Here is a 55,601-nt window from a genome sequence, read left to right on the forward strand (position 1 = left end):
TCACAGAACCAGAGATCCAGGTTCAATTCCCGCCTCACGCGACTGACATTCTCCCCGTGTCTGTGTGGGTTTCCTCCGAGTGCTCTGGTTTTCTCCCACAGTCCAAAGATGTGCAGGTTAGGTGAACTGGCCATGCTAAATTGCCCGTGGTGTTCCAGGAGTGAGTAGGTTAGGTGCATTAGTCAGGGGGAAATGTAGACTAGTAGGGGAATGGGTTTCGGTAGGATACACTTTGGACGGTTGGTATGGACTTGTTGGGCCAAAGGGCTTGTATCTACACTGTCAGGATTCTTTTCTTCAAATGGTTCCCTTGTTGATTAAAAGTCTGTCACAGCCTAGTTAAATACTAATTTGAAATAGTATAATACTTACACTCTGATCTGTCGGATTGGTCCATATTTCCCAAATATATCGTACATTTCTTCTGCTGTTATTTTGTATGGCAAATTTCTTATATACAAGATACGATTTACTTCTGGAGGCAAACGAATCTGAAATAAGAAAACAAGTGATTATTAATGCACTGATGTAGGAAAGTACAACTTGGTAGGAGAGGTACAATATAAAGGGGGACACAGATTCTCAAGGGAGGAAATCCAAGGGCAAACATGCAGACATTACTGAGGCTGGAAGGGCAAACTGAAAAGCGGTTAACAAGGCTTTAAGCACAAAGGGATAAAATGCAAAAGAAAACATTCAAAAATATGGCTCAACCACCAATGGAAAGAGAAATACCAGAACAGCTCCAAGGATGAGAAAAAAATACAGGGGTAAAAAGAACTGACGATGCTGGAAATCAAACAAAACCAAAAAATTGTTGGAGAAACTAAGCAGGTCTGGCAGCATCTGTGTAAAGAAAGCAGAGTTAGTGCTTTAGGTCTAGGGATGCTTCTTCTGAGCTAGTGGTAGGTAGTTGGAAGTATTTCTACTAAACTTGGTGGTGGGGGGGGCGGTGGTGTAGTCAAACACAACAGGTGGAGCAAGGTACAAAGTGGGGGAGAAAGGCAGTTAGGAAAAGGAAGGTACAACAGTAAACTACAGAAAGACTGATGGTAGGGACCAGTGCGGGTGAGAATGGGTATGTGGTGCTGGGAGCAGCCCATGCCACAGGTCAGTGTGTGTGTGTGTGTGTGTGTGTGTGTGTGTGTGTGTGGGGGGTGTGTGTGTGTGTGTGGGGGTGTGTGTGTGTGTGTGTGTGGGGGTGTGTGTGTGTGTGTGTGTGGGGGGTGTGTGTGTGTGTGTGGGGGGTGTGTGTGTGTGTGTGGGGGGTGTGTGTGTGTGTGTGGGGGGTGTGTGTGTGTGTGTGGGGGGTGTGTGTGTGTGTGTGGGGGGTGTGTGTGTGTGTGTGGGGGGTGTGTGTGTGTGTGTGGGGGGTGTGTGTGTGTGTGTGGGGGGTGTGTGTGTGTGTGGGGGGTGTGTGTGTGTGTGTGGGGGGTGTGTGTGTGTGTGTGGGGGGTGTGTGTGTGTGTGTGGGGGGTGTGTGTGTGTGTGTGGGGGGTGTGTGTGTGTGTGTGGGGGGTGTGTGTGTGTGTGTGGGGGGTGTGTGTGTGTGTGTGTGGGGGGTGTGTGTGTGTGTGTGGGGGGTGTGTGTGTGGGGGGTGTGTGTGTGTGGGGGGTGTGTGTGTGTGGGGGGTGTGTGTGTGTGGGGGGTGTGTGTGTGTGGGGGGTGTGTGTGTGTGGGGGGTGTGTGTGTGTGTGTCTGTGTGTGTGTGTGGGGGGTGTGTGTGTGTGGGGGGTGTGTGTGTGTGGGGGGTGGTGTGTGTGTGTGGGGGGTGTGTGTGTGTGGGGGGTGTGTGTGTGTGGGGGGTGTGTGTGTATGTGTGGGGTGTGTGTGTGGGGGTGTGTGTCTGTGTGTGTGTGGGGGGGGGTGTGTGTGGGGGGGGTGTGTGTGGGGGGGGTGTGTGTGGGGGGGGGGGTGTGTGTGGGGGGGGGTGTGTGTGGGGGGGGGTGTGTGTGGGGGGGGGTGTGTGTGGGGGGGGGTGTGTGTGGGGGGGGGTGTGTGTGGGGGGGGGTGTGTGGGGGGGGGGGTGTGTGTGGGGGGGGGTGTGTGTGGGGGGGGGTGTGTGTGGGGGGGGGTGTGTGTGGGGGGGGGTGTGTGTGGGGGGGGGGTGTGTGTGGGGGGGGGTGTGTGTGGGGGGGGTGTGTGTGTGGGGGGGGTGTGTGTGTGGGGGGGGTGTGTGTGTGGGGGGGTGTGTGTGTGTGGGGGGGTGTGTGTGTGTGGGGGGGGTGTGTGTGTGTGTGTGGGGTGTGTGTGTGGGGGGGTGTGTGTGTGTGGGGGGTGTGTGTGTGTGGGGGGTGTGTGTGTGTGGGGGGTGTGTGTGTGTGGGGGGTGTGTGTGTGTGGGGGGTGTGTGTGTGTGGGGGGTGTGTGTGTATGTGTGGGGTGTGTGTGTGGGGGTGTGTGTCTGTGTGTGTGTGGGGGGGGGTGTGTGTGTGGGGGGGGGTGTGTGTGGGGGGGGTGTGTGTGGGGGGGGGTGTGTGTGGGGGGGGGGGTGTGTGTGGGGGGGGGTGTGTGTGTGGGGGGGGTGTGTGTGTGGGGGGGGGTGTGTGTGGGGGGGGGTGTGTGTGGGGGGGGGGTGTGTGTGGGGGGGGGGGTGTGTGGGGGGGGGGTGTGTGTGTGGGGGGGGGGTGTGTGTGTGGGGGGGGTGTGTGTGTGTGGGGTGTGTGTGTGGGGGTGTGTGTGTGGGGGTGTGTGTGTGGGGGTGTGTGTGTGGGGGTGTGTGTCTGTGTGTGTGTGTGGGGGGGGTGTGTGTGTGGGGGGGGTGTGTGTGTGGGGGGTGTGTGTGTATGTGTGGGGTGTGTGTGTGGGGGTGTGTGTCTGTGTGTGTGTGGGGGGGGGTGTGTGTGGGGGGGGGTGTGTGTGGGGGGGGTGTGTGTGGGGGGGGTGTGTGTGGGGGGGGGGTGTGTGTGGGGGGGGGTGTGTGTGGGGGGGGTGTGTGTGTGGGGGGGGGTGTGTGTGGGGGGGGGTGTGTGTGGGGGGGGGGTGTGTGTGGGGGGGGGGTGTGTGTGGGGGGGGTGTGTGTGTGGGGGGGGGGTGTGTGTGTGGGGGGGGGTGTGTGTGTGGGGGGGGTGTGTGTGTGTGGGGTGTGTGTGTGGGGGTGTGTGTGTGGGGGTGTGTGTGTGGGGGTGTGTGTCTGTGTGTGTGTGTGGGGGGGGTGTGTGTGTGGGGGGGGTGTGTGTGTGGGGGGGGGTGTGGGGTAAGAGACTAAGGAGCAGGCCCTGAGGCCCTGAAGTGACTGATGACAAGCCTGGATCCGGTTGGAAGGGCGACTGGACCTGAGGCATTAACCCTGTCCTCCCCACACAGGTCACCAAACCGCCTGTTAAAGCGAGGATGGGGGGGGGCGCTGAGGGGTCTCCGGGGGAGGCCTGTTGCGCTGGGGAGGGGATCGGGACGGAAGCCACACTCACGTTCGCCCGTTTCGCCGCTTGCATCGCCATCGTGCCCCGTCTGTCACCAACAAGAGGCCCAACACAAAACCGGAAGGAGATCGCCGGAAATGGCGCAGCTTGCACGCTCCAGCGCTTTGACGTCACATACCCACTACGTCACTGGTCAACCGCGCTATCGGGGAGTGCGCATGTCCCAGGGGTGGGGTCACAGGGAGGTCAGCGAGGTTCTGGGTGTCCACTGTGTACCCCTGGGTCACTCACCATCCCTGGGCACTGTGTACCCCTGGGTCACTCACCATCCCTGGGTCACTCACCATCCCTGGGTCACTCACCGTCCCTGGGTCACTCACCGTCCCTGGGCACTGTGTATCCCTGGGTCACTCACCATCCCTGGGCACTGTGTACCCCTGGGTCACTCACCATCCCTGGGCACTGTGTACCCCTGGGTCACTCACCATCCCTGGGTCACTCACCATCCCTGGGCACTGTGTACCCCTGGGTCACTCACCGTCCCTGGGTCACTCACCATCCCTGGGCACTGTGTACCCCTGGGTCACTCACCGTCCCTGGGTCACTCACCATCCCTGGGCACTGTGTACCCCTGGGTCACTCACCGTCCCTGGGTCACTCACCATCCCTGGGCACTGTGTACCCCTGGGTCACTCACCATCCCTGGGTCACTCACCATCCCTGGGCACTGTGTACCCCTGGGTCACTCACCGTCCCTGGGTCACTCACCATCCCTGGGCACTGTGTACCCCTGGGTCACTCACCGTCCCTGGGTCACTCACCATCCCTGGGCACTGTGTACCCCTGGGTCACTCACCATCCCTGGGTCACTCACCATCCCTGGGCACTGTGTACCCCTGGGCCACTCACCATCCCTGGGCACTGTGTACCCCTGGGTCACTCACCATCCCTGGGCACTGTGTACCCCTGGGTCACTCACCGTCCCTGGGCCACTCACCATCCCTGGGCACTGTGTACCCCTGGGTCACTCACCATCCCTGGGCACTGTGTACCCCTGGGTCACTCACCGTCCCTGGGTCACTCACCATCCCTGGGCACTGTGTACCCCTGGGTCACTCACCATCCCTGGGCACAGTGTACTCCTGGGCCACTCACCGTCCCTGGGTCACTCACCATCCCTGGGCTATGTGTACCCCTGGGTCACTCACCATCCCTGGGCACTGTGTACCCCTGGGTCACTCACCTTCCCTGGGCACAGTGTACTCCTGGGCCACTCACCATCCCTGGGCACTGTGTACCCCTGGGTCACTCACCATCCCTGGGCACTGTGAACCTCTGGGACACTCACCATCCCTGGGCACAGTGTACTCCTGGGTCACTCACCATCCCTGGGCACTGTGTACCCCTGGGTCACTCACCATCCCTGGGCACTGTGTACCCCTGGGTCACTCACCATCCCCGGGCACTGTGTACTCCTGGGTCACTCACCATCCCTGGGCACTGTGTACTCCTGGGTCACTCACCATCCCTGGGCACTGTGTGCCCCTGGGTCACTCACCATCCCTGGGCACAGTGTACCACTGGGTCACTCACCATCCCTGGGCACTGTGTACCACTGGGTCACTCACCATCCCTGGGCACAGTGTACTCCTGAGTCACTCACCATCCCTGGGCACAGTGTATTCCTGGGTCACTCACCATCCCTGGGCACTGTGTACCCCTGGGACACTCACCATCCCTGGGCACTGTGTACCCCTGGGACACTCACCATGCCTGGGCACTGTGCACCCCTGGGTCACTCACCATCCCCAGGCACTGTGTACCCCTGGGTCACTCACCATCCCTGGGCAATGTGTACTCCTGGGTCACTCACCATCCCTGGGCACAGTGTACCCCTGGGTCACTCACCATCCCTGCGCACAGTGTACTCCTGGGTCACTAACCATCTCTGGGCACTGTGTACCCCTGGGTCACTCACCATCCCTGGGCACTGTGTACTCCTGGGTCACTAAACCATCTCTGGGTACTGTGTACACTTAGCTCACAGGTGCGAAAACCTCTTGTCATTCCTGCATTTAAAGTAAAAAGAGTAAGTCTTCTTTGCTAGAAAATAGAAAGCAGACAAGTAGGAGGATGGAAGAACATGGCAAGCCAGGCAGCATCAGGAGGTGGAGAAGTTGAACGAAACGTCGACCTCCACCTCCTAATTCTGTCTGGCTTGATGTGTTCTTCCAGCCTTTTGTGTGTCTACTTTGGATTCCAATATCTGTAATTTTTTTGTCTCTAAGAAAATAGAATGCAAGGAAGGAAATGAAACTGGACAAAGGTTGTTCAGCTGATTTGCAAAGACAAGTATTTCAAAATCAACATCAATGCTGCTCATATCACCAAAAGTAGCACAGAACTAGGAGAAGGCCATTTGGCCCTTTGAGCCTGCTTCATTCAGTATGGTCATGGCTGATCAGCCCACTCAGTAGACTGTTCCCTCCCCATAGCTACGGATCCCTTTACCCCCAAGAGTGGGCAGCATGGTGGCACAGTGGCTAGTACACATCTGTGGAGTAGGTGGGTCTTGAACCTAAGTCTACTAATCCAGAGATAGGTACACTATCACGGCACCATCGAAGCCCTACCAGGCTATAATGGAAATAATTGATTGGAAGCAGCTTCACAGTGAAAATTTTTTCGATTGATCCCTGTGGTGGCTGTTGTTCTATATCAAGAGAGAATATTCTCTCTAATTTTTCCTGCCTCTACATAGACCTCCAAGGCATCAGCTTCAGAAAGTAAAGTTTTATCAGCACACCAATGGATCTGTGCAGAGCTTAGAGAGAACATAGATGGACAGCTGAATAGATTGGGCCTAAAACATTGTGAAAACATTTTGTGATTTAACTAGAAATTGTCTTTAACTACCAGTTAATATACAGATGAAAATGTTTTCTTGGAATAAAAGAAATTATTCACAATTCAGTCAAGATGTACTTTTGGATGATTTGTTGGGGTTGTGAATTTTTCTATTACAATTTTAATGATTTATGTGCAAGTTGTATTTACACTATATAATTTATCTTGTTTACTTTGGCCAGATAAAAATCCCTGCGTTAGGACATTTGGATTTCACAACAGATCATAAAATAGTTGTAAATTTTCAATTCCTCAAACTGCAGGGTCACTGCTGCTTTGGACTAGAATATGGACATAATTCCTTGTCTTGCAAATGTCTCGGCTTTTGACTTTGAACTATTATTTTTTGGAGCATTGGGTGTCCCTGAGGTGCTGCATGCAGATGCTGGTTATTACTCGGTGTTTCTGGAATACTGTGTGTCACTGGACATTCCTGGGCACTGATAGTCCCTGGAGTGCCATTGTTCTGAAGGAGGGCTACACCCAAAACATTGACTGCTCCACCTCCTGATGCTGCCTGGCTTGCTGTGTTCTTCCATCCTTCTGCTTGTCTACCTTGGATTCCGGCATCTGCAGATTTTGTTTGGTTCTGCCTTTGTTCCTTGCACGCTGGGAGTTTCTGGGGCAGTTCGTGTTTCTGGGTATTTCTTTATTTTTATTGGACACTGGGTGTGTAACAGACAGGGCCTAAGGCATTGGGCGTTCATGTGGCATTGCCTATTTTTAAGTATTCCTGAAACTCTGAAGTTGCAGAGCTGGGCATTGAAATGCCATTGTGAAATTTCGAGGATCACCTTTAAAATGTGTAACTTTGTATTCGTGCCAAACTAACTATCAAATGATCTTCGTGCACTCATTAGAGTGTAATTGTTGGAAATGAACAATAGGCAGTAGACCTATTTCTTATTATTGTGGAAGGTGCATGAATTACCTTTTAAAAAGAAAAAGACTAGAAAAGGTGGCAAGACTGAAACAATTTTGCATAATTCCATTAAGTAAAAAGCAGAAAGTGTTGCAATTACTCAGGTGGTCAGATTGCTTCTGTGGAGAGATTAAATTTTTAAGTCTGCAACTCTTTGGCCACATCCTGATGTTCTGTTAGAGGATGGATGCACCAATAAGGCAACAGGGTTTAAGAACAATCTTTGTTACGCCTACAAATTTAAGTAGAACAAATCACCAAGTAAGCCCAAACAGAACAGTTTACTGGATTTTATAGGTTGGACTCCCATGCCAGAGGTTCCTGGATGGAATTCATGGGTCTATACAGCTAAAGGAAGATGAATGCAGTGTGCACAGAGGATTAAAGGCCCATAACCTTTGAAACATTTCTTATTCATCTACTTAACTAAATGTCTTTTAAATGTTGTAATCACTTCCTCTGGAGGTTCTTTTCACACATGAACCACTCTGTGTAAAAAAACTGCTTTTGATAGGAAATTCCAAGAAGCCATTTGCAAATGTCAAACACTAGCTGTACACTGCCAAACAAAACCACATGGTTGACCTCCAGTAAAATGTCTCAATGAAAAGAAAGATTATCACTGATGACCTTGAAGATTCTGATGGAAGATCTACCCTCTTGTCTCCCTCGCAAAGGCCAGAGAGATACTTTGGGACTTTGCACTGAAACATGAAACGTGGTTTGACTGCATTGAACATCGAACATAGAAAAGTACAGCACAGAACAGGCCCTTCGGCCCATGATGAGGTGCCGCAGATTATTCCTAATCTAAAATAAAATAACCTAACCTATGCACCCCTCAATTCACTGCTGTCCATGTGCATATCCAGCAGTCACTTAAATGTCCCTAATGACTCTGCTTTCGAGACCACTGTTGGCAACGCATTCCAAGCATTCACAATGATGACATGGTAGTCAATAACATGATTGTCCCAAGTCAATAAGCAGAAAAAGATAACTGAGTTTTTCCAGTGCTAACTGATCCAGTTACTTTACAAGGTCATGCCATTGTAAGATATTAGCAAGTAGAAAAATAAAGACACTTTCACATATTCATTGTATCACTGTGTTTTCACTTCTTTTGAAATAGAATGTATTTGTAGCAAATCAGGTTATGTAGGGGTTTTCTTGCCACGTTTAAGCTCCACTTAATACAAATTTGTGGATATGTCCCCTGAATTTTGACTTATTGTAATTTTTAAACAATTTATGTTAATGAAGGAAACACATCATTCAAGTTTCAACCATCCACTTAGAGCAATGTTCAGTTCATTGGATGAAGGCTACATTGAAGCCGATTTAAACCTACAACAGGGATCCAGACTATTTCTGTAGTTTTAAAGATAAAGCAAAGGGTCTTGTAGATTCTAAATCTATTATGCTTAAACCCATTGACATTTGTTTTCTGGGAAAGACAACAAACTTCCACTGCAAGGTCATTAAAAAAGTCAAGGTCACATTCTGATCTTCTTCATAATGGCTGTATTAATTTGTAGTGCATTGCGTGTGTTGTCAGGGATAGGGTTGACCATCTCCAATCATAAATTGGTGCTGTGCTCACAAAATGTGCTTGAGTAGAATCCACTTGAACCTGCCCATATTTGCAGATTTAAGTAATTAACATGTTGTGTAGGTGTGTGCCTGGTATGTTAGCCTCTGGGATTGCATACAAGAACAATAGGAGAGCAATTTGCAATTTGGTCTCCATCAGTATCAAAGTCATGAGGTGAAAGCACACATTATAGTGTTCACTTCTTTGTGTCCAAACCAAAGCACACTGCTTGTTCTGTGTGTTTCTGGAAAGAACATCATTTTTGAATTTAAGTTTTGTTAAAATAAATTCTTATTTGTGGCAGAAGTTTTAAATGACTGCCCTTGAATCTTTGGATTCCTTGTACATACTACATAGAAGTAAATTGGATGTGGGAATTGTTGGAAGTAACAAAGCCCATTTAAGTTCTACATGGAGAATTGGAACATTTTCAGTGTGCGATTCTCCCAATCAATTTTTTTGGTTGCTCCCAATCATACTAAAATGAGCAAGGATAATAATAGGAAAAATTTGTCCCATATTTTGATTCCTTTGATACCTGAAGTCACAGCAGAAATGTTTCAACTTCTCGACTCGTAATTCTATAATGCACTAAAAACATTTAGCATGAGACTAAGCTGCCACTGGAATTTTAACTAAGTTATAAGAAAAGCATCAAATTGAATCATTATTTTTCACTGACAAAATTTTGTTAAACGCAGAAACTAAAAATGCATGAATTAGTTGAACAGATTGATATATTTTTTAGACTAACATCATATTTATAATAGCCATTCCAATTTTAATCAAAGCAAACTGAAAATTGAATTCTCCCCAGTGATCAGTAAGATCTATCTACAAAATAATTTTCTTGTTTTAGAGCCCTTAGGCTAGTGTAAGAAAATCACTTTTTAAAAATAACTATTGATAAAACGCTCCTTTTAATTCTTGCTCTTCAGGAGATTTCAGCAGCTTTCTTCCTCTAAGCTGAAAAGCAATTATTCAGATCTGGCCTCAAACTAGAAGTCTAAATACCCAAAGGACTCCAGTGATTTGAATAGCTGAGGATTTGTTCCCTAACTAATAAATAAACACATTGTGCTTTATTTATCTTCGGCTGTGAAATGCACAGCTGGGATGTGTTCTGCCAGGCCAGAAAAGCATTACTTTTCAAATCTCCTCAGGCTACAATTATCATTCTTCTTACAGTATACACTCAGAATCTTTTTAAAAAAGAAAAATCTGGAAGGAGTTCAGTCAGTGCTAAGGACTCTCCTTTTTCCTACAAAACTAAACCCAGTACTTCTCACCTTGGTGGTGACATTTCATTTTTTTTTGTCTGAAGTGTTCACCCTATCTCAAATCCTCCGTTATGTTCTTCCCCTATCGCTCCCCTCTACTTTACCCATCTCTGTATTTGTTTAAAACCTGTAACATTTCTAGCCTTTCCAACAAAAAGTCTCTCTGGCCTGAATCATTAACTATGGTTTCCCTTTCACTTGTTTCCTGATAAAATGTCAATACTGTTGCAACCCATTATGCAGCTATGCAAGAGATGTTTCCTCGGTGGAAGAATTTTTTTTTTGCAAAATGAATGGAGGTGGTGAGAAGACCATCTTCACTCTGGGTGTGTCAATGCTTCAGGAGCACACATAGCCATTTCAAGCCCCGAGTCCTCCTCAGTAAATATGTAAGAAGCACACTGTCTGGGAACTGGTACAGCACTTGTAGCATGAGGTGACTGCCAGCCATTCAGTGCACATATCTCACATTGTTTGGAGTTTCACATAGTCCCGTGAGTGTCTCCAATGGCCTACCACACAGTATAACTGTACAAGATTGTAATGAGTTGACACTACCACATATCCTTGTGGAACACAGGAAATTGTTCACCTTCTTTTGCACTGGACTCAGGTTTCACTGTGAAGCCATGACTTGTCTTGGTACCGAGGGGCAGGCTGATGCTATTCCAAGGGAGGCGGACTTCCTGCTGTCTAAGATGACCTGGAGCAGAATATCCAGCAATGCTCTGAATTTGTTTTGAGGAAGGGTCATTTGACTCGACACATTAACTGATTTCTCTCCACAGACCTGCTGACCTTTTCTAGCAATTTCTGTTTCTATATCTAGAAACGCTCTGATCAACCACAGGGCCATCTATGCTGGGTTAGTGTGAGGAGGTGGGGTGAGTAGTGGTGGCAGAGAGACCAACACAGACTCTATTAATCATCTTGGCCATCCCTGCTCCATAAGATTCATCATTCAACAATGCAAAAAAAAAATGCATACACACGATGACTGGACAGGAAAACCTGACCCATCCCCGTCCAAGCAACATCTACTTTCAGACCAACTCCCACCCTAGACCTCACTGTGCAAGATTCTGTCCACTGCCTATTTTATTTGGCTCAGTCTACTACACATCTCTCTTCTTAGCCTGATCTGTCACCTGTCTTTTCAGCTCTACGTGAATACTGATGTAGAAAGGCCTAACGTACACAGTAAGATGGTAGATGGTACATGCCACTTGAATGCAACATGGTGAAACGATATTGCAACATTGGCAGTTCAGAGGGTTGAGGGTCATGGCAAGTCTACAGGCTGCAGCAGAAGTAGGAAACTGAATGACTGACCAGTCTCATGGTTGAGGAAAGAGCTGGTGCATCATTAGAAATGGCTAATGGGAGGACAGTGTCCAAGAATACAAGTAGAACTTGGGGCTAGCTGGCATTTGGCAGTACTTTTGCAGTCTCCAGGCACAGAAATGTAACTAAATTGGTTCTAGTGCTAAGAAATCAATGGGTTAGGCAACAGCTAAGGTCGACAGGAAAGGCTATGAAAATGAATTTGAAGACACAACAATGAAGTGAGTATGATTACATTTCCCAAAAACTCCTGATACCACAAAGTAAATTGTTTCTTTTTAATACATTTTAAAGCTTTCTTTAATTTTTATTCATTCATAACATATTTCACTCTTAACTACAAAATTGGGATCCAATTCCATAAATCCCAAACTTGTTTTGACTAATTCCCACCAAAATGTGTCAGCTTTTTGAGCTTTGTTAATTAAGAAGTAATACACTGTCAAGTACACAAAGTCAGTCTTTCTTGTTGCTTCTTTAGATCTACTTCATAATTTTACAATTCAGGAAGAAACTGAACTGAGGCAAATCCAGTAACACTGGGATTGGTTGGCCCATGTACCAAACATCAATCAGATCAATTTCAAATCAGGAGCACTTAGGATAAATGAGGGAGAAAATGGATCAGTATGTACTTGGATATGTAGGAAGCTTCCCTAAGCTGAGGTGGCGCAGTGGCTCAGTTGTTAGCATTCACTGCTACCTCAAAGCGCCAGGAACCCAGGTTCAATACCAGCCTTGGTTAACTGTCTGTAGAATTTGCGCATTCTCCTTGTGTGTGTGTGGATTCCCTCTGGGTGCTCTGGTTTGCACAGGTTAGGTGGATTGGCCATACTAAATTTACCCATAGAGACACAGGGATGTGGTGGATTAGGTGGCTTGACCATGGGAAATGCAGGATTATGGGTATAGGGTAGTGGGGTGGGATGCTTTTCAGTGTGGACTTGTATAGCCTGCCTCCACACTGTGGGGATTCTATAATGGGTGGGAATCTGAATCAAGAATTATTGGAAAGTCAACAGCAGATATACAATATCCAATTAAATTTGATATGAACCAAGCTTCTCTTGATCCTCTCCTGAATTATGCGGTCAGAACTCTTTTACTCAATTAAAGTGGTACAAGAAATAAGGTGGCAGTGAAAAACATGGAGGACAAAGTGACAGTAGAATCACATACGGATATGTTTTAGCAAATATACATGACCACACAGGTCAGCAACAAACCCAGACTTTCACAGTGTATAACATGAGTTACCTTCTAACAGGGATGAGGAAAATGACTGAGTGGAGGGAATTTGACTCTGGAACAGTGTTAAAACAGCTTCATATTTATTTAAACAAGTTACACAAATGAAGACAAACCCTATTTAACAGTTAACATCAGTTTTCTCAGACATGAGAAAAACAGATCATCCCCAATCTTTTATTTGTCCTAAAAAAGCAGTTACCCTCCTGAGATATATGATTGTTTGGTATGGGAGGAACAAGACATAATAAAATAAAATTCTTGGCAAATGCTAATGACAAGATCAGCAAACAAAATAAAAATCCTGCTCTGCGCAACCTTTCCTCCTCCGATATTTCACTAACCCGCACAGCTCAGGATGGATATAATTTACAACACAAAGATCAAAATGAAAAGGGGAGAAATCTTGCAATGAACTTCAGGAAGCCTGCGTACTGTACAAAGAAGGAAAGAAAGAAATTGGAAAATCAAGACAGTAATCTAAATTCCAGTCAAGAACTCCAAGTTCAGCTTTTGCTCCTTTTCATTGAGGTCTCAAGGGAGAAGGTCTACCCATTACTCACAGGCTTGCATAGGGAACTCTGAGCTAGAATAAGCATTTTAATTTAGAATGAAACAAAATAGAAATTGCTGGAAAAGCTCAGCAGGTCTGGAAGCATATGTGGAGAGAAATCAGAGTTAATATTGCAGGTCAACCAACCCTTCCTCAGAACTGATGGTAGCGAGGAAACTGTTGGTATTTATGAAGACGGTAGGGTGAGGGGAGAGAGTAAGGAGTAAACAATAGGTGGAGATAGAGGGGCAATTTTCCACTTCAGAACTTGACAGATTTCTGGAGTCAATATCAACAACTGTAGGGCTTGAGCTCCCATGTCATTACCCCAAAGCCCCACACATCAGACTTTGTTATCTCAGTCGGCTATTACACACCACCCATTTTTAGCCACTAACAGTCCCCATTAATAGTTAGTCACCCTCCAAGCTGGATTGTTATGCACTGCTTTGTCTGTCCAACTGCTTCTCTCTCTCTCTCTCTTTGGGCTCTATCCCCACCCATTGTTTATTCCTTACTCCCACCCCATTCTGCATATAAACCGATATTTCCTAGCTACCATCAACCAGTTCTGAGGAAGGGTCAGTGGCCGTGAAATGTTAAATCTGATTTCTCTCCACAAATGCTGCCTGACCTGCTGAGTTTTTCCAGCAATTTCTGTTTTCGTTTCTGATTTACAGCACCTGCAGTTCTTTTGATTTTTATTTGATTAAGATTTCTTATAGATTTGAAACTTTTTAACCATTGAATATTCATTGAAGGGAATGGGACTTGGAGGAGTCTGCACCAGGCCAACATCACTGTGATGTAGACAGGGACAGTGGCCCTGTATGAGAAGGGCAGATTATGTACTAGTGGTAGAAATAAAAATACAAAAAAACCCCACAAAAGGAGACACTACTTACAACAGTGAGACAGCATGTGTGTAAATTATCAACAAAAAAACATTAGAACCGAATGAATAAATTTTAAAAAACATTACAAGGAAATATTTCCTGTTGTGGTTGTGATTTTGAATAACTAAAGAAATTAAGTAGCTGTAAGGTAGGAGAGTGGTGATGGAGGGTTGTTTCTCAGACTGGAAGCCCATGCATAACAAGCAGTGTTGCACAGGGATCAGTACTGGGTCCACTTTTGTTTTACATTTATTTAAATAATTCAGATGAGAATATAAGAGGCATGGTTAGTAAGTTTGCAGATGACCCCAAAAGTGCTGGTATAGTGGACAGTGAAGGAGATTATTACAAAGAGATCTCAATCGATTGGGACAATGGGTTGAGGAGTGGCAAATGGAGTTTAATTTGGATAAATGTGAGGTATTGCATTTTCGTAAAACAAACAAGGTCAGAACTTATACAATTAATTATAAGGCTTTGGGTCGTGTTGTGGCCCAAGATATTACAGTATGTGATTCTTTGGAATTTGCATCACAGGTAGACAGGTGGTTGAAGTGTCATTAAGCACACATGCCTTCTTTGCTCAGACCATTGAGTACAGGAGCTGGGACGCCATGTTGGAGGTTGTACAAGATGTTGGCGAGGCCTCTTCTCGGGTACCGTTGCAATTCTGGTCACCCTGTTATAGGAAAGACATTATTAAACTGAGAAGGGTTCAGAAAAGACTTACTAAGATGTTGCTGGGAATGGAGGGTTTGAGATATCAAAATAGACTGGAAAGGCTGGGAGGTTTTCCATTGGAGCGTAGGATATTGAAGGTTGACCTTACTGAAGTTTATAAGGTTATGAGGGATGTCGATAAGGTGAATAGCAAGTGTCTTTTCCATAGGAAAAAAAAGAAGTGGGAGTCCAAAACCAGGGGCCATATTTTTTAAGGTAAGATAAAGATTTGAAAAGGACACGAGAGCCAACTATTTTGTTTTTAAAACACGGTGTGTGTGAAATGAACTGGCAGAGCAAGTGGTAGAATTGGGCACAGTTACAGTGTTTAAAAGACATTTGGATATATTCAAGAATAGGGAAGGTTTAGAGAGAGATGGACTGAGTGCAGTCAAGTGGGACTAGTTTAGTCTGGGAACATTGTCAGTGTGGACTAGTTGGACTAAAGGGTCCATTTCCATGCTGTACAACAATGTCTCTATGAGATATATTCAACAATAATCTGTCTCCAACAGATTTCACAATTAATTCAGAAAGTTTTCCAACAGTATATCTTAAATAGCTGTCTTAAATAAAACAGGTTAAATAAGCTACGCTTAAACCGACCAGTGTTGCTGAAAATGTCAGCAGTTAGTAAATGTAATAGAAAAAATAAACAAAAGAACAGTGGATACAGCATTAACATTTCAGGTCCAGTGATGCTTCAAGTCCTTTGAAGAATCATTGAAACCAAAGCATTAACTGATTTCTCCCCACTGATGCCAGACCTGCTGAGATTCTTTTCCCCAGCAATTTCTATTTTTGTAGTAAATATAACAGATTCACTTCCATTATACTGACTTCACTACTGCTGATTAAAACCTACGCAAGATGAATCACAACTAAAGCATGCTGTAAAAGTTCACAGCAGACAAGAGGAGGCCAGAGGAGCACAGCAAGCCAAGCAGCATTATGAGGTGGAGAAGTCAATGTTTTGGGTATAACCCTTTCGTGAAGAAGGGTTATAACTTGAAATGCTGACTTCTCCACCTCCTGATGCTGTCTGGCTTACTGCATTCGCTCAGCTTCCCGCTTATCTACTTTGGATTCCAGCATCTGCAGTGTTTTTTATCTCTAATAAAATTTTCGGAAGCAAAAATAAAATTCTTCTTTTCCTATTCCAACAAAAATAATCACAACTACTGCTTTAATATCACCAGTAAAATCAAGTCTTTAGGAACAGCTGCAAATACTCCTCGAACATAGCCTAATGCCTGGGCTGGTCATCACTGCTGAATGTTACCTCTGGATGGAAAATGATTTTCAGCCTTATCAGAATATTATTTTAGTAATTCCACGGATTGGATTGAATACTTTATACCTTGATTTGCCTGTTGCAAAATTTAGGTTAATTGATTGGGTGGAGTGGAGGATGGGGTTGGGGGTGTTAGGAGAATAGGAGAGAGAAGAATTGCACTCCTGTAACAAAAAATATCCAAATTTAAAAAAAGGATAGTAAACCATTTATTCCATTCTATTATAAGATCCACTTTGCCAGATTTTCTGCTGTGCTCTGCATTACTGCAAATTACTATATATGAAGATATAGAAATAGGAACATCTGTCCTGTCTTGCAGCACCAAATAGGTTTTCATCTAATTTCTTCTGGTTTCCTGGCCTGTTCCCATCCCAAACCATGACTAATTCGCTTCCGGATGGACATGCACATTTAAGGCAACCTGGATGTATTTTGACTTGGCAGTTCTATAGACAATTATCCATTCTGATTCCAAAACTAAGATATTAAATGTTACAGCAAAGTTTAAATATTAGCAAATTTGGTTGCTGGATAGAATCTTAATGGATACATTGAGAAAGGACTGGATGCAGATTGTTCAATGAAATCAAACATGCACCACTCTGGGTGCCAGGAGTGAGATATCAAACCCCAGAACTTACCTATCATTTAAGGTAAGTTTGTACAAGTGAATTTGTACAAGAAACTACAAAGAATGCTCTCTACATTCTCTGAAAAGTGGTATTCACACTTTTGTACATTCAGGTGAGAACTAACATTCAGACTTTTTTATTATGATACACAAGTTACACAAACTATTGACGGCAGAAATATTTAATAAACAGAAAACCAATCCTTAAAAGGAGCACTATTCCTTTACTGAATTTTTTTTAAACAACAATTGTAGGTGAAACAGAAAGACCTTTATTACATTATTACAAAAACTCTTGTCAACAAGGGCCCAGCAGTCCATCAGATCAAATTAACACTAGAAACAAGACAAATTGCCAGCAATATTTCTCAGTCCAGGGCTTCAGAATAAAGGATTTCCAATCAATTAGATTAATACATATTATCATCAACAGACATTTAGCCAAACCTTGAAAATACTCCCATTAATAAATATGTGAAGGCCAAGTATTTCATAGAATTGTGGATACTCAGTTGTGTATATTCAAGACAGTGGTCAATAGATTTGAGAGTACTAAGGAAATTAGAGGATATATAGATAATGTAGCAAGGTGAAGTCAATCAGCTTTTTGCTTATTGAATATGGATAAAGTTCAAAAGGGGCTTCTAATTCTTAAATTTGTGTGTAATGTTTACGCAGTGTTTAATTTGATTAACGTAGAGGGTCAAGTTTCTGAGGTTATATAGCCAGAAGGCAATCATAAGCTTGTTAAAACCATAGCAAAATTGATTCTTTCTTGACGTTCAGACTGGAATGTTAGTTCAGTTTTCTGCAATTTCTATTGCCCTGCCAGCAAAAGTGGGATGTGGGTTCTGGGTTGAATCAATTATCTAGTTAATAAAAGCCATTAGAATCAAAAAGAATGCATAAGTGTCAAGACAAAGTGTTACCAACTGATCAACATGTCTGTTTGACTCAGATGATTGGAGTCGACCTCAAAGTTAGAATGCTGTAGGCTCAGCCCAAACTCCATTTGTTGGACATACAACTGAAGCCGACATTCCAGTGCAGTATTAAGTCAGGAAGCCACTGTTAGTGCTGGATTTTGAATGCAACGTTAAGCTATTCTGTGTTTTAATACAAGTTTAAAACAAATCCCAAAGCAAAGAATACTTTTTTTCCTGAGCAACATTAGCAAGAAATGGATCAATTAAATTCAGGTTTCATTTTGAAACAGTTGCTATGTGCAACTTTGCTGCTGCATTTGCTTTCACTGCAATAGTGACTGTTAATTCAATGCAGGCTCTTTCTTTTTGACAAAACCAAAGTTTACTTACATCAAAATGGGAAATTTCCATAAGTTTTATTTGCCTACATAATGACATTCAATGCCATTAGTCAGAAGTTTAGAAACAGTTTATTTTAGAAAGAAATACTTGATTATATTGCACTTCGTCATCAAATACTTTGACTGTGCCCTTAAAATGTTTTGTTGAATGTCATTTGATGCATTTGCATTAATTTATATTAAAGAATTGGTTTATCACCACCTTTAAACAGTTTTGCAAACGAACTGAACTTGCTAAATGTTTTCATAGTTTCGACATTTTGAAATGTTGAGAGGATAGAGCTGAGAAATACTAAGGCTAAAAAGACCTTCTTGGGAGTCATCTACATGCCCCCAAACAGTAGTCTGGATGTCAGATGTAAGTTGAATCAGGAGCTGAAATTGGCCTATTGCAAAGATGTTACTACAGTTGTTATGAGGATTTCAACATGCAGGTAGACTGGGAGAATCAGGATGGTATTGGACCTCAAGAAAGAGACTTTGTGGAGTGCCTCAGAGATACAGTCTTAGAACAGCTGGTGCTGGAGCTGACCAGGGAGAAGGCAATTCTGGATCTGGTGTTGTGCAACGAACCAGAATTGATCAGGGACCTCAAAGTGAAGGAGCCATTGGGAAGTAGTGACCATAATACAATAAGCTTCAATCTGCAATTTGAGAGGGAGAGGGTACAATCATAAGTGACAATATTTCTGTTGAATAAAGGGAAATACGGAGCTGAGGGAGGAGCTGGCCAAAGTTCAATGGTGCAATACCTTAGCAGGGATGACAGTGGAGGAACAATGGCGGATATTTCTGTGTATAATGCAGAAGTTGCAGGATCAGTTCATTCCAAAAAGGAAGAAAGATTCTAGGAGGAGGCATGGGCAGCCGTGGCTGACGAGAGAACTTTAGAAACAAAAGTTAAAAGAGAAAAGGTAATAACATAGCAAAGATAAATGGGAAAACGGAGGACTGGGAAGCTTTTAAAGAACAACAGAGGATTACTAAGAAGGAAATAAGCAGAGAAAAAATGAGGTACGAAGGTAAACTGGCCAATAATATAAAAGGAGGATAGTAAAAGCTTTTTTATGTATGTGAAAAGCAAAAAAAATGGTGAAGACTAAAATTGGGCCTTTGAAGACAGAAACAGGGGAACATATTACGGGGAACAAAGAAATGGCAGAAGAATTGAATTGGTACTTCAGATCTGTGTTCACTGGGGAAGACACAAGCAATCTCCCAGAGGTAACAGTGGCTGAAGAACCTGAACTTAAGGGAATTTATATTTGCCAGGAATTGGTGTTGGAGAGACTGTTAGGTCTGAAGGTTGATAAGTCCCCGGGGCCTGATGGTAGGGAAGGAGGTGGCTCAAGAAATCGTGGATGCATTGGTGATTATTTTCCAGAGTTCGATAGATTCGGGATCAGTTCCTGCGGATTGGAGGGTGGCTGATGTTATACCACTTTATAAGAAAGGTGGGAATGAGAAAGCAGGAAATTATAGACCAGTTAGTCTGACCTCAATGGTGGGAAAGATGCTGGAGTCTATTATAAAGGATGAAATTATGACACATCCTTTAGTAGTAACAGGATAGGTCAGAGTCAGCATGGATTTGTGAAGGGAAAATCATGCTTGACTAATCTTCTAGAATTTTTTTTGAGGATGTAACTCTGAAGATGGACGAGGGAGATCCAGTAGATGTGTACCTGGACTTTCAGAAAGCTTTTGATCAAGTCTCACATAGGAGGTTAGTGAGCAAAATTAGGATGCATGGTATTGGGAGAAAAGTACTAACTTGGATTGAAAGTTGGTTGGCTGGCTGATAGAAAACAAAGTAGTGATAAATGGCTCCATTTCGGAATGGCAGGCAGTGACCAATGGGGTGCGCAGGGATCAGTGCTAGGACCGCAGCTTTTTACAATATATGTTAATGATATAGAAGATGGTATCAGCAATAACAATAGCAAATTTGCTGATGATACTAAGCTGGGTGGCAGGGTGAAATATGATGAGGATGTTAGGAGATTACAGGGTGACCTGGACAGGTTAGGTGAGTGGTCAGATGCAGTTTAATGTGGATAAATGTATGGTTATCCAATTTGGTGGCAACAGGAAGGCAGATTACTACCTAAATGGAATCAATTTAGGTAAAGGGGCAGTACAGAGAGATCTGGATGTTCTTGTACACCAGTCAATGAAGGTAAGCATGCAGGTACAGCAGGTAATGAAGGCGGCTAATAGCATATTGGCCTTCATAACAAGAGGGATCGAGTATAGAAGCAAAGAGGTTCTTCTGCAGCTGTACAGGGCCCTGGTGAGACCACACCTGGAGTACTGCGTGCAGTTCTGGTCTCCAAATTTGAGGAAAGACATTCTGGCTATTGAGGGAGTGCAGCGTAGGTTCACAAGGTCAATTCCTGGAATGGCGGGATTACCTTACACCGAAAGACTGAAGCGACTGGGCTTGTATACCCTTGAGTTTAGAAGACTGAGAGGGGATCTGATTGAGACATAAGATTATTAAAAGTTTGGACACTCTGGCAGCAGGAAACATGTTTCCGCTGATGGGTGAGTGAGGACACAGCTTAAAAATATGGGGTAGATCATTTAGGATAGAGATGAGGAGAAACTTCTTCACCCAGAGAGTGGTGGCTGTGTGGAATGCTCTGCCCCAGAGGGCAGTGGAGGCCCATTCTCTGGATTCATTTAAGAAAGAGTTGGATAGAGCTCTCAAGGATAGTGGAATCAAGGGTTATGGAGATAAGGCAGGAACAGGAACAGGATACTGATTAACGATGATCAGCCATGATCATATTGAATGGTGGTGCAGGCTCGAAGGGCAGAATGGCCTACTCCTGCACCTATTGTCTATAATCCAGGTATTGCTCATCTGTATTAGCATGTGGTACAATGAAAAAAACTGCAAGTGAGAAAATGTATGTATATTTGTTCCTAAATTTCTTGTATCCCTCTCCTCCTTTCGACGTGTTACTTGCTTCCATGCAATTCTTCCAAGCCAGAAAAAGGAAATGATTGAGGCTACCAATTCCTGATTTCCTGAGGTGAAGTGAGGTGCAGAGAGAGCAGGTCATATTATAAAATTTGCCAGTATGAAGTAAAGCAAATCATTTTTCTGCATTTCAGACTTTCTGTCTGATACGTCACGATCTCATGGCATTTGAGCCAAAAAACCTAATTTTGAACACAGCACAACAGTCTGTGTCGCATTTTTCTCTCACATGTAAATAAATCACTGTTGTGTATTTAATTACTGGGGGGTACCAAATTGTTTGTAAAGCCAATCTGGAATGCTCGATTTTCCGGTTCCTTTTCTGAAGTGTGCATACATTACAAAACTAATGGCTTCTGGAGTTTAGCTAGAATTCAAGATTAAAATCAATAATCACAAAAATTATCCCAACAGATTAAAAAAAAGGAACCATACATTTAGCTGGGACGATATAAATGTATTTTCTTTTAAATTGTTTTTTATTTCAACAACCAATCAAGTTTTACATCAGTTCTTGCTTCAGTGCAAGACTGGCAAATACAGGTCCTGCAGTTTCTTATGAATGCACATTTATTTTAATTTTATAAAACCTTTGTATGCCTTTTAGGTATTTGCTATTCAAAAATTAGGTTAGACCCTGGTTAGGTCAACTTCATCAAATATTTTAGAAATTACTTAAATTCATTAAATATTGCATGCAATCAAAACAGACCAAAAACTAAAAAGAACAAAGTATCAGTCCCATAAGCAAAGGATCTACAAATTAACAACACTGGTAGTCAAAACTAACAATTCCAAGTAGCAAGAGCAAAATAAACAGGATGCAGGTAGCTAGGCAGGATTCTTTTTGTTTAAAATCAATATCATAAAAAGGTCTTCAGTGGCTCACAGAAGTCAGTTTGAAGATCGATTCCACTGTATTGATACCCAGGACTCCCTATGGCATCCCTTTAAAAGAAGAAATAAAATTATTATTTAGTAACCGGCGAATATCACTTTCATGCCTGTAGCATCAGCATCCCAAAGTTTTATTCAAGGAATCTAACTTTAGTTGTAAACTTCAACTTCAAATAAAAAGAGGAATCTAACTATTCCCATAATAGTTAAAAATTGTCATTTTTAAAAGACTTGCCTGTAAACTCATGCCAAATGTTGTTCTTTGGTAATGAAGACAAATATGCATGATGGACAATTTAAGTGGACAGGGGAAAATGATGTACCTATTAATCAAAGTAACAGATTAATGAGATGAACTACATTCTAGTGTTAACTTCCTCATTAGTATGAGGTTTGCAATGTATTCATAGCCTCAGGTGAAAAGCTCTCAAAATGTCTGCAGCCAACACGGATGATGTTGTTTGGGAAAATAAGTAGTGCAAAATATTAATTCATCATTATTTATTTATATTAGTAATTTGGAATATTGCTTGCCTAAAAACCAAGAACAAATGTGCCCCAGCATTTCACCCAAAACAATAGTCATTGTGCCTGTTCCTGGTTCTGTATTGCTACAAGTGAAGTTAGTTCACAGATAAAAGTCCTCTCACAAATGTCCGACAGATACACTCTTTTCCCCTAGCAATTCAACAGTGTGATAGTGCATTTATTTAGCACAGAAATAACATCATAATTGCATAGTTGTTAAGATGTTAGATCTCGTAGCTGTTACTCAAGCTGGGGAGCAGAGAAAAATCAGAAACCTTTCCCTCACTTCCATTAGCACCGTTAGTGGATTAGTGCTGAGGAGCAAGAGATAAATTTCAGCACCTTAGTTCGCAGATGAGCTTCAGATGAAGGCAACTGTTCTGCCAAATGATCGCATCCTTCCAAAGTACTAATCCTATTGTCTTCCCCTTAGAGGGTATAATCACTCTTTAAATTAATCCAATATCCTGACTTCTAGCACTCTTCCTAACAAGGTTACCTCAAGAGTACAACGGGATCTTGATCAAATGGGCCAGTGGGCTGAGGGGTGCGAGATGGAGTTTAATTTAGATAAATGCGAGTGCTACATTTTGGAAAAGCAAATCAGAGCAGGACTTATACACTTAATGGTAAGGTCCTGGGGGTTATTGCTGAACAAAGATCCCTTGGAATGCAGGATCATAGCTCCTTCAAAGCAGAGTTGCAGGTAGATAGGATAGTAAAGGCAGCATTTCGTATGCTTCCTTTTATTGGTCAGACCATCGAATATAGGACTTGAGAGGTCATATCGTGGCTGTAAAGGACATTGGTTAGGCAACATTTGGAATATTGTGTGTAATTCCCATCTCTTTCCTATCAGAAGCATGTAGTGAAACTTCAAAGGGTCCAGAAAAGATTTAGAGAGGAACATCAACTATCTGAATATCGATTATCCAAATTTCAGATTATTTGAAGACGATTTCAAAGCCTCGCAAAAATGTTATATCAAAGAGATAAGTGTATTTGATTTACCTGGACTGAAGGACATGTGAAAATGCTGGTAAAAAACAAAGAAACAAGCACCTCAAACATCAGCAACTGGATTTTTTTTTAAGGTAACAGTTAGTTACACAGCCCTTTGCAAAAGTAAGCGTTTCAGTATTCCCAGCACTTTACTGGGCCATTTATGAAAAAAAAATGGCCAAGAATATAGACACATGCGCGAGGCAGTGCTTCAGTCTGTGTGTTGAGAGGCCGAGTTCCCAGAAACTGACAAATGTTCTTGCAATCGTAGAAATTGTTTGGGACTTTGTGTAATGCTGTCTTCACCACTCCTTGCGAAATGCTAACTACTGCTGCATTTTTAAAATGTTTTCTCATGTTATCATTGCTTTCGAGTATTTTGCATCAGTATTTACTGTGGAAAAGGACATGGAAGATATAGACTGAAGGGAAATAGATGGTGACATCTTGCAAAATGTCCAGATTACAGAGGAGGAAATGCTGGATGTCTTGAAACACAAAGGTGGATAAATCCCCAGGGCCTGATCAGGTGTACCCGAGAACTCTGTGGGAAGCTAGAGAAGTGATTGCTGGGCCTCTTGCCGAGATAGCTGTATCATCGATAGTCGCAGGTGAGGTGCTGGAAAACTGGAGGTTGGCTAATGTGGTGCCATTGTTTAAGAAAGGTGGTAAGGACAAGCCAGGGAACTATAGACCAGTGAGCCTGACGTCGATGTTGTTGGAGGGAATCCGGAGGGGCAGTATGCACATGTATTTGGAAAGGCAAGGACTGATTAGGGACAGTCAACATGGCTTTGTGCATGGGAAATCATGTCTCACAAACTTGATTGAGTTTTTTGAGGAACTAACAAAGAGGTTTGATGAGGGCAGAGCAGTAGATGTGATCTATATGGACCTCAGTAAGGTGTTTGGCAAGGCTCCCCATGGGAGACTGATTAGCAAGGTCAGATCTCATGGAATAGAGGGAAAACCAGCCATTTGGATACAGAACTGGCTCAAAGGTAGAAGACAGAGGGTGGTGGTGGAGGGTTGTTTTTCAGACTGGAGGCCTGTGACCAGTGGAGTGCCACGAGGATCGGTGCTGAGTCCTCTACTTTTTGTCATTTACATAAACGATTTGGATGCGAGCAGAGATACAGTTAGTGAGTTTGCAAATGACACCAAAATTGGAGGTGTAGTGGACAGCAAAGAGGGTTACCTCAGATTACAACAGGATCTTGAGCAGATGGGCCAATGGGCTGAGAAGTGGCACATGGAGTTTAATTCAGATAAATGCGAAATGCTGCATTTTGGGAAAGCAAACCTTAGCAGGACTTATACACTTAATGGTAAGGTCCTAGGGAGTGTTGCTGAACAAAGAGACCTTGGAGTGCAGGTTCATAGCTCCTTGAAAGTGGAGTCGCAGGCAGATAGGATAGTGAAGGCAGCATTTGGTATGCTTTCCTTCATTAGTCAGAGTATTGAGTACAGGAGTTGGGATGTCATATGCAGCTGTACAGGACACTGGTTAGGTCACTGTTGGAATACGGCGTGCAATTCTGGTCTCCTTCCTATCGGAAAGATGTTGTGAAACTTGAAAAGGTTCAGAAAAGATTTACAAGGATGTTGCCAGGGTTAGAGAATTTGAGCTATAGGGAGAGATTGAACAGGTTGGGGCTGTTTTCCCTGGAGTGTCAGAGGCTGAGGGGTGACCTTACAGAGGTTTATAAAATCATGAGGGACATGGATAGCGTAAATAGACAAGGTCTTTTCCCTGGGGTAGGGGAGTCCAGAACTAGGAGGGCATTGGTTTAGGGTGAGAGGGGAAAGATATAAAAGAGACCTAACTGGCAACGTTTTCACACAGAGGGTGGTACTTGTATGGAATGAGCTGCTAGGGCAAATGGTGGAGGCTGGTACAATTGTAGCATTTAAAAAGGCATCTGGATGGGTATATGAACAGAAAAGGTTTAGAGGGATATGGGCCAAGTGCTGGCAAATGGGACTAGATTAGGTTAGAATATGATATTTGGTCAGCATGGCCGTGTTGGACCGAAGGGTCCGTTTCCGTGCTGTACATCTCTATGGCTCTAAGTCATTGATCAGTCGCTGTTTGAATGCTTCTAGCACTCATTTCGTATGCACATGTAAGCAATTCTATCCGACATAAGGCTCTTGCCTTGGTATATTTAAAATATCTAAGTGAGCACATAGTTTGAGGTTACAGCTTAATAAAATGTTTCAGATGAAATCTTGCTGAGACAAAATTGTGCAACATTAAATAAAAATTCAGTAACTTCAAGCAACTTACATACCTTGAAACCAAATATCAACGAAGGAATTCTTCACTCCAACTTCAGCAGCTCGACGTCAAAGATAAGGGTGGCATTGGCTGGGATGACTCCGGGGTGACCTGTTACACCGTATGCCACATCGGGAGTACAGGTCAGTTTTGCCCTTTGTCCCAAACTCATCTGTAATTGTAATAAAAAGATCTTATTTGGTTATAATCTTATTCAATAAAAAAATTCCTTCTACTTGTTTAGATGCTAATAAAAAAAGTCTTAAAAAGTGAGAATTGATTTCATCGTACACTTGAACCAAGGAATATGCACCATTAACATTTAATTGTTCAGTTCTAGAATCCCTGGAGTACAGCCCATTGGGTCCACACAGACCCTCCGAAAAGCATCCCACCCAGTCTGCACATCCCTGTTACAATATAGATCAATTTAGCTTGGCCAATCCATCTAACCTGTATGTCTTTGGACTGTTCATTATTCGGTCTTATCAACATTATATTGCCCACTGCAAAATGTTTCTTTAAAATATTCAATTAGATTGACTGTAACTCTGTTGACCTCTACTTCCCCACATACATAAATACCTTTTATGAGTAAATTACCCACTTACACAATTGTAGCCAACCAACACATTTATTTTCCAAAGATAACTTGTTCCCATTCTTCTCTGCACATTCTCCCTGTGTGAGCGTGGGTTTCCTCTGGGTGCTCCGGTTCCCCCCCGCCCCAGTCCAAAAGGTACGTAGGTGGATTGGCAGTGCTAAATTACCCATCGCATTCAGGAATGTGCAAGCTAGATGAGTTAGCAATGGGAAATGTACGGTTACAGGGAATGGTGGATCTGGATAGGATGCTCTTTGGAGAGTTGGTGCAGACACAAATGGGCTGAATGGCCTCTATCTGCACTGTAGGGATTGATGTAATTCTATGATTCTTTTAAGTTGGACGCATATACTTAAAGATTATTTTGTAACATACTGGCATCATTGATACTATGTAAACTTGGACAGTAATAAAACAAGCTCCTTAATTGATCTTTTCTCATTAGTTTCATTTTATTGAATTTATTGTACTATATAGAGGTATATTAAAGTCATCAACCGCCATAGTGTTTTTTAAAAATTTATTTGGTGTAGTTTTTACAAAAACAGAACCACACAGTAAATACCTGTGCTATGCCTTCTTCCCAACCTTTAATTACTTCCTGTTTGCCAAACTTGAACTTGAAAGGCTTGCCTCGGTCTCTGGAAGAATCAAACTTCTTTCCATTCTGCAAATTTCCTGCAGAAACCACAAAATTGTCTTTGAAGCCATAGTAGACAGAAAAACAAAAATAATTCAAGACATATTGTCTGTGACTACAATTTTCAACCAGAGGCATTATCGAATGCTGTACAATTGCTGAAGCAGAAATACTTTCTCCTAAGCTTACTTTACACAGGCATTGATAGAGTAAATATTGGAATGGAGCATAAAAGAATTACCTATAAATACATTATCTTACAACCCTGGACCAGATTATTGCTTAAACTAATATCCCATACATCTGGTTCAAAGCATTCAGCCCAAATATAATTTGGACATCGTATCTGAGATTCTGAAAGATTCAACATCATACGCTATCAAAGGATGGCCTTAAATTTATGCACAAATTAAGAGATGAAATTTATGTGGAGCCAAACTATTGTTTTTAAACAATTAGGACAAGATGGCATACACTTATTGGAAAAGAAAAAAAAAATTAGAAAAAGGTTTTCTCAATGAAGGCACTAAATGTTTGGAACAAAGAGTATTAATTACACCAATAAGATTTGAAGCAGTTAGATGCTATGCTGGTTGATTTGACAATAACAGAGCACATGTTAAAAACACCCTAATCTTTCATCTCATTTTATTCAGAGACCTAGGAATTGACAATGGCTAACCCAATCCGATCATTGCTGGCAGTATACCATGCAAACTCTTGAATGGGCACAACATTGTGACTTTTGGTTATGAGTATGCATACCTCTGTTACCCTAGAAAAATAAAGGTGGCAAAAACAAGAGTTCACAGTGCTGATGTGCAGTAGCAATAAGGGTGGTTTTTAGCACTAACATGATGCTATCGTCTGCCCAGTGGTTAACACTGCTGCCTCACAGCGCCAGGGACCCAGGTTCAATTCCCACCTCAGGCAATTGTCTGTGTGGAGTTTGCGTGGGTTTCCTCTGAGTGCTCCAGTTTCCTCCTACAGTCCAAAGATGTGCAGGTTAGGTGAATTGGCCATGCTAAATTGCCCATATTGTTAGGTGGATTAGTCAGGGGTAAATATAGTGGGGTGGGTTTTTCTTCAGAGGGTTGATGTGGACTTGTTGGGCCGATGGGCCTGTTTCCACACTGTAGGTAATCTTAAAAAGATGCCTCACCTACTACATTAATGGGTAATGTGGTACCTAAACATCAGTGCCAATGTGATGCCAGATATGTAGGCTGTATGTTCCAATGGCTGGCGGATCATACGAAACAACATATCTCTGTTTGTTTGCAACAGGCAGAGCATTGACCATACTCAGCCAGCCTGTGCCTGCAATACTCAATGTGGTGTCTAACATTAGATGGGGCAATTGGGCAGCACGAAATGAACATTTCCAAGTGCGCCAAGAATTACACTGACAAGCAATCTGAAATATCCGTCAGACTCACAGTACAGCTTATTTACACTTGGCGTAAAGCTATATATTCCTATACAGGAACATGCCCTCTGCAGACAAACGGAATATCCAGGCATTGCACCTTTTCTAATAACCATAGACTGTCTGAGAGTACAGATAGAGATGCAGTGTGTGTTGTGTTTGGGTTGTTTCTAGTGCATTTTCCACATCATGCCTCATGTCTCTTCCAAAGCTGCTTTGTCGGTCTAAAATTAAATGAAAGCTCTGGGTTACTGTTTTCTGGTGCATTTTCCATGGCATCAGCTTGACCACAGTCTATGCAGGAGCTAGGTGGCACCTCATTTCTCATGCAAAATAAACAACTGTACCTTTTTCAATGGTTGTATGCTTGTGACATTCCTGATAAATGCAAGGCAAAAAGCTGAGCCAGCTTCTTTTTTTTCCCCCCAAATAATAAAATAGTTGTGGTCACAAAGCATTGTGGTTACGTCAAAGAAAGACTGTGAGCCCACTATTTTATCAAAAATATCAACCCAATCATTTTAAGCAGATTAATGAGTGGTTTCAGACAAAAGATACATGACTTCATGACCTCTACATACCCAGCTCTAATGCCAATTTAGACTCCATGCATTTTTGGCAAAATATTAAACTTGTACATTTTGATAACAGCTTTTATAAGCATGGAACAGACTCATTCCTATAAGACGTGCACTTAGAATGCTAGCACCACTGAATAAAACTCAAAAGGGTATCCAAAATGTTCAATGTTTTTAAAGTTCAGTAATTAGTGATTTATGTTCGTATGATGCAAATATTTTCAATACACATTAAAATGGGAATTATTCCCCCACCTATAGGGAAAGACATTTTATCAGTTCTAAACAAACAGAACACAATAACAGGATACTGAAACTTCATCCAAACAAAACCATCAACATTCACAAACAAGTCTTAACTGCAATTACAAAAACAGGCAGAATGTATCATTGAAACTAGCATAACTGTGTGCCAGAAATTTCTTTGAAACTCAAACTACAGGAAGAACGTTTGATAAGTAAATCATTTTGAATGAATATCCAAATTTGTTGGGCACTGCACAAAAATATTACTGAAGAGCTGCAAAATGTGATCTATTTCTGCAGAATTCACTATAAAATCTAGGTCAAAGCTTTGCCTTTGGTTGTTTGATAGTGTGCTTAGAATGCCAATCAAAGCAATACAGTGGCACCATAAATTCAGAGAAAATAAACACCACAATGAATCCTTTTTTTTTGGGAAAGAGAAAAACACTGAACGTACTCTATGTACATTTTAGGAACATTACTTTCAAAGGCATTCTTTCAATACCCACTTTATGTTGAAAATCATTTGGATCAGGGAGCCAAAGCATTTTCACCGGCTGCATCAAGAATTAAAACATACCAAGAAGTATTATGAATTTATTTTTATTGGTGAATAATTTATTAGCCCTGCCATTTAATTTTATAGACTTGATCTGTTGATAATTTCATTAGCTTAACATATTTCACAGAGATGGTAACAAAATATCATCTGCAAATCAAATATTTGGAGCATTAGTTCCTAACTATGCAAATACACCGTAAAACTACTTCGTTAGATAAATGTGCTGATAGATCTTAGGAACATAGGAACAAGAGTAGGCCATTCAGCCCTTTAAACAACTGCCACCATTTTCAATCACCCCTCTCAACACCATATTCAGATACTACCCCCAGATCGAGGCCATTAGTAATGAGGAAGCTGTCCATCTTCTGTCCCAAATTCAACAATGACTGAGCCTCACACTAATCCAAATTATATTCCATTTGCCATGTTCGCACCCACTCATTCAGCCTCTGAAGCTTCTTTGCATCCTCATCACCCATATTATCTGGAAACTGTGAATTATCACAATTAACCCCATATGCAAATTGTTGGTATAGATTGTGAACAGCTGAGACTCTAGCACTGACCCTTCTTGGTACCCACTGGTCTCACACTACCAACTGGAATGAAGAGTCATTCTGCTACTCTTGCTTTCTGCCCGTTAACCAATTCTCAGTTCATGTTAGTATATTTCCTCAAACTGATGCACTTTAATTTTATTAACCTCACGTAGGAGTGTTTCAAACACTTTTCAGAAAACCAAATACATCACATCCCCTTCTTGAAACGGTTAATAACATCCTCAAACAAATTCAGACTTGTCAAACATTATTCCTGCTTCATAAATTCACAACGACTGGCCATTCGAAATTAGTTTTAAATATCCAGCAATAACATTTGTTGTAGGTTCTAGAAGGAGATGTCAGGTTGACAAACCTGGATTCCCTGTTTTCTCACTCTCTCCTTCCTTAAGCAGTGTTGCAGGTTGGAATGTTGCAAATATAGTCTCCATTGCAAAACAGACAAAGTGGGAATAGGTTTCTAAAGATTCATCTGAAATACTGTCAAATTGGGAGTATGATGTGGATAAAGCAGTTCTCCAATTTGCCAAGTGCTCTCAAAGTCCTGTGAAAATGTATGTTAAAAACGTTTTGGCTAGAAAAAACAAATTCTGCTTTAACAAGTAGAACACCACTGCTGACCAAGCAGACACGAGTATTATTTTTCAAAATTTCCATTACTCCTCGATAGGAATTGGCATTACCACCAAAAGCTAGAGGTCTGTGAATTTCTAACACAGACCTTGTATGCAGCACTGTTGCAGCACATGGTACCAACCAGGGGCAGCTATTACCATCTTCCTTTCCTAAAGGGCCTACTTACTCTGAAGTGGAAGGGGACAACCACTAACCACTCTAAAGAGAAGAGGCTCCCATCTCAAACAATAGTTTGTTTATTGCATGGTAACATTCAGGTACAATTTTCATGATAATCCCCATGACAACAAAGAGACTACAAGAACAGGTGTATCCCCTTGGAGAGCTGGAGATGTTCTGCCTTTCTCCACACAAATACTTCTGACACCAGATTAGGTAGAGCTAAATGTAGTTCTCAGCATTAACCCTTTCAGAACCGTCACCTTATACAAACAGGAACTATGGTGCAATTTCTGGTCACTTCAGACTTTGAAACTACATTAAAGAACAAACCTGTCAGTCATTTTGTGGATTTGTTTCCACAAATAAAAATAGGAAGGAAATGAAAACAAAGATGAAGAAAATTTATCAACGATTGCAGGAACGAGAAACTTCACTTATGAGAATAGGTTGGAGCAGCTGAAACTATTCATCTTAGGCGAAACATTATTAAAAAAGATTTGATAGATATACTCAATCATGAGGGACTAGGACACAGTATATATTTTTAAAAAAAGGAGTAAATATTCCTGTTGATAAAACAGTTGACAACCAGAAGGCATAGATTTGCAGCACTGGCAAAAAGTAACACAAATAGAAAGTGTTTCTGCCCCAGCAAATAATTAGTACCTGGATTGAATTACTCAAGAGTTGTGAGGTAGCAATTAAATAATGCATTGCTATATAAATGAACAGTCATTCCAATGCCTGTTCAGCCATTTAAGATCAAGGTTAATTTAATATTGGCCTCAAATTTCTCTTTGCGATCCACCTCTGAAACGCTTCAACTCCCTGTTGGGGAATAACCTACCTACTTGTGTTTTATAAAACATTCATTCAATGACTCTACCGTCAATGCTCTGAGGCTAACTGTTACAAAAAATTCCTCGAATGAGTTTTGTATGGGTAACTGTTCATTTTAATACTTCCATCAGAAAGCAAAAGCTAAAATTGAATGGAATAAATTTCAGTAAAATATTTGTGAATGGTTTACGGCATTAATTGTCATTGTAGCAGCATTAGCATACTGGAAACGGTCATGGCATAAAGAAAAACACTTTCTCCTGGTGAAGGCCATTTCTGGTCACAATCCTGGTACCTCTAAAGAGAGATACATTGGTATACAGTATTTTTTCATATCATCTCACCACGTATGAGCAGCTTTCACATTTGAAAGCTTGTCTTATTCAGTACAAATAGGAACTCAGGAGGGTTTACACAAGAAATATCATTTCAAATGTTATCCTGGGCATGCCTGAAGAACTTTTTTCCATTGTGGAAGAAATTGGATTGGTGGTGGAGTGATCAGATCTGGAGAAGGGAGTTGAGTCCAGGTGTGGTGGAAGGAGAGAGAGCCAATGGCAGGAACAGAGACAGGGCTGTTGGATGAGCAACTACTGGGGATGATGGGGGCTTGGGTTGGTGTAGTTTGGAGTGCGTGAACTAGGTTTGGGAAGCATCAGTTGAATAGACTCCACGGTTACAGTCTATGTAATAAGCTAAAATTTCATTAGTGAACTAATTAGTTAAATCTAGCAGAACCCTCTGAATTAGATGCCAATATTTAGCACAGAAGAAAACCATTTAGCCATAGTATATCGTTGGTCAACAAACATCTGAAGACAGTAATCCAGTTTTCCATAATTCTCCAATTTAAATGGATACTTTCTTTTCCAAGCACAGGGGAAAAAACACTTGGCACAATCTCTAATATCCATGCTGATTCCCTCAGAGTCCAAAAAATGACTGGTCTGCACCTGCTTACTCATTTTAAATTTAAGTAACCCATATCTCAAAGTCAACACGCCCTCATATTCCATGTATTAAAAACAGCAAGGCTGGTACAGGTGGGAAATGAAGGCTTCGAGCTAGAATGAAGCCAAGACTTGGCATATCGAGGTGTACATCACATCCTCCTGTCTGTCTTTGGCTGGAGTGAGGTCATATCTGAAGATTGTTGATAAACTGATTTAGCAACGTCAAAATAAAAAAAAATCTAATCTATTATGGCACTAGGATAATCAAATAAAACGGTCACAGGATTAAATGCAGGACTGATAGATGAAATCATAATTTTAAAAAATTGTTAGATTATAATTTTTCAAGTTATGAATTAAAACGTTAGTAATAAAGCAGAAGTTATTCAAATCCAAGGTTTCTTTCTTTTGACAGAACGGTTATGTGACCTTCTCACATTTCTATAGTGAACAGCATGATGGGTTTTGGTGATCTACATTACACACTTGCACAAACTATCCAGTTAAGTACAAACAGATTAAATGTTTAGTATACAATGGTATTGTGAGGAGTGCAGAACATCAAATAAGCTTTCATCATGCTCTCTGAACTATTCTTTTTCCATACATTCATTTCACTTATTTGTTTTTGAAAGATATGACACGGCTGCATGATAATGACAACAGATAAGTCCAGAAACACTGATTAGACCAAGTCTATTCAATGAAGCAAGTGAACAAGCAGGATTCCGCAGAAAAAAGTACATTCCACTGCCTGTAATAACAGTTGCAGAGATCATGGAGATGACATCCTTCCTTCCACACAACACAGAAGAGAGTTAAATCTTTGGGGCTGTATTTTTGCAAAAAAATCTATACTGAAAGACTGAATTTGTTTCAATAAACTTTTAACCTTTTCCTCCGTGTCACAGAACAAATGGAAAGGGAAACAAACATCAAAGAGCCAGGAGAAAGGAATTTTCCTGCCACTATAGTGTTGTGCAACAAAATAGCAAACAGCAAGTAGTAGTAACCGCAAGGACAGGCGTCATTGAAATGGTTACTAGACCCATGTCATGTTGAAACAACATGGATAACTCAATTTTCTCATAACCTCATCATTTCCACTTGAACAAGTGCAATACATAATTAATGGTTGATTTTCCATCATGCAAATCTTGCAGAATAAAAGCTCAAAAAACAAAGACTTTTTTTTAAAAAGGGACAGCTCTGCATCTATTTACCTGTGATTCTGTTCAGTTTTAAGGTGCAATATTTTGAAAAGGTACCAGCATCCCCAAGAGTCAACATAACATCACCGAGGATAAACGGGAAGTCACGACTCTCTCGGGATTTAGGTGTCACAGCGAGCTCCTGGAAAGTGTGAATTGGAGTGCATAATTTTTTGGCACAGACTTTCTTTTAATAATAAAGACAAATAAGATCATACAGCACAGAAACAGACCCTAAAGTCTAATCAGTCTCTGCTGACCATAATCTCAAATTAAACTAGTCCCACCTGCCTGTGCTTGCCCATATCCCTCCAAACATTTCCTATTCATGTACTTATCCAAGTGTCATTTAAACAATGTAACTGCACTCACATCCACTACTTTTTCTAGTAGCTCATTCCACAGATGAACCACTCTAAAAGAAAAACTTGCCTTTCTCCACGCACCTTAAAAAAAACCCTCTAGTTTTTATGGGGTTGAACAAATTCTGTCTGGGAATGACAGACTTTTGCTTTTCCCATGGTGTAGCTCCATTGACTTTGTTGCAGGACATGTACAGCTACATTATAACAAACAACTACACTTCAAAATGTACAGCTGGTGTGAAAGCATTTTAGGATCGGTAAGACCATGGTCACGTGCCAAATAAATGCAAATTTCTCCTTTCTTTTTGGTCCTGGTTAAAACAGCAGCAAACTACAAAGAAGGTAAAGACTCAGCACATCTGGCATCGATGAAGAGAGTACCAGTTATTGCTACAGACAGATCAACAACCTTTCAGATGTGATCTCTTTCTGCTAAGAATTTGCAGCAATCTGGTGTGTTTAATTTCAGATTCCCGGCATCTGCAGCATTTGCATGTGTCACAAACTACTGAACCCGTTTGTTGCCTTGGCAATAGTAATGAATGCTTTATTTTACCACTAAAATTTAACAGATTCACTATTACTGGTCAGCTTTTAGAAGATAGCATCAACATAAATGGCTTCGGAAAGGTGTAACCTCTCTGATATATTTAGGTTATTTGAGAGCACACCCAGGTTTTTAAAGCAACACACTATCCTGTTCCCACCATCCCAGAACAAAACCACATGCAAAATGAAGACAATATATATAATGTTGCAAAACCATTTGCACTGAAAACAAGAAACGTCAAATTGACTGGGTTTAAAAAAAAACTAACAGGTGGTTTGACAATCTGTCCAGGTCTCCTGATGGTATAACCTTCCAGAGATTGACTTCACAAATTGGCTGCTCCCAATATGCATTTGTACGGGTCTCTTGCATATTGTTTGTCATGTTGTTCTTCTGCGTCATTTTCTGAATGTGACTGTGTGTTCTATGCACAGTTGGAGAACTGTACAACTCCAGAGTTGATTGTTCTTTCTCAAGGTTGCTCCATTTGATGTCATAGCTTTGTAAAGCTTATGGACCACTTTGGATGTATCAATGAATAACAGCTTCCTTGAGAAGATATGACACTAATGTTCTGACCCCCACACAGACTAAGCAGCACTTGAACAAAACACAGTCATTTACTGTCTTAGTCCTCAGTCTTTTGAGAGGTTTGTCTTGGGTTTTTGAAAACAAATGATGGCTTAGTAGGGTTGTTCTAATTCACCTTCCAAATATGATCTTCGTTGGTGGCAGTAAGCCTATACGCAGAACTGTAGCTCTTGGGTATAGCACAGCAACATGACAATCTTGTTTTGTCGCCCTGCACTTTAAATGATGCAAACCATTCACTCAGCAACACCGGTGGATCTGGGTGTCTGATGAAACTTTTTATTTCAAAATATACTTTACTCAAAAATATCTTTGCATAGTCACTGAAACAGTTCAGTTCTGTACATTAGCAAAGCAAGCTATTAGTTGGCTCATTCCCCATTTGGCATACTGTCCCTAAGCAGGTCTGGCAGTATGTGGTGGCCCCATTGTCAGACACTTTTCAGATGTAATGAATAGACTGAATAATAGAATTGTTATGATAAAGAATTAGGCCAATCATGTCTGCACTGGCTTTCTGGACATTTTAGATCACCTTCTGCCTTTTCCCTAATCCTGCACAATATTTAAATGTAAACAATCATCCAACGTCTGCTTGAATGCCTCTGATGAACCTCCCTTCACCAAACTTGCACACAGTGCTTTTCCATACCCCAACTATTCTTTATACTGTATTACAAAGCTTTTTGCACTTATTACATCTGTCAGAGACAGACTTGAAATGTCCTTTAACTGTCAGACAATTGGTATTTTGGATAATGCAGTTGTGAACCAGGAGAATATTGCTGCCACGTATGGTAAATAAATCATTTGCGATCTTGGAATTAAATAATGTGGAAACTCATAAGAGTTTACAGGTACACTGATGTGGTTAGGGACTCCGGCACACTTCAGAGATCCTCAATTTGGTCTCAATGTTTTGGTCGATTCTTGGCCAATACACAGCACCTTGTCCCAAGCGTCTTGTTCGCTGTATATCCATATAATCCCAAAGGACCTGAGGGGGTTTCAGGTACAAGTACTTGTTTCATTTCAAAATTAAATCTGAGATGTCTATTTCATTTTACTTAATGGCCAAAGGCACTGCAAGTATGGTGTTAGGCCACCCGTCTATGATAATTATTCATAGTGCCTTCAGTTGTGATTCATTAGCTGTTGCTTCTTTAAGTTGGTTGAGATTGTGTTGATCAAAATTCATCTAATCTTCCTCCTCAAAATGCTCATACTATCTACTTGGTAAGTCTAGTGGACTTTTTCAATTCTTATTTTAATAACCTGCTCAGTGTATCCAAGGAATTCATGTTGATACCAGTTTTGTAGCAGATGACAAAATGATATCTGGTACTCTGATGAGAAGTTATAGTCCAGCTGTTGCATTCGTTTGTGACAAATAATTTCTAATGGTTTCCACAGTACATCATTTACTGCTCAGGACATCTTGTGATATAAAGAACCAGAGCAAATTTTCCAGAGTCTTAGGAATAATTGGACTGCTTCTTAAGAGACCTTCGAAGCCAAATGCAATTGGTTTACCACGTTGCATGATGCAGACTCCTAGCCCTTTCTGAGAAGCATCACCTTCCAAAATTGTCTTCTCCCTTAGATCATAGTAATGTAGGGTACAGGTTGACAATGCTGGTTTGAAAAATTCAAACATATCTTGATGGTCTTCACCACGTATATATTGGAAATGTTTCCATAACAGCTCTCTGACTGATGCTCGTTGGAAAAGTTTAGTATGTAAGACAATAGAAAGTAAAAAAAAATCAAATCAAGAGATCTCAGCAGCATGCAGCCTAGGCAGGTATTGTACAACTTAGACTTTTCCTGGATTGGGAAGGATCCCATAATCTGTATAGTTAGAACCAAAAGTATTCCTCTGACCCATATTCAACTGGCACTTCTTGCTATTGAAGGTAGCTCCTTTATGACAACTGCCACCATCAGTTTGATCAAATTCTTTGTTTTTCCTCATTACTCCAATATCATTGGTGACACATACATGCAGTTCTTTCCATATGCTGCTGGAATAGATCCTGACTGAAACTGAAAAAGGTAGTCTCTGAAAGCAACATCTGCAAATTGACTTCGAGATTCATTTGCTGAGTGAACTGACCAATATCCCTGTACTCCGTATCCAGCTTGGAAAAGAATTTATTTCCTGTGAAATTGCGAATGAATTCTGCTCATATTGAAGTGTTGTACAGGCAATTCTTCAGAAATTGCTTTGGATGTTGTGGGTGCAATCATACCCGGATTGTGGCATTTTTCTTTTGCACAGACGTAACATAACTACAGCATGTGGTACGTGATAGATACCATTATGTTCCATATTGTTCAGCTCACTCTTAAGTTTCCTCTCTACATGAACACTGCAACTTCTAGCAGGGCCAATTGATTGAATTGCATCTTCCCCGAAGTACAATACAGCTTCAACTTTGCAGTTTTGTCTTGTGCTGAATCTGTTGGTATATTTGTCAAAACCCCTGGACAGACTTCACAGAAAATTCACGAGTTTAATCCCAGGTATGAAGTAATTGCATGATGAGGAGAGGTTCAGAATGATGGGCCTGTATTCAGAATTTAGGAGAATGAGACATGACCTTATTGAACTTGACAGGCTAGATGCAAAAAGGGTGTTTCTCCTGTGGAAAGCCTAGGACAAGAGGGCATAATCTCAGAATAAGGGGTTGCATATGTAAAACTGATGAGAACATTTAAGGTGGTGAATCTATGGAATTCTTTACTACAAAGGGTTGTGGAGTCCTGTCATTAAGTATATTCAGGATTGAGACTGGCAGATTTTTAAGTCAGTAAACGGGCATTATGTTAAAAAAGCAAAACGTGGACATGATTGTTAGATCAGGCAAACCACATTGAATGATGTAGTAGACTTAATGGGCTACTTATGCTCTTAGGTACATGGTCACTTTTAATTTCTTCTCCAGTGCAGTGAATGTAGGTCCTAGATTGAGTGCACATAATCATGGGAGGACTTGCCAGGAATATTTGCATGCATAGTCTGTCCAGCAGGAATTCTGCCTGAACCACAAAACTAACATCTAAATTCAATGGTAATAGGGAAGACAAATGAATGTGAGCCTTTATTTCAAAAGGAGTATAAAAAGTATTCCCAAATCCCCCTCTGCTGCGGCTTTCTGCAGTCCTTTTCCATTTAAATTACGTTCAGCTACTTTGTTCTTTGTGCCAAAATGCATAATCTGACATTTTCCCACATTATACGTCACCTGCCAAATTTTTGCCCATTCACTTAACCGGTCTGTATCCCTCTGTAAACTCTGTCATTCTCACCTCTTGCCTTCCCACTTATTTGTGGGTTATCCTCAAATTTGGATGTTGTATATCCACTTTCATCAAAATCAGTAAATATATGACATATATCCAGTTCTTACAGTTAGCCAAAGTGGATACAGGGAATTATTGGCACAGTGAACTAGTAATCCAGTGCCTCAGGTTAGTATTCTGGCAGTCTGGGTTCAAACCCCACTATAGCAAATTGTGAAATGTGAATTCAATAAAAATCTGAATAAACAGCTAGCGTAATAGTGGAATGTTACTACTTATTCATCCTGAAAAAAAAACAATAATCTGGCTTACTGGCATCTCTCAGGGAAGGAAATTCTTACCTAGTTTGGCCTACATGTGACTCCAGTCCAAAGCCATATGATTAACTTAGCTAGGAAGAGGATAGGTGGGGACGCGAAAGGGATAGGTCAGAGCAGAGGGTGGAGCAGATAGGTAGGAAGGATGATGGACAGGTTTGTGGAGTTCAAGAGGGTGGTGCCAAGTTGGATGGTTTGATCCGGGATATTGGGGGGGGGGGGGGGGGGGGGGGGTGAAAAATGAGGGATTCTTCCTCCAGGCATCGGGTGGCTAGGATTTGGCAGTTGAGACCCCCCGAGGACTTGCATGTGCTTCACAGAGTACGAGGCGGAGATGAAGTGGTTGGCCACAGGACAATAGGCTGTTTGGTGTGTGCACCCTGGAGATGTTTTTACAATGTGAGGTACAATGTAAACTAGCCAAAGCAATTTAAATCTTCATTTCAAAGCCATTCTTTTAATATGTGATTAGATTATGTTAATAACTGCCAGTTAACTTCACTCTTCTAATGGTTCATTTTCAGTGCCAGTGCAGTCTTTTGTCCTTCAGGCTTAGAGTCGTACACACCCTTTAGTCCAACCCATACATGCCAACCAGTTATCCTAAATAAATACAAGCACCATCCTCTGCATGAAAAAGTTGCCCCTTAGATCCCTTCTATATCTTTGTCCTCGCATTTTAAACCCATGACTCTTCTATCCCAGGGAAAAGACCTTGTCTATTTACCCTATCCATACACTAAAACTGCATGAATTCATGTAAACTTCATGTAAAACTCTTATCTCACTTTTTAGCTTAGAATCAATCTAAACATCATGGCATAGACAGAACACGGCGGGGGGTAACACCTTCAACATATTGTCCAGCTATCACCCATTGTTAACAGTTAACTGGAGAGTGCAACTTTTTAAAAAAAAGGCTTTGTGACTTACAGATGAAAGAAGTGAAACTATCATGGCATTCAAACAAACAGATGAAAGACTCAACAGACAATTTTTCAAATGTATAATTTCAGTTACGTCACACTGCAAATTTTTGCTATAAATTCTGTGTATTAGGATTGAGCCCTCCACTATCATCTGATGAAGTAGTGATGCTCTGAAAGCTAGTACGCTTCCAATTAAACCTGTTGGACTATAACCTGGTGTTGTGTGATTTTTAACCTGCTTACCCCTCATGATTTAGTAAACCTCTATTCGGTCACCCCTCAGCCTCCGATGCTCAAAAAACAGCCCCAGCATATTTAGCCACTTCCTATACTTCAAACACTCCAACCTCGGCAACATCCTTATAATTCTTTTCTGAACCCTTTCAGGTTTCACAACATCTATCCTATAGGGAGACCAGAATTGCATGCAATATTTCAACAGTGGCCTAACCAAGTCCTGTACAGCTACAACATGACCTCCCAACTCCTTAGACTAAATGCACTGAACAATAAAGGCAAGCATGCCAAAAACCTTCTTCACTATCTGATCTACCAGCATCTTCACTTTCAAGAGACTGTGAACCCAATGCTTCTGGGAGATTTGAAGATTTGTGCATATTTGAAAAATTGTTGGACCAAGTGCCCATTTTAAAAAATGTGACATTAAACAATTCATGCTTTCCTTTTCACAAGGAAAGGTTTAATTTCTCTTCCCCTTGCAGTCTAATACCAAACAGGAGAAAGACCTTGGAAAGGCAAACCTCTATTTGAAATTGTCAGATCTGGCAAGCCAAATTGGTTGAAAGACCTATTTGCGCAAAACAACAACTGTTTGTACGCAACACATTACTGATAATAAGCAAACACTTCACGATATTTTTTTCCTTCTATATTTCTTACTTGCCATATCAGTATTTATAAAACAGTAAGAAATCACTTCAGGGGATCACACAGTTAAGGGAAATTATGAAAATGAACAGATTTCGTTTACACAGTGAAGAAAATATAGGCCTGTGAGACTCCATGTTAAAACACATTATATTGTTCAGTAGTTGATTCTCACATTACACCAGACATCAAATTAATGATACTGGAAGAGGCCAATTTTGACTAATTACGTTAGTAAACTGCAGCTTCTGGGAAAAAAATACTGACTTGCCACATAGCATGGCGAAGGGAAATAGAGGTAATTAAACATATATAGCAGCAAAAATAAAAAGGTACTTTGGACTGTAGTGTGCATCTGAAAGACTTCCACAGTCACACCTATAATTTATCATTTAAATAAAAGTACCAGTTCTTATACTTAGAAGAAAGGCAAGAAAAGAAAGGAAATTATCTTCATTCAGTAAATACATAGCTTTCCAAATATCTTTCCAAATGAATGCAAGTACTAAAAGCATTCCATACGTTGGAAAATGAGAAGGGTAACAACACTGTTCTTTGTACAGCAGGTTTAATGCACCTTTATAGTATAAATGCTCGAATGTTCCAAGGTACTGTCATTAAAATAACGGATTTGATTTTGCTAAAATCAACCTTGTAGTGAAACAGTGAGATGAGCTGCAAAATAATGGCAAACCCAGGTGGCCCAACGCAAATCACTTCCTTCCACTTGCTTCTGGTCTTGGGGGTTACGAGCATTCAGTTCCCCTTTTTGTACCATTTTCAAACAGCAACTGCAGATGAATGGGCAAAGTACCTAAATCTGATAATGGGCTCATTTTTAAGTCAAATGAGGCAACTTGGTTGAATTTAATTCATTTGGTGGCTGATTACTCAAAATGTTCACTTTATATTCCTTTCTGCATGATTTGAGCCATTTACTTTATAAATCGGTTAACAGCAGCATTTAAATGGTCATAAAGGGAATATTTTATAAAAGCACACAAACCAGTACCATACCAAAGAATGGCATTTACAAGAAAATTTCAATTTAACCTAATGCTGTAATAAGCTGAAGATCTGAAGTGATGGAACAGTTCAAATAATAACTGAAAAACTGTTACCAATGAAAATTAGAGATGAGCCTCTATTGCTTACAGATGAAGAAGTGATTCAACTGTTTTTATTACAGAGTCATTCTTACAAAGAAGATATTACTAATCAAATACTAACTATTCAATAAAGTGTTCTAAGTAACAATCATGGAAGCGGATAACTAACAAAGTGATCCAATCAGATGAATAACTGCATAATTTATTAATTAGCTGCATTATTAATCATACGAAATCTTGATCAGGGACTTGTGGCACGGTGACAATGTCCTTACTGCTAAATGAGGAGGCCTGAGTTCAAGTCCCACTATCTCAAGAGTGTGCAGGAACATCTCTGAACAAGCAAATTAGAAAATATCCATAAAGCGTGAATCAAAATCTCAGTTTCAAAAGGAAGCGAGAATCTGATGCCAGACAGTTAATGAACAAGCTTGGTAAAAATCCAATATGCAAATCAAGATCATAGCTGTACTAAACTATTCTAGGACGCTAAACCAAGGTCAGGCATATATCTGAATGAGAACTACAGATTATACTTTACAAGTTGCATTCTGCATGTCAAAATCTGATATTATACTAGGGAATGGTTAATTTTGACTATTTTTGATTATAGTCAGACAGAACAATGTAAATTTTTTGAATCCAAATAGGGCAAAAAAAACATTTAAAAGGAGAGGTAGCCGTCACACAGAACAGAAAGTCACAACACTGATTACTGCTGTAGTCAAGATAGTAAGCTCACGATTTTTCTTGGAATCCATGTTACAACAAGTCCCAGGGGAGATGTGGAATGATTACACATTTTCTATTCTTGATGGCTATCCATTGATTGTCACTTGTCCAAAATCCCTGAGGCTCACACATGAGAAACAACCACTTTGATGAGGCACCACTTTTCAACTAGCAATGTGATACCGGATTCTGTACTTCCAAAATTGAACAGGTCAGACAAAAATATATTAAAACATTAGCAACAAAAAGAATTAATAACTGCTTTGCCCAATAGTTTATGGATATCTTCAACTGGAGTAGAATTATAATTGTATTTAGGGTAGAATAGAGTAATGGCTAGATTATTGAACTAGCTGTAGCGAGTTTTACAGCATGGAAGCAGACTCTTCTGACCAACTCGTCCACCCCGACCAGGTATCGGAAACTGATCTAGTCCTAGTTTCCAGCATTTGGCCCACATCCTTTTAAAGCCTTTCTACTCATATATCCATCCAGACGAACTTTAAATGTTGTAATTGCACCTACCTCCACCACCTCCTCTGCCAGCGTATTTCACAAGGGCACCACACACTGTGTGAAGAGATTGCCCCTCAGTCCCTTTTAAATCTTACCCCTCTCTCCTTAAACCTACACCCTTTAGTTTTGGGCTCACCTACCCTGTGAAGACTTTGGCGTACTTGTACAATCTGGAAGTAATAAAGGAGATGATAGTCGGTTTGGTTTCAAAATGATGAGTATGGACTGTGAGCAAGCATCACCACAGTGTAATGGCATCACTGCTACATTATTTCCTGACCATATATCATAAACTGCACCATCAGTCACGCATGTCCTCAATCAGGTCAACATTTATCACCAATCCAAATCAATCCAAAGTTTTCCCAACACATAAATATGTTGCTCCTTCAATTAATGGTTAATTGATGGAGACTGCATTAATTCAGAGCAACAAGAAAGACCGATTACAAACAAGGAATTCTGATTTGTAACAAAACAATTCACCATTTCACAAGGATACTGATAAACATGGAAGCGATATTACAGATCAATCAAATCACTCCCCACGGTAATGACGAGCTGCAACTTCACCTGGTGCCTTTATAACTTTGTCAAGAAAACCGGTAGGGTGAACAATTTGACAGGTAGTATAGATATATCTGAACACCTGCAATAACAATCCAAAAACCTGAGCTCAAATACAACATTATTTGGGAAATACAAATTCCATTAAGTAATTTTGAAGTAAAAATGCTAGTGTCGGTAATGATGTTTGTGAAATTGTTTGTAAAAGTTAAAAATCACAACACCAGGTAATAGTCCAACAGGTTTATTTGTAAGCACTAGCTTTCAGAGCGCTGCTCCTTCATCAGGTGGTTGTGGAGTAGAGGATCGTAAGATACAGAATTTATAGCAAAAGCTTAGTGTGATGTAACTGAAATTATATCTTGAAAAAGACCTGGATTATTTGTTAAGTCTCTCATCTTTGAGAATGACCACGTTGGTTTCAGTTCTTTCACATGTATATTGCAGAACATTTAAAGTTACATTCTCAAGTGAACTTTTAACGATTGGTGCTATGTCGGCCCAGGCAATGCACTGAAGGTGTGAGCTGCGCTGAGAACTGTCTATGCCAAAAGGGTCAGACCAATTCTAATCTAAAAAATGGATTTGCAGAATCTTACAAGGATTCATGTTGTTTTTGAGCAAAGTAAAATGCAGAATATGCAGAATTACATTTTACTTTTAAGATTAGAATCAGTCTGGCCCTTGTGGCACAGACAGTCTCACACAGCGCAACTCACACTGTCTATGCATTGCCTGGGCCAACATAACACCAATCGTTAAAAAGTTCACTTGAGAATGTAACTTTAAATGTTCTGCAATTTACATGTGAAAGAACTGAGACCAACATGGTCATTCTAAAAGATGAGAGACTTAACAAATAATCCAGGTCTTTTCCCAAGATATAATTTCAGTTACATCACACTAAGCCTTCGCTATAAATTCTGTGTCTTACAATCTTATACTCCACAGCCACCTGATGATGGAGCAGCGCTCCGAAAGCTAGTGCTTCCAAATATACCTGTTGGACTATAACCTGGTGTTGTATGATTTTTAACTTTGTACACCCCAGTCGAACACTGGCATTTCCAAATCATGTTTGTTAAAGGTAATTCACAGAAGAAAATGTGCCTTCGTTAACTGGCCTGGCCTACACACGACCCCAGATTAACCCATAGTAATATGGTAACAACTGAAATGGCTTGGAAAGCTATACAATTTCATTAAAAGTAAGTGATGCAGCAGCCCAACTTCAAGGGCAATTAGGAATGGACATAAAGTGGTAGTCTGCCCAGAGGTTAACACATCATGAATATAAGAAAACAAATTCCACAATAGGAAACCATTCTAATCAATACTCCAACTGTTACTAGTATTATTTGGTTGAAGTTTGGTTGAAAGCGAATAATTTATAAAGCGGAGTCCCTTTATTTCCCACATCATCTCATTATTTTAACTTCTATGGGAAAGAGATTAGGTTAATTTTTACTGCAGTGCATCTTTAGTGCCAAGTACAACTGCTGAATGAGTGGGCGTGCAGGATTAAGCATGTGACATAGTAGAACTAACTTAGTTAATAATTATCCTCTACTTTATTCAAGATTATTTGAATCCAAATGCAATAAAATCAGAAAAAAAAAACTGAAGCTCCATGCATCAGTGCACCTTGCTATATTGTACTGAATCAACTTTTCCATAAAATTTAGCATGAGTTGTTCAACTTAGATGGACTTCTGAAACAAAGAGGTAGGGACAGAGGAAATGTTCCCTTCAAAAAGAAAGGATGTTTAAGTGCAATGCAACCTGGTCTCACTGTACCAACTTTATTACACAGTGGAAAATGTAAGGCATTGTATCAAAAGCAATCTGGAGTCACAGAGATGTACAGCACGGAAATAGAACCTTCAGTTCAACTTGTCCATGCCAACCAAATATCCCAACCCGATCTAGTCTCACCTGCCAACATCCGGCCCATATCCCTCCAAACCCTGCCTATTCATATACCCTTCCAATGTTGCAACTGTACGAGCCACCACTTCTCTGGCAGCTCATTCCATACACGCACCACCCTCTGCACATAAAAGCTGTCCCTTAGGTCTCTTTTATATCTTTCCCTTCTCACCCTAAAAAACTTATGCCCTCTAGTTCTGGACTCCCCCACTCCAGGGAAAAGACTTTGTCTATTTAGCCTATTCATGCCCCTCATGATTTTATAAACCTCTAAAAACAGGTCAACCCTCAGCCTCTGAAGCTCCAGGGAAAACAGCCCCAGCCTATTCAACTGCTCCCTATAGCTCAAATCCTCCAACCCTGGCAACATACTTGCAAATCTTTTCTGAACTCTTTCACATTTCACAACATCTTTCCAATAGGAAGGAGACCAGAAATGCACGCAATATTCCAACAGTAGCCTAACCAATGTCCTGTACAGCTGCAACATGACCTCCCAACTCCTGTACTCAATACTCTGACCAATAAAAGAAAGCATACCAAATGTCTTCCTCACTATCCTATCTACCTACGACTCCACTTTCAAGGAGCTATGAACCTGCACTCCAAAGTCGCTTTGTTCCGCAACACTGCTCATTAAGTGTATAAGTCCTGCTAGGATTTGCTTTCCCAAAATGTATCACCTCTCATTTATCTAAATTAAACTCCATCTGCTACTCCACAGCCCATTGGCCCATCTGATCAAGATCCCGTTGTAATCTGAGGTAACCTTCTTTGCTGTCCAATATACCTCCAATTTTGGTGTCATCTACAAACTTACTAACTGTACCTCTTATGCTCACATCCAAATCATTTATAAATGACAAAACGTAGTGGACCCAGCACCGATCCTTGTGGCACTCCACTAGTCACAGGCCTCCAGTTTGAAAAACAATCCTCCACCACCACCCTGTCTTCTACCTTTGAGCCATCTAATGTTATTTAAACAAACAGTCCCAAATAAGCACATCAATATAGAGTGCTCCAACAACATGTAACCTGTAAAATACTGCAATTCATAACAGATTCTTCAGTACACATTTTTCAATTCTAATGTCTGGCCACTTATCTCAAAATAAATTACCGCAAGAGAAAAAAAAAGTTAGACGTGGACAGTGCAGATAAAAGGCAGCATTGATTGTCCATGTCCAATTATTTTGAGATGGCAGTGGTGAGCTGCCATACTGCACTGTGGCAGCCACATTGTGACAGTACAACCAGAAGGGAGGAAGTTTTACAATATTTGTTCAGAGAATGCTTCATTTGGTAGAAGATGACATTAGGGAAATTAAAATTAAATTAAAGACAACAAAAGAAAAGAGCTAAAACAATTCAGAAAGAAAAAATATAAAAGAAAATCAATTAAAACAATATGGATTTGCCGTAAAAGAAACTCATGAAAACAATAAGAATGAGAATACGAATAAAGCAAATCAGTAAAAAATGTATCAAAACGTGGAAAAACCAGGACAAAACAGTTTCTTTAAATTTAGGGCATTTGATACTCATTATATTTTAGAATACTTTCAAAAAATGGAAGGTTTTAAATGTTGAACCTAACACTGGAAGACGTGCATAACAGAGCTCAGTTACAAGACCATCAACCCTTTACTGTTGTGTGTTGGGAACAATTTCAGATAATATCTGAAAGCTGGTCACCTGTTTGACCTCTTGATTAGACTACTGTATTAGTACCATATAATGACTTTAAACATTACATATTGCTGTTGTTTTAAGTCTGTAAACATGTCCTAAACTTGAACTAAGGAGGATATGTTCTAAATCCTGAGACAAATAATCAAAAGCAACAAAACGGGCAAAGTATTATTTTTTTTGACTGGTATGGTTTTGCTCACTTTCTGAAGCTGGTGCCACACAGTCAGCCCCAATCCATAATCATGTCGGCCCTTATAACCAAAACACGGACAAAAAGACAGCAGAGTTTGATCTGCACACGCAGTTTAAGCAGATGCCATTAAAAAAAATAATGAAATACCTGGTTGAATTTTCTTGTCTCATGGCACAGAGTCTAAGAGACTGATGCTAAAAACCTGATTTTCAGACAGAACTTCCAAACAGTCCCCTATACCATGTAAGCTATTGTGTAGCAATAAAACAATGCTTTACAAAACAAGACCAGTGTACGATGAAAGCACTGGTTTCTGTTTTCTGATTTCTCCATAGGCTCCTGGACTCAGATAATAGATACCGAGCCCAGCCAGTCTGATGGCAAGAATGACGTATATTGTATCACAAGCAAGATGTCACACTGCATTGGTCAGTGTATTCAACTGGCCAACGGGGAAGCCAATAAATAAAACAGTCAAAAACAAGCGTGCCTTTGCTGCCACTTCACCTTCAGGACAGCAACTCATTTCAGGAAAAATATATATCTCAACAGTTAGACTGACTAACAAAAGGTTCAGACTTAACATATAGAACATTTCTGATCTCATATTCCCAATCTCCACTGAAACAGAGTTAACCATAGAGCAATAGTTACAGAAGGACCAGACAATAATATATCAGGAACCAGTGAGCAAACTTTAAGGATGCTAAAGAAATAATGCACTAATAGTTTAATAGTACATGGAGGTTGGGGGAGTGAGGAGTTATTGACACCCATTTTTCAAGTAGATGTATTTGAGTTAGAATAACAGCTCAAGAATTATTGCTTTGCCACATGAATGGGTAAGGGAGAAGAACCATCAGCCAAGACGCCAAAATGCTGATTTCTTGTAGGAAAGCTTCAAATGGAACTGAGTCAGATATAGCTAATATTTAATGGAGACATGACAGAGCTAAAACTAATTCTACTCTCATCAGGCAATTTCACACAGCAGCAAGGATCAGCACCAGTAAAATTTCAGAACTACGTTTGATTAAAAAGATTGACATCATTGCCAAAAAAAAAGTAATAATTACAATCTGACCAATGTAGCCATAAAGAACCAAAATATTACCAGTTCTGGGGATTTCTAGTTCTGGAGATCACTGCTTTGCATGGATCTTGGAGCTGGTAAGAAATTTAGAGGGAAGCAGGTGGTGAGTTACCTTATTGAACTATCGCAGTCTATGTGCTGTAAGTAGACCCTCAATTCCATTATGGAGGGAGCTCCAGAACTTTGACCCAATGACACTAAAGGAACTGCAATATATTTCCAAGTCAGAACGGTCAGTGGTTTGGAGCGAAACGCACAGGTAGCAAGAATCCCAAGTGCACAGAAGCACAACTAAATTTTAACCATCTAAAACTGTACAATGTAATAAGAAAATAGCAAAATGGACCTAGTGGACTGTTGGCTTGCAAGACTGCCAACATCCACTACCAATCTCATGCAGGTCCCACTAAATCAGGTAATGGTATGTCAGAACTGAAAGCAAAGTGCCAAAGAAACTCAAGTTTGGTATCATCTGTGGAGAGAGAGAGATGATGCCAGACCTGCTGAGTTTCACCAACAATTTCTATTTTTACTTCTGATCTCCAGCATCCTCTATATTTTGCTTTTATTAGGATAAGCCTTACTTTTTAAAAAAAAGTAAGTGCTTACGAAATCCCCTCAGACGAAAAACTTGATGAAATCACCAGCTGTCATCTTGAAGCAGATCCGATTTGAGATTTCGAATAATCAGTTAAACATTAGTATATCATCAGATACTGGGAGATTCTTGTGACACTTGACAGAAGAATTGCACTGCCTTTTTATCAACCTTCAAATTTTATATTAAAGAATGATCAGAACAATGGAATTTGATCAGTAGAAGACACTTTTGACCGAAGTCTTTAAAAGATTTAAGATCAAAAGGCAAAAACCGATTAAAAGAAAATGTGCATGTGAAGAAAGTAAGAGTCAGGCAAGAAAGCAATTATAAATTTTAAAGCTAATGAGAAAGGAAGAACTTACCTGGTAAGTTTATCTCTCCAAAATGAAAAAAATGCAAGGTTTTTAGTGTCTGACATCCGAGAAGCAGAATGCTATGCTTGGAGGTTTTCAATGGTCAACATATTTAAATCAAGCAGAAACACTTCATGTTACATCAGGTAGTACAACATCTACCAGGTGCATGAAACAATTGTATAATAGTCACTCAGTAAGCCATCACACCCCTGCTCTGAAAGTAATGCAATATGATAAATACTTCAGCGCAGATTTACATTTGGTTGAATAACAGGAAGTAATCATTTCAGTTTTATATGTTTTTGTACATTTATTTGTTCTATCACTGACTATTTTTCTTAGATATTTCAGGCTAATGCCAAATTAATTTGCAAAAAGAATCAGCACTTTGGGTGTCAGTGCTCACAGATTACATTTTTTTTTTAAAAGAGATCACACCAAACAGCAATTTATTTTACTTGCAACATGAGCCCTGTTTCCACCATTGAGACGCAATTATTTAAAATAAGTATACACAAGACAGTAGCATTAATAGTTTCTAATCATGTATCAGATGAAGGATACATTTAATGAGACTCCCTTTTCCTTAAAATATTTCTCCTTTGTTGCATCACCTAATGCTGGCACTACCTCCAGTTGAATGAGTGAACTACCCCGATATACAGCCAGCCATACTAAAATCAGCAACCAAGAGGTACAAAAACAGCCGAGAGCAATTTTTCCTACAATTTTCGCTTCTTCACAGAGGAAGCAGCTACCTACCTCTCAGCACTTTTGCCATGGTGTCATGGTCAAAAATCAAAAAACTGTGTGGGGGAGTGACTGCAAATTCAAGACCAGGTCTTACCATTCAAAACAGGCTCAAAAACATTGTCATAGTCACCAGCTTCAGAAAACTGCAATGCCCATTACCACACACTGGTGACATTCTTATTGAATGTATGATTCATATCAAACATATGATTCATAGTATACATTACCTATATAGTGAACAACACATGTCTGGCCCTTTTTTGGAAATGTCCTGCCTGAAAAAGAAGACATGCAATTAGTACCTTTGACATCTTTGTGTTTCTGTAAGATATGTCGCAATTCTTTGTAATAGGTCGCCCAACTAGACGTTATAGTGGTTTTGAGGTTCTAGCACAAAACCACGTTAACTTTCAGAAAAAAATGGCGTGTCCAATTAATTGCTAAAATGTTAGCTTGCTTTTTCGATTGGCTCCACGGTCTTAAATTTCACGACTTTCGTAATGAGTGCTTACCTTCAGGCTTTAAGCCTTTGGAAGATTTGATTTCTACTGCCGGAACTAAAGTTCAAACGCCTTTTTCAGGAACACGCTTTGTTGAAAATACTAACCCGCGTAATCATTTCCCCCTTAGCACGGATACCAACAGCAGCAACAATACTACTAACGAAAAGCCAGACAGAGTGAAATCATACAGTCCTTATCTCTCCTTTATAGTACAGTACTAGCCTTTACGCAGCTGTCAGCAAATGCCATTTAAAAATCCACACACACTGCATTGCTACCAAATTTGTTTAGACTACCACGACAAGGCAGATTCCTGCAATGCAAAACCCAGTTAAAAACACAATAAAGATCTGTTAGGATGGCACAATTACCGTCTCCTGGCGATATGGTCTCGATTTCAACGCCCATTCTTAAACAACAATGCTCTCAAATATATACAATATATATTCTATAGCTCTTCCGCGGAAGAAATTGCCACGCTTCCCACTGCAGCCTGCAGCAATAACAGTCCTTTGGCTGCACACCCTACGTCGCTACAGCCACGCACCACTCTGCCCACGAGCACGTGACCTCCGCGGCATCCGTCAATCACCTCTATTCCCGCCTCATTGGAACAGTGATACATTCCGCCGGCCAATCGGCAGCAAGGCTCCCGCCCCTGTAAGTTGCCATGCTACTGTTGTTACTTCCTGGGGATGGGTTGTCTATGGAGCTGCAGCATGGCTCTGAAAAGAGGAAGGTGTCTTATGATAGGGATAATGAACTAAAATAAATATTTACAGGAGCAGGCCATTCGGCTCTGCTCTGCCATTCAATAGATTCATTTTGTTTGTAGTTAACCTGTTCAGAGATGTTGTTTCACAGGAGGTCAGGCAACATCCCAGGAGTAGAAGAATCGACGTTTCGGGCATAACCCCTTCATCAGAAATGGGGGAGGGGTTATGCCCGCATCGTCGATTCTCCGACTGTTTGGATGCTGCCTGACTTGCTGTGCTTTTCCAGCACCACACACTCCACTCTGATCTCCAGCATCTGCAGTCCGCACTCTTTCCTACACCTCTAGAGCAGTTAGGACTTGAATCCCCACCTCCTGGCTCAGAGTACATGGCTAATACAAAAATTCTCACATTCGCTTTCCGGTGTTATCCCAGTAACCCTTGATTCCGCTACTGATCCACAAACTATCTCAGCCATAAATATACACAAAGACTTTGAATCTACAGCTCTCTGTAGCACGAGTTCAAAAGGCTCACAACCTTCTGAGAAAAGAAATTCCTCCTCATCTCAGTCTTAAATTGGTACTTGTTTATTCTGCAACTATGTCATTTCAAAGATAGGCCAAAGGCAGGTAAATGGAGTTAAGTCACAGACCAGCAATGATCACAGTGTTGCAACAGATTCAAGGTGCTGAATGGCCTCCTGCTGTTCCAATGTTCTTGAAAATTTATGCACTCTGTTCAGCTTGAGAACTCTGCATCATACTGTTCAAAATACTATAGGACATAGTAGTATTTCAAAGTGATTTAGTTCACCTCCCTCTCCCTCCCCCAACGGTGCAGCTTTTGTCCCATCCAACTGTAGCAGATCCCTTTGTCTTGGGGTAGCAGTATTCCAATTTCAAATCCCACTTCCAGGAATTAAGTGGAAAACACAAGACACAAAGCTGATGCTCTGGAGATGGGAGTGTTCTGCACTGTTGAAGTTCCAATTGTTTCAATGAGACCTTAAATGGCCACTCCATGTGTCTGCTCTGGGAAATGTAAAACATCCTAAGAAAATACTTGAGAAGCCCAGGAGTTATCCCCACTATCCCCAATAAACCAATACTTATCCTGAAATCAGCATCACATTATATAATCTTTATTTGTGGGTATTTGATATGCACAGATTGGCTATTGCACTCTTGGTGGTACTTCAGTGTATTAAGATGCCTGCTGTCAGTTGTCTAAGGCTCTGAACTATAGAAGAACATGGGATCACTGCTACCCAGTAAACCATAATGTTAGTCTTAGCTTTGAGTTCCTAGTCCTTAAATACTCTTCTTCAGTCAACCAGCAACTATCACACAGGGAGGCAATAATGAATTTCAAGACCTCTGTTGAGAGAACCCTCTCAAGATATAAGAAAATAGTCCTGATTTCCAAAGGTGGGTCACACAAAACTAATAACATTGACATCATTTCTGTCTGAGATGTTGCCAGTCCTGCTGAGATTCTCCAGTACATTGCGCTATTTCAATCTCTAAAGTGCACCACTTTTTTTTTGTGTATACCTAAAGATAATTTTTTCCCCCCAAGGGCCACTTTCATTTCTGCTTTACAAAAAGCTCAACTTCTATAACTGTGTCTGATAATTAGTTCAATATATTTCTGCACCTAACTAATCATTCCTGAATTGCCTGTGGTATTATTCACATTAGGTTGAAGGATCTGTGACTGTTTCAGGATATCAGCATTATCTATGTAAAACTCAGTGTCTCATTATATAAAAATAATATCCCAGTCAGATACTCTAGTTTTGTCCAACAGCAATTACTAATAACTGCTGTCACATGCCTTTGAGCACATGGCCTAATCTAGTATTAAGTATTTTGGATGTACTTGCAAATGCAGAGAAATTCATATTTACTTAGCAAACATCTGACATTTATCAGTAGCTGAGGATGTAAGACACTAACAATTATCAAAAATCACACATACTTCTTTTTCTCTTACTTATTTAATACACAGAAGGTTGAATTATATATGCAATCATTGAGGTTGCATGCCAAAAGACAGTTTATTTTATTTTCTATTTATCAACTGAATGTTTAATTGGTCTCATTTTGATTCCTAGCTAGCCAGATGAATTTGTAGCTTACATTTGGTCAGCAGTGCCATACTATCACCCAAACTCATAATTGAGTTCAAACCCTACTTTAGGATACAATTGCATAATTTAGCACAACGTGCTTCAGGAATTTTGAGAAGATTTGTAGCTCAGGTTGAGGTTTTGGATGTAGGTTTGCTCGCTGAGCTGAAAGGTTCATTTCTAGGCGTTTTGTTACCTTACTAGGTAACATCTTCAGTAGACCTCATGTGAAGCAATGCTGAAAATTCTTGCTGTCTATTTAAATGTGCTTCAGTACTATAGTAAAGGAAGAATACATTGGTGGAAGTACTATCTTATGAATGAAATTATCGAACTGCCTTGCTTGTTATCAATGCAATGAAACTTTTGCATAATATGGGTTATTTTCTTGTTGACAGTGATACTTTATCAACAGGATACATTATTAACAATATGACAAGGATAATAAGGGATCTGGTAAATAGATAAATAGATAGAAGAAGCCAATAATCACTTCAACAAAGTCAAATCTTTTCTGATCTAGTAATGCTGTAAAAAGATAAGTTATAAAGTACCCAGAATCTTGTAACGCAAATGCTTATCAAAATTCACCTGCGAACAAACCATGCTTAAATCAATAGAATCTCGTATACAATCACCATTGCATTGGTGATAAAACTAGATGAGAAAGTGGCTCATTTTCTGAGTTGTTTTGATCCCATTATTTGTGTTGCAGTCTCATATTTCAGAGGTGGATAAGGATACCCTGGAGAAAATCTTTTGTCCAGTGATGAAATGCATAGGAGAAATGAGAATCTCTCATAAATGTGTTCTGTGCAAAGAAGTAATTAGTGATTTCTAATGGTCTCAGTCATCCTTCGAATTTTACTTAATTATATTGCTTAAACGTTCATAGAAAAATGCAAAAGAAACTGTAAAAAACAAACACGTGCGGTATGCTTTTCATTTATAAAATGACTTAAAAGTATACCATTATTACTGATTGCGTGACTGTGCTGGACACCACTGACCAGGCCACAGGAATGATCCTGAGCCATTCCAGTTTTCTATCCCACTCCTGTTCTGACCTCTTGATCATCAACAAAGAGTTGGAAGGTGTTGTCAACACTTCTACCAAGTATCATTGACACATCAATAACCTGGTTATTGATGCTCAGTTTGGTTTCTAGAAGGGCCATTCAATTGCAAATCTCATGACAGCCTTGGTTCAAACAAGGAGAAACAGCCAAATTGCAGAGGTGAAGTGAGTCGAGGAGATATTTGGTGAATGCGGCACAAAGGAGCCCTGGAAAAATTGAATCCAATTTAAAGTTCCACCGGTTGGAGTCACATCTTGTAAAAAAAATGTTAAGGTTGATGAAGACCAATCATCTTAGCCCCAAGATATTAACATAGACATTCCTCAGAGCAGTAACATATCCACATCCTCAGCTGTTTCATCAAGGATATTCTCTCTATCATAAAGTCAGAAATGAGCATGTTTGTTGATAATTACTGATTGTTCAATTCCACTTGCAATATACCTCTGGTCTTTTACCTTCTCTAGACCTTTTCTT

At 40.8% G+C, this 55,601-nt stretch overlaps 2 protein-coding genes across 2 annotated transcripts in view; both read right to left on the bottom strand.

Moving 5' to 3' along the window:
- sf3b6 (splicing factor 3b, subunit 6) overlaps positions 1–3,519 on the bottom strand; it is a 13,135-nt gene extending 9,616 nt beyond the window's left edge. Inside the window, exons 1-2 of the mRNA XM_060821964.1 lie at positions 3,411–3,519; positions 373–491 (exon numbers count right to left, since the gene is read on the bottom strand). Of these exons, the coding sequence (XP_060677947.1) occupies positions 373–491; positions 3,411–3,440 (149 nt within the window). The 5' untranslated portion in view covers positions 3,441–3,519. The remainder of the gene's footprint in view (positions 1–372; positions 492–3,410) is intronic.
- An 18,011-nt stretch (positions 3,520–21,530) lies between these two features.
- fkbp1b (FKBP prolyl isomerase 1B) lies at positions 21,531–51,741 on the bottom strand. The gene is made up of 5 exons (XM_060853628.1): positions 51,567–51,741; positions 50,920–50,967; positions 26,948–27,060; positions 25,792–25,950; positions 21,531–22,018 (listed from the first exon to the last, which is right to left on the bottom strand). Exons 1-4 carry the CDS (start codon positions 51,601–51,603, stop codon positions 25,822–25,824), a joined length of 327 nt encoding a protein of 108 aa, XP_060709611.1. The 5' UTR covers positions 51,604–51,741; the 3' UTR covers positions 21,531–22,018; positions 25,792–25,821.
- Between the last annotated feature and the right edge of the window lie 3,860 nt (positions 51,742–55,601).

The sequence above is a fragment of the Hemiscyllium ocellatum genome, chromosome 3 (assembly GCF_020745735.1).
Source record: "Hemiscyllium ocellatum isolate sHemOce1 chromosome 3, sHemOce1.pat.X.cur, whole genome shotgun sequence".
Taxonomy (NCBI): domain Eukaryota; kingdom Metazoa; phylum Chordata; class Chondrichthyes; order Orectolobiformes; family Hemiscylliidae; genus Hemiscyllium; species Hemiscyllium ocellatum.

Coding starts and splice junctions, on each gene's coding strand:
- fkbp1b (XM_060853628.1), bottom strand. CDS start 51,603: ATGGGCGTTGAAATCGAGACCATATCGCCAGGAGACG. Junction 50,968..51,566: donor GACCATATCGCCAGGAGACG/GTAATTGTGCCA, acceptor CTTCTTTTTCAG/GCAGGACATTTCCAAAAAAG. Junction 27,061..50,919: donor ATGTGTTGTTCACTATATAG/GTAATGTATACT, acceptor TGGTTTCTGCAG/GAAATTTGCAGAATGGAAAG.